Raw genomic sequence first — 64,970 nt, 5'->3', positions numbered from 1 at the left:
TCTTACCCTAAACTCAATGAAAGACACAAACAGTAAATAAACAGAACACGCCAGAGTCATGCAAACATTGAAAGCTTACTTCCATAGTTTGTTCAGCTATGAAGTTTAAGAAGGAAATGAGGACTGTCACTATGCATGGCACTGTATTTTTGCTGTGTATTACACCATGAATACTAAGGTATCGATGCTTGAAACCATTTCAGTAAAGTTGAGACAAGGCAAAATCATTTCTAGGCATCTGAATCTACAGTCCTCACCAAATCAAAAGCAGGACTGGTGTTGACATGAATGCAAAATACTGACTCAGTCCTTAAAATTCCATGACACTGACTTATATTTATAATTATTTTGGGTTTTTTTTAATATACACAAGACTGTATTTAGAGTTCTTTAATCCATGAATAGGGCTTGGCCATTGCATTTCCTACAGCTGATTTGCTGGAGTGTTTTTATAGTCCAGTACAAAAAACTGTCAGGGTGTGATGCAGAAAAACAGGCCTTATGAAGAAGCATGAGACCAAACCGAAATTAATTTCCCAGCAAAGGGAGAAAGGGTTTGTTCTTGTTCCTCAGCACCACTGCCCATCAGCTGAGCTCGGCTGGAGTGGCAGCACTACAAACGGCTACCTCAGGTGTTTGGCTGAGCCAGGAGGCCACAAAAGATCTCCTGGCTTCCTTGGAAAGCCGTAGCTCTAAGCATTTCTCTTTGGCTTTCTGGGCTAACTGTGGATGTCAGAGCAATGCTTGGAGTTAAGAAGACAACACAGATCCTGGAAGAGATGTTAATTTTTTTTGCTTAGAGAGAAAATTATTTTAGAACAAAAAAACCCCCATCTTGTGGGGCACATCTTCCACTCCACAGTTACTGAAGAAAGCAGGATTTCTTCCTTTGCCTAAGTGTCCAGTCATTAGTAACACACTTAAAAGTGGGGTTTTTTGGTGTAGAACCATACGCACCAGTAGAAATAATACCAGGGTAACATGGTAGGAATTGTCATTTCTTCATGCCCAACCAGCATCTTTCTCTTGCCATCACAAGTGCATGGATGCAACAAATAAAATAACAAATAAGATAAAATAACAACATAATTCCTAAAGCACTGCCAGAGCTTCCACTTAGACAAGAGCATCTGGGCCTATTACAGCAGGTAATAAAATCCACTTCTCTCTGACACAATTGGATGTGTTCATATGATTTTATTGCTTGTTTCTCTTTTCTGAAGAAGTTTCGTCCTCAGAAATGAGCTTGACAATATTAATAATAAGGATCCTGCTTGACAATATTTCAGAACTTTGCAAAGACCCCTTAACTAGAGATGAGCTGTAAAAAAAAAAATCTTTTTTTCAAAAATGTAGCAGAATATGATGTGCTGTCATGTCCACCAACTGTGAACAAGACTTTTCATCAGCTAGAGAGATTGATTTAATACAGCTGTAACCGTGAGACTTCTGGAAAGCACAATGGGACCTCTGGGACTCTGCAAGCTTCCCTGACACCTCAAGAGGCACTCTATGTCCAGATTTATCTCAGGACTAAAACCACCACAGCAGGGACAAAAGATTTTTGTGATAGTTTCAGTGCTGGCTACAGGGAGGTGGGAGCAGAAACCACAGAGAAGGGGTCAGGAGTCACTCCCTCTCTTCCCCAGTGCACAGCAGTGACAAGTGCAGAGCGAGCACAGGGTGGCATCCCAGGAGTAGCTGCTCTACGCACCCCACACGCCAACAGAAGTCGCTTCACCTTCATCTTGCTTCACCTGCACTTCGGAACAGCTGTAAGGAGAGAAAGACGGAGCCCAGGGGAGAGGTGGCTTTAGGTATAGTTCTGGGCATGCCTTCAAATCTTCTTTCTTAGCTATGAAGGAACAAAAGCTTAGTTCTTCACAATATTTGGGCACCTAAATCCTATCTGTATTAGCAGGCACTAGGCCTCTGAGGATGCAGGACAGCAGTTCGGATTCTTTCAGACCAGCACCCACAACAGTCCTGGCGCTTCGACCTCCTGGTTGACTACGTCTTGGAGCCAGACAGTAAGGAATGTGTCAGATGGGCAGTGAGGTGGACATATCTGACAAATCCAAGTAAGTTAACCATGGTCAGGGTGGAAGCGGGGTGGAAGAGTAAGGAAAGGAAATCATTTTATTGCCAGAGACATGGTTCAATGCCTAAACTATGGTACTGCATTTCAGAAGTCACAAGCAGTCTCTTCTCAAAATATTTTACTGATAATCAAGTTAACTTTCTAGTTCACTGCCGCAACCAGAAGCAGATGTAAATAAAAATAACAATGAAATGAACCAATGGTACAAAAGAAAGTTACAACAATAATTAAACATGGAACTCTGTTTAGCAATGGAGGTTTGGTTATTGATCTTGCTGGGTTAATATTTTGGCTAGGAGGCAGTTAAACTTGTATATTTTGAATTTGATTTTGTTTTGTCCTGGAATGAACTTAAAAGTTCTATAGGTTGTATCTATCAAAAAAAATTTCCATTCTGAAGTACATGATTAGCATAGGACAAATGTTCTACACTGATACGCATTTGTGACCACATAAAACATTTTCCTTAAATGAAGGCAGACGTAATACCCACACATTCACTATCTCATCACTGGGAAGCAGGTCCTATGGGGTCAGGTAGGCCACTTCTGGCTACTTCATAGCAAAACAATCAATCTGCATCGCAACGAACTGCTCTGCTTTAGGAAAAAGCCCTTCCACCATGGGGTATTCCAAATCAGACAGGCCTCAAACGGTCTCCATAGATGCCAACTCACCAGTAGCTTGATTCAGATATCCCATCTTGTCTGTATGTCTATTGAGTTTCTTGAGATCTTTGGGTATATGAAGAAAAAAAAAGTATTTTTTGCTCCCCTCCCACTCTCCTCCTCCAACATCACCTCCTTTAGCATGTAGTGTGCCCAGATGACTTTGGGGCAGTTTTACTAAGGAGCTCCATTCTGGGTGCTGTGCTGATTCACGACAAGAACGAATAGTCCCCTCCCCTCCTCACACAGCACTTGCACTCTTAATTTTCTAATGCAAAAGCCCTGCACCAAATCCATCCCTAATGCAGCTCCACTGAAGTCAATTAAATGACTCCAGGAATTGGTTTGTCTCCTGGTTTTAATACCAGAAAAGTGCCTCATCCAGTACAAAAGTAGAAACTTAATACAAACTTCGGTGTGTTAGAGAGCCTCGTCATCACCACACTATATTTGCTTTTGAATAAGCTTATTATCCATATCTGTGTTACCTCTAAATCTGGATATTGCATTTGTTACGCAAAGACAGAATTAGTTTTACTACTTGAGACAGAGACTGCTGAGACAGCTGAGTTTCAGCATACGTTAACAGTGCAACTGTCCTCATTTAAAGAGATACTCAAACCACTAATAACATTTTCAGTTTTGAAGATTTCCTCTACTAAAGTACACGTAACTACCATGTACCATTGCCATCTAGTGGAAAGGTAAGTAAGAACACAGGTTTCTTTAACAGCGACCCATGATGATCACTGATGACGATTTTAGCTAATTTGGAAAACCTCTAGAAAGCACACTGTAAAGTTCTTACATCTCTCACTGCCTGCCCTGCTCTCAGGGAAGTCGATACGTTGCTGTTTAATTTATCTCCTGGTATGGTAGAAAAGAAGTGTCTGACTGCTGTTAGCAATCCTACTGATAAGAGTTTTTCTTCTGAAACAGAGGAAACTTAGATTGTTTCTTTATCTTTGACTAAATATAACGTTCACTAACTTAATTGAAATACAGCATGTCAGTGGATACACATAGTCAATAAGAATGTATTTCAGAGACAACTGCTGTAAAAGGGGAGGCGGTGGTACAGCAGAAATAGAAATAATGCTGTAATAATGCAGCTTCTTGGCGTGTCTAAAAAAATGAAATTAACACAGCTTCTTGCAATCAAAAGCATACACAAGTTTTGGGCAGGCTGGCAGATTAAGACTTAAATCGAAGAGCTTCTACACAAAAACTCTGGTCAGGCTAGAAGACTTATTCCTTGTAGCCATTTGTTTAATGAGTTTACATCTGTTGTAACATTCAAAGAAGTCAGCAGAGCTCAAGTGTTTGACAGCTGCTCTTAAAAAACCCAAGGAGGATGCACTTTGCTCATCTTCCTCACAGACTTTAGATGCGGATGAGAAATGTTACAGAGATCCAGTGGAAAGCCTCAAAGGCAAAATACATGATATCTAGTTTTACTAGATTCTTGATCATTTACAGTTCACCCTAAAACTCCCACACATTTGTTTCTTAATGTCCCTCATGCTCCGTTAAACCTCACTGCAGCAATGTTCCCATAGGAATGTGGCCACTTGCCAGACTCTCTCATGAACATTTCATTAATCTTCTTGGCTCTCATACAAACTACAAAACATTATTTGTTAGTAATTTAACTGTTTTGCTCCCAAATGTGCCAGAAATGTGATCTTTGCTATGCTTTCATTCAAGAATACATGAGGATAATTATACAGTAAATGAAATGAGGTTTTTCACATTTAGGAAGATTCAGTGCCAAGAAAGGTAAACTGATTACATCTCATTTCTGGAATTAATCCTCATACTATCCTAAAACGCAAATCATTCTCAAATATTAAGAAATAACTTAGCAAAATATATCCTTAGATAGTTTTTTTCCATACATTCAGACCATACCATATAATCTAACTACTTCAGAGGATAACTTAACACAAAATACTATTTCTGTTTTCTGGAAGTCTGGTCTGACCCATGACCAATGACATTGAGAAAAGACTGGCTTTGCAATAACTACGAAGAATCTGTTAGCACGCAAAGCTTCAAAAGCACACATGACTTGCTAGAGAGAAGGAAAATGATTTAGTGAAAAGCAACTTCATCCTCTGCAGAGCAGGGAGAACTTAATTCTAGATATATTTTGTAAAATGGGAAGCTTCAGAGTAGTATCAGTGGATAAAGCTGTCCTCAGGTGCATGTAACACGAATAGTATAGAAGCAAGTTTCACCACTCAGTTTCACCAGAGATTCAGAAAACAGTATCCCCTAGAGAGACATGAAGACGCAACTCAGCTTCACGCGAGAAGTGTAACTTCTTCATTTTCTAACTTAGCAGTATTGCAGCTAATAACCTTCAGATGCATCAGCTCCATGCATTTTTTTTTTTTTTAAACTGATCTATAAGAAGCTCAGTTAATTCCTCAAATAGTACATTCATAGGTCTTTCTGTTTTCTCCTCTGACTTCTGTAAGTGCACACAACCAACCAAAACATTTGGGATGTATCCAAACTCAGGCACTCCTGAGGTTTTTCCAGCACTTTTCTGGCTTAAGACTGTTCTGCAATGCAATGGGCAGAGACATGCAGCCTTTCCCTCCATATTGTGCAGTCACTAAATTGCAGGCAGTGTGAACAGATACATATTTGACCAGCTATGAATGAAGCAATGACCACAGGCTGTTTGCTGGGTCATAATCTGGATTCTTTTCTTAGAATAATCCTTAGAAAAGAAGAAAAAGGTATTGCAGACTATGTTCCAGAACGTGTTGACTTGTGACAAAAACTGATTGATGCATGCTCTTTTGTTCCTACCTTTCAAAATTACAACAGGAGGAGAAGTGTTATGAGTGTCCACAGACCATGAGAGGCTGATGATATAAATAAGAAGATCTATGAGTTGTTACATAGAGCAAGATAAAGAAACCTTAGAGAAAACGAACATGAATGACATAGTTCTTATTACCAGTTGGAAGAAAATAGGGTTTTGGTAAGAGAACAGCATGATCAGCTCCATGACTTTGACTGTTTGGATGTTGGTTTGATCAACTACCTTAACCAGGGACAAGTAACATCTAAAAGATGAGGTAGGTCATAAGGTATGACCAGATGAAGGACAGTTTGGGAGCTGCCCTTTTTGAAGGGCTAAAATAGGTAAAATTTGGTAGAAAGGCCCATACAAAGCCTCAGGAGAGTCAGTCAAGGAGGAAATAACACATAGATGGGGCAAGGCATCCAGGAAATTATCTGCTGTTCTTAGGCGGTCATGGGAGAGCTGATGCAGCTCTCTCAGCACTGGACTGAGAGTACTCACCTGCAGTGTTGCTAACGCTAAAATCAGCCCAGAGACAAGCACATCTATAAACTGCCATTTGGAATGAGCATTCCCAATTCAGTTTTCAACTAGTGGCAAAGCCTAGTCATAGTGGTGAGATGCCAAGTATTAATTTAGGCAAAGCTACACTGCTATATACTCTTGGAAGCTGTATGATAGCAAGTCAATAGAGTATAGCTGACCTAATTTCTTCTTATTATTTCATAACTAAAAGCAACTCACAGGAACCCTGAGCAGAGACTTGCTCAAGCCGCACTATAATTGGACTGGCTGATTGAAGTGGCCGGTTGCCTAAAACTGCATTCTGATTAAATTGTAAGACCTTTTTTCCAAATGGCAAAGCTCTCCTCCCTGTAATTCCTGAAAGCCTCATCTGAGAATTACAGTGTAAAGAGAGTGCATAGTGTCAGACAGCCTCTGTTGCTCCCCCAACAAGTTATAAATAAATACAGGATACTTACAGTGCTCTGTACCAGAGAAAGCCAAGATCAAGGCCAAGCGTCACGGTCCTCCCTGAAAATAATTGCAGCATGCAACATAATCCTACATACTCTAGTAATATGTAGTCTAAATAGAAACGAACAGGATAGCCCTGGATTGTGGGTGGTGGAATTGTACCAGACCCTGGGAATTTTATGTTAATTAAGAAATGCTTATTAATAGAGAAGGTAAGTTTTAATAAGCCAGTAATAAAAGAGAAATTGCGCTTAAATAACAGGCGTGTCTTGATTCCCTGGAACAAATCTTCTGATTTTTAATCGGGGGAATTCACCTAGTGGAAAATTTTGCCTGACTTAACACAGCAGAAGTTTTCTGTCAGTGTTACTCACTGCGGTTTAACTCCCTGTCCCAGAGGTCTGCCTGGGTAACTGAGCCATTGGGAAAGAGGTCTTAGAAGCAGCAGAACTTACAGTCTTGATGCCAAAACTACTGGGTGAGGTTGCATCATACTGAAGGGTTGAAGATCACAAGACTTTTAGGGTTAAAGTGTTAAGGTACATGCAAAAGACCCAGCAACACAAGACAGCTCAGCTTATTTCCTGAAAGTGCTCAGAATGCAAGTTCTGGTCTGCTAGGAGAGAGATTAATAAAGGTGCTGGGACTGTGCTGTGCCCACAAGGTTCATCCTGTCTCCCATCGGGGTACAACTGCTTCTTCTCCCTTCTCGCAGTACAGCTACACATAACTTCCTTAACCACAAAACCAAGCAGAGCCCTCGATCTTTTCTGTCACTGTGCACACATGGTAACAGGAATACCCTAAGGTTTGATGCAGGCTTTCTTGTACCTATATCCCAAAAGGAGGCAGAGCTGACACAGAGAAACTTGCCCATGACTATCCTATCTTCATATCATGCTTTGCACTCTGAGGGATAAGTATCTACAATACTTTGCAGGTGATACAAAGGAGCTTTTTTCAATGGAGGAACATTACTGTAAGCATAAAACAGGAATCCAGACAGTTTTGGCAAGCCAACCTCAAACAACGTGGGTACAGAAAATTTTCTGTGGCTAATAAAAAATGAAAAGCAAGGTCTAGTTATCAGCAATAGAATTTCAGAGATTAACACTCAGAGCTTCCAACTGAGGAACACATATGTTCCTGAAAAGCAGTGTAACTTCGAAATACAAGTAGATAAATCTGTGCCCTAAATCTGCTTCCTGCCAGCGTGGTAACTTTTCACAGTGATCAGGAAGTGCATACTGCAGCAAATTCATTGCCAGACTTCCCTTCTTGCATGGGAGGACAGCGTCCCTCCAGTACAGAAAAATCTCTGAATCTGGACATGGAGCTCTGGGTAAATGAAGCTGAGTCTGCTACGTGCCTCTAATTTCTTTGCTTTGATGAAAGTCCTAATGTCACCACTTAGGCAAGGAGAAGGCGAGTTAGGGCTTTATCAGGACTAACTGGCAGCAGGCAGAGTTGAAGGCAGATCTTGATTAAGTGCTCTAAGCGACTGGAATTAAACTCTGGGACTGCAGAGTCTGGGAAGCAGTGGTCCACACACAAGTTTTCATTTCAGAGTCCCTCAAACTAAGCCCCTTTTAAACCCTGACCTTCTTCCTCCAGCTCTCTTCATGCTACAAGTAAACTCACAGAACCTGCCAAAGTAGAAAACTAACCTATTAGTCACAGGACAGTTGGTGGCACACAGAGCATACTCCTGATTAATTTATCAGTCTAGGTTATTTTATGACAAGCTGGCCCACCCTCATTGTGTTACATGAGCATGTTGCAAACTATAAAGTGTTCACACAAAGATACATTTCTCTCTCTTCTCCTCACTCTCTGCTTTTATTCTGCGCTTGCCTCTTTAGAGATCCTGTGGTGGATCTGGTGGGAAGGCAGCACCAAGTATCTGTATGTCTGCTTCCCATTTGCATTAAGAGTCCCTAAGGTGCCATGAAGAAAGTTTAGTCTAAAATAAGATTCAGGCCTTGATTTCTGTGAGAGTCAGAGTGGTGTCGTTTTGTTTTCTTGTTTTTATTTCAATTATTTTTAAATGGTGTAAATACAATTAGTATTGCTTCCATTTTGACAGGCTACACTCAGTAGTAGCTTAGATTATGCTCTCTGCAATTTATATTTGAGGAGTTTATTTGATTTTGGTTTTGTTATTAAGAGTAGACACAGTGACTCAATCAGAAATACCAATAGGGATCCTGATCAATTCAATCTTTTATGGGAAGAGAAAAATAAAAAGAGAGAAAAAGAGATTAAAAGAGAGAAAAAGGAGAGATAGAGAGCAATAAATAAATGAATAAATAAAGGAAGAAAATAAAAGTTCCCAGACAGCAAAATTATTAAAAGCGTAACGGGAAATGACACCTAAGATTCCACTTCTATTGAAAATCTAACCATCACAAACCTGTTTTCCACTCATCTGAATCAAGACTGGGACTAATTTCTCAATGTGTTAGAACTCTGCATTTCTTTTTTTTTTGTTCTCTTATAGTTTGCAAGACAATACTCAAATAAGGCAGTTCTGTTCCTTACTTTTTAAGCTAGTGCATTCATGGAAATATTTTTTTTGTAGCATTATCTCATAAAAATACACATGCAAGTTTAGCACAAACCATAAAAATGTATTGTAGACTTCAGCTAATCTATTATCTTTCATTTGTAAGGAGGATTTGGGTGGAGGCCAAGTTAATTAAAACCAGAACAGAAATGTGTTCTATTCATATGAGTCATATACCTCTGACTCACAATAGAGTCTGTGCAGCTAACGGGTTAATTTGTCCTGATAACACAGAAAAAATGAAGCTAGAGGTTATGACACTGCTTGAACTGAGTGCTGGTTTCAGACAGTAGATGTACATGGTTTTTACGCAATTAAGAATACAGATCTGCTCTAATGATGTCCTTTCTGTCTATTCAAGTGCTGGTACAAACAGTTCAGAAAGATCTGAAGGTACAGAAGGCTTAGAAATATAGGACTGACACTGTCAATACTCTATTATTGTAACAATATGCACATGAAAGTGCTGAAGCTACACTCACAGAGGAAGTCTAAATCACATGCACGGTAACCTGTAACACCAGCAATTTTCTCCTAGCCCAGGGCCCTGCAGCACTTCAGTGGGAAAAATTCCTCCCTAAGCAACCTAACAAACTCCCACGCTTGCCTTAGTGGCCTGACGCTGAGCACCTACAGCTTTACAGGAGGAAGTGTGGCAATCTTCTGAGTTTTGTAACTCGGGTCCCTTTTCCCCTGGGGACTGACATTCCACACAAGTCTGGATGGTAGCTTTCTAGCTTCTTGTTTTACACTGCAACTTAAAGGCACAGATAGGGTACAGAATGGGGAACTTAGTACTAAGTCCATATTGATCATGATTTTCAGTAAAGCCAGAGAAATTCACTTACAGTTTTCCTCCCACGTTCCTGCAAGCCTGTGAGCCTTTCAAGACAAGGACTGTATCATAGCATGCATTCATGGAACTGCTAGTGCAACAAACCCTGTAGGCATGGATTTAAACCAAACAGCGATAATAAGCACACCTGAGTTATATCTGCCTGAAAGTTAGTGCCAAGGTTGAAAGCAGACAGCAGCATTCTGCTACTCTGCAGTTGATTGAGTTATCTGATCTCCAAGGGCCTCCCAAGAGAAGACATAAATTATCCGTTTTTTTCAACTCTCATGCAGGTGAAACTCTTAATGATTACAAGAGTGGACAAGAAGCATATATCTTTTATGAGCTAATTTACAAAGCAGCTATAAGGGATCCTTTGAGGAAAGGAAGCCTTAAAAGTAATGGGTTTATGGGTGTAATTATATAGGATCGTGCTAGGATGCGAAGACAATACAACGCAGGCCTCAGTGTAAATGTGACTGAGGCTTCCCACTGTGACATAAATTATTTATCCATTTCTAGGTAAAACAGACTCAAGAAACCACAAGGACTTCTCTCACATATTTAAAGTTAATCCAGTATTTTGCTGAATTGAGGCTAGTCTTCAACACCTTGCAAGTTTCAGACTGTGCATGGGAATATAAGTACTCACCCCACCAAAAAAACCCAAACAAACAGAAAGGAAAATTACACGTAAAAAAAAAAAAAAAAAGGAAAGTTCTGATCATAGCTATTTCCCACCCCCATGCACGTAATTTAATAACCATCATCTGTTCATCTAATGTAACAGTTATAAATTTGGCATGTGATTCAATGGACTAATCATTCAGAGACATGACTACACTCAGCACCATTCATTCCTCCCAGCATCAAAAGCCCTAAGCACTGGATGGTGCTCATTAGTCACAGCTGAAGACTTCAGAGCCTCAACATGCTAGTTTAGTATTAATTTTCACCTAACTGGAACAGCGCAAACATCCAGAAGAGGGAGAAATAGTTAAAGTATGTTTTCAGGCTTATTCCCAATAAAATTAAACTGAGCCAAGCAGGAAACAGCCTGTGGAGTTTGCCACGACATGATCTCGGATGGAAAGCAGAAGATGCTCTTCCTGTTCTCCTTCCCCAGCCCATGCGGAAGGGCACGGCCCCGGGCAGAGTTTCTGCTCTTCACACACAACACAGGCACCAACATTGCCACCCCAAGCACCAACTCCTCCTGAAGCCACCTAAATTCCACCCTTGATTTTCAGCTGAAAAACCTCTAGCATTTAATACCTGCACACATTCAAAGCTGAGCCAATCTCAATCAAACCGAGTAGTTCTAAGCTGGCTGCAATCCCAAAACGAGACGTAGCACTTGATCTAGTACTTGTGCCCGGGGAAGGCCCAAAAAACCTCAACTGACTTTACAGACTCAAAAAAAAAAAATAAATTCTATCTGCCATTTTCCTAAGATGCAGCTTGTGGATGATGTGGTGCTCACCTTCCCACTTGAGCTCACTCAATGGCTAGAGAACAGGTAGGAAGAAGGGGATAAAACTAGTATTTGCTTTGCCTGAGGAGATGCAAACCTCACTTGGGCTGTGGGCGGTGTGGGGTAAAAATACCTTTTCTTGTGGTTGTTTTGACAGCGGAGTCCTGGAAGAGAGAGTGATCGAAGCTCAACGGGAACTGTGCATTGGAACAAAAACGATGTTAATCCTGGTTTCTCTGCAAAATGTGTTTTGGTGTTCTGGCATCCCTTGACTGACTGAAGTGCAGAAGCAGTCCTTACAGGAGGCCCAGAAGACATGTTCTTCCCACAAATCCTTTTCCACCTTTCAAACAATATAGCTACCAATTATGCTTCCTCTTCCGCTGTGCTTCTCTCTGCCAGTTAATGTGGAATTACTTTATACACAGAAACACAACTTCAGCTTATGAGTCAACAGTGCCCCTCCAATAACACTTTAATTTTACAAAAAAGTGCAGGTTATGACACTCTTCTAAGAAAGAAGAGAAATAACTTGCACAGGTGCAGAAGGGTATTAAACCCAGATCTTTCACTTTCTGGGTGAACAGTGATGAAGAAATTGAGGTAGGCAGACTGTGAGCTTTTTCGTTGCACTGCAACGTTTGAAGAAGAGCAAGTCTACTTGCTCTTCAGGACAAAATCCATAAAACTGAGGGCCAAGGCTGTAAGTGCATGTGGTGGGGCTTAAGACCATGGATCTCAAGCAGAGAGAGATACTTTTTCCCAGCTCTGAGTAGTAGGCTGGGATTGAAGATTGGCATTAAAACTCACCCTGTCCTTAGTGCTCCCTGGTGATTAGGCAGCTCTGCTTGGTGGTTTCAGGTTTACAAGCAGACCTAAAGATCAAACACCTGCTTCTGGATTCATTCCAGTAATTCAGTGGCTAAAAAGGTCCATCTGTAGCACTTTAGATGCCTATATTTTTGACTTGTTCTGCATTGAAGCTCCTGCATTAAAGGGTCACACCAAAAACAAGTTTTTAAAAAAACAGACCTCAAAATCTTCCTAAATGCAGTTAATTTCTGAAATGGTCAGTTTAATTTCAATCATTTTAACATTTCACTACCATTTTGTTAAATTTCAAATTAACAAAGTCACTGCGCAAAAATAATGCATTATATACCCAGCCGCACCACTAAAGTGTTCAGCACAGTAATATTAAAGCAAAGGTATACTTTGATATTTTGAGTCAAATACAGCATTTTCCTGACCCGCTGCTGTTAATCATTTCAAGCATATGTTTACATGGCTGTTTTTGCCATCTCACTTCCAGCTGTCACCAGCCTCCACAGAAAATAACAATAAACACCTAGTATGCCCAAAAAGAGGTAACTGAAAATGGATTAGATGCATAGAGAGGTCTGGAAGCTCTGAGAACTTAAACCATACAGCCTTCCTAATTTTTTGTCATACATCTCACGCTTTGACCAACAACAACATACGGTGTTGATTTTCTGGTGAAAATTTTATTGTGGATCATAACAAATGTTTCAAAAAAGCACAAGAAAAAAAGTCAGCAATAGAGTCTCTTACTTACAGAGTACATAAAATACATTCTGTGAAAGCTACTAACTCTGCAGTTGAAGGCAATGCAGCTTCATTTAAACTAACCACTACTTTCAGATACATGTTGTGAAGAAAGTTTGAAAATATTCTTTTTTTTCTTAATTGGCTTTGTATTGAAATTCAGAAGTAAATAGTTCAATGATACCAATGTTGAAGAGTGTGTTACACAGAAAAGAAAATCTCATTAGTGCTAAAAGAAATAGTCACACAGAAAATATTGTCAAAATACATAAAATTAGCCTTAGTAAATATTAAATGACTCAAAACCTCTTTGGAAGATCTGTGGATGCTGAGGTATGCATAATTTTGGAATTTTGGTGCTATCGCCACTTTGCATATGACACACCAGAACAAAGTATCTTTCTTTAACCTATTTGTAACCTTCTGTAAAGGACTTCTTCAGCCTTCAATTATACTTCAGTTGTAATGAGAAAATCCACAATAATTCTTCTAGTAAAATAAAAACGTCTATTAGGTAACAGTGTAGAAAATCTTGCAAGATGTCTTCAAGGCACTGTTCTCTCTTTGGGTGCTTGACACAGGCCATTCATGAAGGCTATTTTGAGAAGACATGAATAACAAAAACTAGACCTAAAGCTAGTATCTAGTATATTAAATATCATATATATCTTTCTCTAATGAAATAAACCCCACTACTTCTAAAAGTCATTCTGCTTTACAACACTGTGCCTTGCAGCAAGGTGTCTGCTAAACTGATCTGAAACATGGATTTAAAAACATACTTTAGAAAATAACAACAAAGTCAACAAAGTAGCATTTAACTCAATCAACACAGTCTGCCTGAATGTAAACCATTCCCACGTACTGCAAACTCTGCAAAACAGAAAGGACCAAAAGCTCTGCTGTTCAATGCCACTGGTTTACATAAAGATATGCCAACCAGAAGCTTGGTCTCCAGTCAATCAAAGTAGATTAGGACCTTCTCCAGCACTCACGGGTCAACTTGAATTCCTGAACTATGTAGCTGCAAGGGCTGCTGCCCCCTGTAACAGGAAGGTATCTACTGACTAGGAAACACAAATTCGTACATGTTCTGCAGTCAGCTCATTTAATAAGAAACATGGTGTGTCTGTACTCCATCGGAAATACAGCGCAATCAAATTCTGGACTTTATGTGTGTGTCTCAGGTTAAAACATGCAAAGATTCCTTCAACATCTTTGTTCTAGGGACTGTTCTTCATGGCAACTAAATGCCGGTCAGCTGGAGTTGACCTTTTTTTTTTTTTCATTTTGCATAATCATTTTGACAACATCTTTCTGACATAGTATTAAGAATCTGTATTTCCTCTTTGAAGAAATGTTTTGTGGCATTGAGAGAGTGTGCCAGGTTCCATCCACAGGGAAAGGATGCCTATCTCCAACCACAAAATAAATCTGGACACCATATTGCCGGATGCAATGGATGGACTGGAAAACAGAGAAGCACAGAAAAACTCTTCTTTTGGCAGTTTCATAATGCCCCAGCAGCAGAAAGGTTTACTTTTTCTTTGTTACTCAAGGCAGGCTAATAATCTGCCAGGTTTTGGTGGACTCAGCTACTTGTGGTCCTTCACGTGACAGAGAACAACAGACAAGCCCATTGGTCTGGTGGATGAGATCCAAACACCACTGTAAGATCTTAAGGCAATGGCTTAGATTTATATTACCTGGCTTTAGAAACCTAGCCAAAGTGCTGAGAGATCAGAGGTTCCATCTGGGACCAGGAGAGAAACTGGCTTCTCCAGGTGACTGTTGATATATTACATGGGCTAAATCCATTGATTTGGATCTATTTCATCATTTAAAGTAATTATAAATAAACCCAGGATTGACCTAAATCTTAAACAACTTCTGTCTTAATATAAACAGCGAAGAAAACTCTGCCTTCAGCTGTACCTCAGTATACATCACCATGTGTCAAGAGTAAAAGCATCACAGGTGTCAGCAGAATTTGGTCCAGCTAACTTAACATTTCACTTCTCTAAAGGAAGGTGCTGGCCCACACTGATTGCTGAAGAGCAAACTGTCTACAGTAGTATTCTATATTTCTATAATATTCTATATTAAAGCAATAAATATTATATATAATCTGTATATTATATTTCACATTTATCTGATGACTATTTAAATCTACACTGTCAAAAAAAAAAGCAGTGACCCACTCCTACATGGCAGCATATACTATTTCTGTGAATGTGTTAAAACTATCACATGGGTCTATATTTACATAGGACATTCATGTTTATATAGCAGATTTTAATATGCATAAATTATTACCATAGGATACATAACTGTGTGAAGGTTGTATACTGTCTCAACGTTTCTATTGTTCTGCACAACTGCATTTCAGCATGAGGATTTCATCATTTGGTCTCAGTTTTATGTTTAAGGATGAAAAATGGAATCTGACAGACTTCAAAATCTCCAATGAAGTTATACTAATATAGTAGAGGAATATTTATTGTCAAGTACCAGGCAAAAACCAGTTTCGCTTCTCCTAACCCTTTTCCTCTATGTATACAAATGTCCTCTTTAAAGAAAAGTGCGCTCCTGAAAACAATGTTTAGCACTGTTGAGATGCGAAAGAGCGTTTCAGGTGAGCATGATCTGCAGAAAAACTATCATACATTTTTTAATTAACTATTGCAATTAACTACAATCTGGGTGTGCAAATTAAAAACTTGTATGTTAAAACATTAAGATAAGCTGAAATTGCTGCTGGCATATACCTGAAAAGTTCTCTCTCAGTTTGCTCAAAAAACACTTCTTTAATTCCTGTTGTTTAGCTTCTCAGATACTAAAGATATAAAGATAACATGCTCATTTTCATCAAGGTCAAAATATCCAGTTATTTCCCTCTGTAAAAGGCAAATAATTGTTATTTTCTGTACCTCCAACTTCAGAAATTCAGTTAAAAATAGAGGTAACAAAATATTGTAGTAAAGATGTTTAGAATGCTTATAGCAATCGAAGAACAATTTCTGTGTTCAGAGAACATCCAGGTGTTGTCCTTTAAATTAAATACTGACTTTCCTTTGCCAAAGTTGATATTTACTTCTCAGAAAAATAATTTCTGTAGCCTCCCAGCTGAAGCCAGTATCACCTCATTACTAAACATAGTTAGCGTTCATCAAAGACAGAGCATAATCGTTTTTCTTCCCTTTCTGCTAATGTTGGAGAAAGTAATACGTTAATAAAAAATAAAAAAGCCCTGGAAAAATAAAAAATACGCAATGCTTTATATAACAAGCAACATATAACTCTTATTGACTATTCCCGCCAGCACTGCATTTCTTCAGATGAAGAGACTGAAGAGCTGACAGATTGCTTTCCCTTTTACCTATTTGTGCCGTAACTGGATGACTATTAACAAGTCTCCTTCCTGCCCTAAGCGGTCCAAAGATTTCTCAACAGTCATCCAGTAATTTCTGCCTAAGGACTTTTATCCTTACTGTGTAATCCAGCATCCCAAGAACCTGTGGTTGCAATGGAACAGTTCCCTTAGTACCTAACACTAACACCAAGACTTCTAGCTAATTATTAATTTACCCTTCAACTTCTGCCAGTGCAGCTTTTGATGACTGATGCAGTCGCATTCAGCTTCTTCACGGTGCTTCTATCAGCTTCTTTATGGTGCTTGACATAAGTCTAAGGAAAGAGTCAACTCCCTTTTCTCTTTTGTGTCTTTGTTAAAGCTAAAAGCAAACACAAAACAGCTTATACTTGGCTATGAGATAAAAGTATTTTTATAGCCATGTAAAATCACCAAAGAACCTTACACTGTAACAGAGTCTTTGGAGACAAGAGTAGTTTTGACCAAAAAGCAGTGCTTTTGTATCTGAAATGCTACAGGAATGTTTCTAGAAAATTAATCTTATTTTTCTGTGTTGGACATTATGCAGCAAAATACATTCATCATAAAATCAATAAAAGGGACAAATTCTAAATCCTATTTACCAATAAATCTAAACTTGCAACCTGGTGCTTAAAATCTGTGTTTTAACTACTAAAAGAAAAGCAAGCCATTCTTTTACTTTCTAATGCTATTCAATAATACAAGTATTATATTGAAACTGTACTATACAGGTGTACTTTCCTGAAATGCGTACTTTGCAAAAAAAAGTGTACTTTCCTTCAAAAAAAGTGACAAGCTGCAGAGTGTGCTTATGTGAATGCTTAATAAGACATATTTAAAGCAGAGTATCACATTATAGTAAGTCTGAAGGAATGAGTAGCCACTTCAGTTTGTACCCATAAAATTCAAGACTAATAGCACTAGAAAAATAAGTTAATCAGGTTAAGTGCATAAGAAATCTCTTCTTTTTAGCTCTGATGTGAACAAGAGTATTTAACTGTTTCTCCTCATGCACATTTCTCATAGTTAGAATATAACCATTTTATGGACAGAAAATATTCTTTCCTTCCCCAGATTAGAAAAGATATATGCAAAAAAAATTAAAATAGATCCTCAGTACAGAATCTTCCTGTGATTGGCTTCAAAGGCTGATTTCAATTAAAGTTACTGAATCTTTTTTTCATTGTTGCTCCACCTACTACAAAACAGTGTGAAGACATACATTATTGAGACATTAATTCTCCCAGAATATACCCAAATACCTTCCTCCAAACCTTCTTCTTCATAAGTTATATTAGTTTTATATCTACTATGAAAATAGCAGTGCAAGAATACTCAATTAAAAATTCTTCAGATAAATGGTTTAGTTCCTTTTAGGATAAAGATGCAGAGGAATACTGATGAAAAATATGCTAGTTGTGATGCTTTCTTTGTTAACATTCCTTTATGGCCTTAATCAATTCTTCACTCCACGTTCCTGTATCTCGTAAACAAATTGTACAGCACTCTCAGTGTGGACTTCAAGTCACAATTCACAATATCTAGAAAAAAGACAAGGGGAAATCAATTAGTAACTTTGTCAGCCCAAAATATTTTTCAGAAAGAGTGCCCTCTATTCCTTTGCTCAGATCTGTATTCATGAAAACTAGAATCACAAGTATAGTAAAAAAAGAGTAGAAATGTAAAGAATGTACCATTTTTAAACTGGCAACTCAAAAATTGGTATTTCAAATGCTTAGTTAGGAATACAAATGGCTAATGATGCTGGTGTACAAACACGACCAAGTTTTAGATGCCCATGAGATAAATTGTGCCTAGGATTTCATATATTTATACGACTGAAGGTTCAGTTAGTTGTGGCTGAAAAGTAAAGAATTTGAAAAAAACATCAGGCAGGAACAACAGAACTCTTCTCTTATGTAAAAATTGCAGGATTTGGCCCATTCCAGGCTGCAACATCCCTTATTAAGCCTAATTTCAGCAAGATCACAGAATTACAGAATGTTAGGGGTTGGAAGGGACCTCGAAAGTCTAACCCCGTGCCAGAGCAGGATCACCTACAATAGGTCACACAGGAACACGTCCAGGCGGGGCTTGAATGTCTCCAGAGGAGACTCCACAACCTCCCTGGGCAGCCTCTGCCAGGGCTCTGTCACTCTCACAGTGAAAAAGCTTTTCCTAATGTTTTTTTTTTTGGCAGAACCTCCTATGTCCCAGCTTGTACCCATTGCCCCTTGCCCTCTCATTGGACATCACTGAAAAGAACCTGCAAGTTTACATTTTCTAAAGGATCTAAAGAAGCTAGGTATAACAAGTGCCCCCTGAAGACACTCTGAAAACGCTTTGGGTTAGCTGATGTACATGGCTGAATCAGTCCTTGGAAACTCAATATCTGAAATAAAAGATTTATATGAAGCAAGAAGCTAATGAACACCTTCTGTTTCAAAGAGAAGTTCTTGAGAAAGTCAATATTATTTCACAAGAAATCTATAAAACAAACTGACAAGTACTACTGTGGCAGTCTATGCTAGTGCTTCAAGGAATATTCAGTCTCAAACTAGAACCTAGAACTGCGCTCAGACAGAACAGAATAGGAACAGGAATAGTCCTATCTCTTTCTGTTGACTGCATAGGAACTTTGGGTCTTGGAACTGACCATGAAGGTGCAAAGCAGATAGCGTGCACAATCCCATTATCTTCAAAACCTCCAGATAAGCCTAGTAAAGCGTATATGTAATCATCAGACACTTTTGCCATTATCTTCATCTACATCAATGTTTCTCACGAACTGTGAAGAGGTTACACTTGAAGAACAAATCCAGTCACACCTATGTATGATGTCCCAATGTATGCAAACTTTGAAGGGCTAAAGATATCAGCTACACAGCAAACTGACATCCACAGACAAACACTCAAACCTAGATTTTATCCTGAGCCTATGCATGGTTATGAAATCATGGCCACGTGGTTTTTTGGCTCTTAATAAATCAGATCAAAAATGACTGGTATAAAATTAAGAGAAAATACCAGAAGCTACAGGGAGAGCACACTGCTCCCACAACATCAAGTTACACTCTGCAATACTGTCCGCATATAACTTGGGATGTTTCTCCTTTCGGGCCAGCAGCACGCACGGAACACCCTCCTCTCCTCATACAGAACTTCAAGTGAATAAAGAGATAACTTTGACACCTCTGTGCAAAGTTATCAGAAGATTCCACCAACACAACAGAATTCCATAGAAAGGCCCAAACCAAAAAGCAGCATGCTCCCAGAGAAAGGCAAGTTATTTCCATCGCTACATACGCTTGATCAACACGTGTAACATTTCACTCGTTGCAATCTTCAGAAAACAAAAACCTGAGTTAGGCTTTGATGTATGCATTTCAAGAAGTAATCTGAAAAAGCTCAAGCTGCAGGTTAATTTGTTATAGACTCAATAGATTAGTTTTGGCCATTTTTAAAGTAAAAGGCCACAGAAAGCTTTTTAATACCTTTTCAGCTATATTGCAAATAACCAAAATAAACTGTTGACCCCATAAAAATCATTGGGTTTTCATACTCATTTATTTAATCATATTCTTTTTTTTCCACTAAATATGTTTTTCATGTTCTGAAGCCCTTTTCAGCATATTTTTTCCTCAATAACCTCAAAGAAACAGTGTAGGAATTTAAAGAGTATTTAGTATACACATTTAGGGTAAGATCCTTTTCAAAACGCTTTTGCTTACTGGAAATTTTAAGTACAGGCATTGTGCCCAATGTAACAACACATAAAACAGATGTGTTTTTCCATTCACATTGGGCAGGAAGTTTCATATTAAGCATTTCAATAATTGCACAAGAAATGTCTTATATATGCTGAAATATCCTTATGGCTTGATTTATACTGGAAAAATTAGCTGTCCCCTAGAGCAATAAATACCTGAAAAATTAAATGCCATAAGAATTTTAAACCTCCATGGGGAGTAGGGGATCACAGATACTCTCTGTTTTACTTGGATCCCTAGATTTCACCATTTCCCCTTCTCTCTTTGACTATTTCAAACATAAAAGTTGGTGATACGGTCACCACTGATTTAGTTAAGTATGACTGTGGACAAGAGTTCAAGCAAACGAAAGAAGTAAAAAAACAGGCTGGGTAGGTCCAGATTAAATGCATCTGTAGTATGGGCTAATGCTGAGATTTAATTTTTTTGTGCATGTACACGTCTGCTGCTGTTATATCTGGAAGGTGGAAGGGATAGAAAATAAACAGAATGGAGCAGAACTTGATTTAGTGATGTGTGCCTGGATCTCCAGAGAGCCCTTACTTTTAGAAGTAAAACTCTGAGCGTTAGTCTATACCAACTCCTCAGGGAATGACAGTCCAATATTAATGGCAGAAGACTGCATGCACCATAGAATGTGCATCTGCACTGGGTCTTGAAAACACGTATTTATTGACCATTATGGTAAGTAAACAGCAGAAGCCCAGCTACCACCCCTGTTGGGCAGAGTGGAGCAGACACTGCACGTCCAGCTCCTGCATGCTACGCAGTGGTAACTCCTCATGGGAAGAACGGCAAGAGTAGCTTGTAACATGGTGAAACAAGGGCTTTACATCCAGGAAAAAACCCCCCTGTATTTATATGAGTAAAGAGGAGTGGAATCCTTGTCCTTCTAAAGTCAGCAGCAAAACCTTCACCTTCCACAAAGACACATTTTATTCAGCTTTAAATCTAATTTTAGTCTGCATGACTAGGTCCTGCTTTCAAAGGCAGTTATGTGAACATTTGAAATTCTTCCTCCAAAACACCAATCTCTTTTGTGAAAACCTTGTAAATGATACTGGAATACCTGAGGTTGAGTACATACATGTGAGATAGGGAAAAATGGAGCAATTGGAGCAATTCACATCTGCCAGTGACCCTATTCACAATAGTGACCTTTTTCTTTCAGTGAATCTCTGAGTATTACTGCACATGTTTGGTCACACAGATTTTACCCTGGCCATTCAGGAAAGGAAGATTTGCAACATCTGAAAAAGCAAATCAATCAGCCATTTGAAGCACAGAGTTACCTGAGCACTTCAAAAATCTATCTTGCCTTTCACTCTTGGATTAACATTTTAACCTCTGTGTAGCTATAACATAATTCTATGAAATAAGATGTGGATCCAATGCAAATTTTTTAGGCGATTATACAAAACAATTAGAATAGATACCTTCCGGTCTTGGCTTTGGTTTTTCCAATCCACCATCTTGCATTAGCTCAAATGCAAAAGAAACATTGAGGACCTAGTAATATAATAAAGGTATTAGTTGTTGTGAACTACATATAGTATAGCATAAATGGTCAAAAAAAAGATGTATTTAAAGCTGCAGACTCAGAAGCTTGGAAAGAAAAAATAGTCAGAGCTCTGTATATCAATGGAAGATCTAGTCCATGGAATCCTGACAGTCCATTGTTTTGTTTTTAATGTGTGGTGATGGTGGTTTAAGAAATACAAAAGTAATTGAAAAATAACATGTGAACTAATATTACCCATAGAAAAATTACTTACAAGTAAGAATGGCCCACCTCCTGCAAGTTTAAAAATTGGAACAGGATGGCCCATTAAGTGCTCTTGTCTTGAACAGACAGCTGAATTGCCTGGATAGCAACAGACACTGAGGTAATGGTTGGTCCTAAAATAATACATGCCTTGATGCTTCCAAAAACCACGAAACCTTTCAAATGTTAAATTCTTGTATTTTGGACACAAAAAAACCTAGTTCTGTCACCAATTCATGTGTATAATTCTTTATATACTTAACGAACAGTAAGTCTATTTCAGTGACAGCATCACACAATGGCTGCCAAAATCAGTTAATACTTGCTAGCCACCCCATCATTAATATAATTTTCCCTTTTATTCTATATAAGCAGTAATATAGAGATCCTAAGAATGCTTCAAAATGGTTATCAGTTAGTCCTCTCTTGGTTTCAGCTATTTACATCAAACTTAGGCAGAGAAGTCTGTGTCATCCTTATACTACTAGATATGTTTATATCTTTGTTATTAACAGAAAAATTAAATCTGATTACCTTTTGTTCAAAACTATCAGGAGTCAAGAAAAAGCTGTGCAGAGGAACAAAATAACCTTCTAGGAGACCCATTAGCAGGACTAAGTACACGCCATCTGCAAACTGTAAAAAAGACATTTCTCAGTACATTTTCTGAAGAGTAACTCATTGCTTTGCTTAACAAACAAGATATATATTGTCTAATGCAGAATCGTCAAACTACTAATAACAAGCATTTTGAATTGCAACTAAAAGACCTCACCTCACTTCTTTGATTCCTTTTATTTATCTATTATGTTCTGCTACATCTTCTCCAAAAGCAAACTAATGCTAAAATATATAAGCAGAATAAAGTTCCTGGAAAGAGAGGGGGTCAGTAGCTTTGGCCTATGTCTTTGCTCTCCATTCTACTTGCCGTGGGGAATCAGACCAGCCACCTTTCAAGCTCTCAGGTTCCTAGAGCAGGAAAAGCAGAACAAAGGTGCAATCTTGTGACTGCACTAAAACCCACTGTATTGGAGGAAACAAAGGAACAAAGAATTATCTTTGTCCACGTTCTGCAAGTTTGTGTCAATTTAATTTTAATTGTGTGTAAATACAGAGAGAAGACAGCTAATTACTATGATACATGTTTATTTCTATCTAAAAAAACCCCAGCTGTAAGATTTTGTTAAAGGCCTCTCACTCACACCCCTATGGCATAAGGTCTATCAGTGCACTGAGACACTCTCACAACCGAACTGAGTCATGTGAAGCAACTCATAACTTTCCTGAGGCAGTCAGTTTTCTTTCAGCTGATCTAAATATAATCTCGCATCTTAGGGAATACTGTTTCAGACAAATGTTTCTAGGTAAACTTCAATAATACAGGTTTTTCCAAAAGTACATAATGCAATAAGCAGGCACAGGGAACACCTTTCTGAAAGCCCTTACAATTATTTCCACTTCCATTTTTACCCTTGAAAAATCTCTATCATATTGGTGGCTATTTAAATAAATCGGAGATTCTTAATCACATAAACCAAGACATAAAATAAAGCTCACCGTGAAGACATCTGTTTGGGGTTTTTTTGATGGTGCAGATACTATCCTTCCTGCCTGACCTTGCAATTTTTCTTATGATAACTGTTCACATGGGGACGTACTAGTACAGCAGGATCAAGCTTTTCTTTCAGCTTCTTTCCAGCCAATTTAGCAGCTGAGAACAAGAAGACCATGCACCACATTATTTCTGCGGTGCAATCAAGCCTGCAGCCCAGTGGTACAGCTGCCTATACACTTGAGTAGCTTTACTCTCAAGAACGTATCTCACTGAATGGAGTCATTGTAATCCCGCGCGGCTGCACGCTCGTGTTAAAGGTAGGCAGGAAACAACTGTTCCGCTTGACGCTGGATCCAACCCCGCGGACAGCGTTCATTCCTGACCCAAACAAGCACAGGTTCTGCTTACAGCACTTGGCAGCATCCAAGAGGTAACATCTGTGGATTTTTATTCTAATTACAGTACAAAATTGTCTTAGAGAAATTTAGCTGCCTTGTGATTTTTTTGCTTAATTGGTGAGGGTCTTCTTCATAAAAATGTCTTTAGAATTGAAGATCCTGCTGAAGTAACATCTTACGGCTCACAGTGGAACGAAATTTCTGGATAGCTGGGGACATAGTGCAACTATCCCTCTCCTTTAAGAAAGGCTGTAAAAATCATACCTGGGTCTCCAGTTCAGTGACCTCCAAATTCAATTTATTCAGATGTTTGTTCACAAAGGTAATGAGAGTCTGAAATATCAAAACAACGTGGTGAAGGCCTGTTCAGTAGGGCAGCAGTTCGATGCATGCACTATGAACTCCACTCAGATGAGAATCTGCATGAGTGAAGAGACTGCAATACAATTTGTAAGTTTTAAAACTAAAATGTGGCATTAAATTTTTTTTCTGAAGAATGAAGAACATAAATAAAAATGAATGTGATGTATAGAAATAAAAACACTACTGTTAAAACTATTTTATTTTTTTTAAATAACATTTAGCAGACTATAGTGGGTATTTGGACTCCACTCAAACCCAACAACAGCCAAAATACTCTAGGTCAGATCTCTTAGCAGTTGTAAACTGGATTCCTCTTTGGCATCAGGACACTCAATCTACCAGTTGGGTTCTACTCAACATAGGCTTTGTGAGAACTTCTTTTGGATGGAAACTTTGATAACTACATGTTGTTCAATGTTCCATTAAGTTCATGCTGCTAAACAGTAATAAATAAGTAACATTATAACCATGAATTTGCATATTTTTAAGTATAAAGCTTTATTGTATTTAATGTATGCAAACTATGCCAATTACATATTATATACATACACACTCACTATGTACAAACAGATACACACAAGCATGCACATGCACACATTATTCAATTTAAAAATACAAACTTCCCAACCTTTTTCACTACATTGAGCTTGTCTGGAGCATGGTCAAATAAGGTGTCGAATGCATCCCTTTCTGAAAAATATTCCAAGATGTTAATATACCAAGCAGCAGTTGTCCAAATGCAGAATAAACACCCATTAAGGCACATATTCATTTGAGACAACACAGTCAACAGAAGGTTTCAATATTGTCTCTTTGTATTCCAAGTGCCATGTATTTTGCACACTGCTCTCTTGTTATAAGCGGCTAGCAACTTATTCTCTGTTTTTTACAAAAAGCATAATTTTCAAGTAGGATTTGGATTACCTAATACCCCTGTTTCTCCAAAACACACAAAGTATGCTATCTTTATGCATAAAACTTTCAACAGTCAGATACAGGGACCTACGTAACCAAATAACGGTCTGCAAAAGAACACAAGTTTACATCTAGTCACTACATCTACAGAGGAAGATTTTCCCCACAGGCCACTGATTGCATTGTGGTGCACTATATTATTAACCACACCAAGCAAGCCTGTGATTACACAGCTGCAATATAATCCTTTGTAGAGATGGTTTTCGGTCATTCTGATACACAATTTAGGACATTATCAGCAGGACAAGCAACCTAGGGTAGCACAACTGGAGTGTTACTGTAGTCACCTTCTGAAGAAAACATAAGAAGGAAAAAAAAAGAAAAGGCACCAGAGTCTTTTCTGGGCAATTTTCACTTCGACAATCACCTGACTGACTCTACAAAAACCTACACTCATATTCCTCGATTAAAAAAAATGTTGGAGTAGATCCAAAGGCATTTGTAGAAGGCAGACTTTGTATAAAGTAAGACTGCTCAGGGATACCATTGGGAAAAGAGGTCAAGCCTGGAGCCTTTTAAGTCAGCTGTAAGGCAACCACTGAACTAATACAAGAAGCACATGCTAAATTTTTGGTGGAACCCCACCTAAGCTCCTCAGATGAGCCAGGCATTCGTCCCATCTCAAGACTAACAGTAAGACATATTAGGCACAGGAGCTTGCATGGTGTTTAGGCCTACTAGTCTATAGTGTATCTATTTCTGTATTTGCCAGGCAACTTGAAATTTTCTACCTCCTTGCAGTTTGATCAAAGTGATCCCCCACTGCAGAACTACTGTGCACTTTGGCTACCTCAAGAAAAAGATAATAACTGAATGAACTCACCATGCCTTCCTGATAATGCCCTAGAAAAAAAGGAAAGAAAAAAAAGAACAAAACATAGTTACATATCATTCACTTGTAGACACTGTGCTGCAAAAGAAAACAGCATACGTGGCCAGATCTTCAGCCTGGTGGATACTGGAGTATATCCATGGGATTAAGAAAAGTTTCATAAAGTTACTCCAGTTGAGATTCTGGATTAGTCTGGAGTCCATCAGTATAGTATCTCCTGGCTTTACTAAAGTCTCATGGGAGACCAGATCTCAGATTTCCTACTATTGAACTAAATTAACACACCTTGCCGGAGTGAAGAAGGCTTTTTCATGTTGATTTTGTGAAAACTTCGTTAAAGACACATTTACCACACTGACTACAATACAATTCCAGCCAAAACAGTGCTTGGACTGAGTTCTTAAGGATTGCAGAGTTTTATTCTAGTTGATCCCTCATAAAACTATTGCACACACGTAAACAAATCTATAAAGGGTAATAAGTCAATAGTCTTGCTCCTCTCCATTTTGTTAGAAACTAGGATATTCTACTGTTGCTGTTATGAATTGTTTGCTAAGATGAAATGTAGAGAGGTTGCTACTTCATGTTACATCCCCAAAGTCCAAACACCTAAAAACAGTCATATCACATTCCTTTTTGATAGAATCTACTTCTTTATAAACTAAAAAACAACTTAAAAGAATGAGGCATATCTTTCTTGTTTGTATATCTTCACTCTGTGTTCCCTTTTATCCTGCTCTCTCACTTCTAGTTCCCCAAGTCTGTATTTTCTCAGCCTTTTGTATTTTTAGATACGTGTTTGCAGCTCTTGAAAAGGCTAAAATATAGTCACTGGCTGATGCATCATCTTCCCTGGAACCCCAATACCAAAATCTAAATATCAGCAAATGTTTGAATTTCTGAAACACATCTGTGTTCAATTACTGAACTGCTGGCAAAAGTGGTGTTGACATACTCAGTGTTACCAGTTATTTCCTCTTGGATTTGTCGAGACTGGAGGATTCCTTCTCGTTTCTGGAAAAAATAAAAAAGTTGTATTTTTCTCAGTAAAGTTTAATGCTTAGGCTACAGTAAAAATTTATCTGTGATCCACAAACATAATTAGATAAGAAACCTGCAAAATAAGAACTTTTTAAAAACAAACTTACTGTAATCCGTTATTTCACCTTGCAAGTATTTCAGAAAACTCTTTCGTACATTAACAAGAAACCTGAAACTCCACCTGTAGAAGGAAACATTTCTTTTCCTTTCTCCATTGTTCTCAATTCACTTTTCTTTTAAAGGTCCCAATTCAGCAAGACATTTGAATCACCTGAACACATATGTAAGTATTTTAGTAGAGGTATGTCTAGGTGAGTTAAATTAAACCTTGTGTTTCAAAGAACAGCTTGGCAGATGATGCCTATGCTTCTCTTCGAAAAAACCTTGCTTCCAAGCTCTCTGTTCTTTCTGCCCTGTGCATATATTTTCTTTTTGGCCTCAGTGTTTTCCTTTTCCAAATTTTCTCCACACAAGGAGTTCTATTTGGTTTGGAAAACTAAAATGGATGATAATCCATTCACAGCCTGCTCCAGGTCCCGGTCATCTTGGTGTTAATACATGCACCGACTCCAAGGTTCTTTAGATGCAAGCAGCCCTTCGCACAGGATGGCGAGTGGCCGGTGTCTATAAGCTGTACAACACAAAATGGCAGAAGCCAACTCAAACAGTTGCTATTCGAGTCGGCTGGGAAATGGAGTTTAAAAATCTGCTATTGTTTCCAGTATGCTGATCACAGTCATCTGGTGGCAGCATAAATATCACACACGTTTCACCCCTCTTCATGTTCTCTCTGTTAATTCTCTTCACTGGAATTACTAACATTTTGCAATATAGAAAGAAAAGTCAGGCAAATGCTGCTGACTGCATGTGAAGTCTACACATGAGGCAATTACTCATGATTCCTCACTCCCTGTCACACAAGGAAATGAGAAAAATACATTTACGCTGGTCCTAGACATGCCTTCTACATGGGAAAGAGAAAAGGAGAAGGATCTTTTGGAAGAAACCCTCATGGCATGTGAACCAGGCCTGCTGCTCTTCCGTGCCCTGGAGAAAACAGCACATCCCTACCTCAGGCAATCTGTGGTGTATGAGATGCTGCGAATTTGGCTGGACTTGAGCCTGTTTCTTCTACACTCCATTACTAAAATATATAAGGATCAAACTTGCTTTCTGCAAGAACACCACACATGACATCCTCTGGATCACTCCAGACTGGCACTGGAGTAATCGGAACCGTCCTTTTAGCCAGTGACAATTTCAGGGGGTTTCCACTATATTTCTTTAAGCCCTGTTAGTAAGTGTCTTGCACATGGTTAAAAATGCATTTGGGGGACTTGGAACATTAAAAAGCCAGAGCAGAGCCCAGTGTGTTATACACTGAAAAAGGGGGTACAGAACAGCTGCCAAGATATTTTTTGTCCCATGCTTTGAAAGCCGAAAGAAAAAACTACATCATTTAGGGCCACCTTCACTCCCAGCTTGGGCAGGCAGCAAGAAGGACTTGAAGCTACACTCTAGCTCCTGCTAGTTCAAGTTAGAATTCCACTCTGTTCGGGATTTTTGGTTTTTTTTACCTTTGCTGCAGAGTGAAAGGAGACTTTTACTTCCTTCTCATGATGACTCTGACATGCCAGTGACGCCTTCTGGAGCAAAAGCCCTATCACTCCTGTTTCCTAGAGGAGCTGAGCATCACAGTGACAGCAACTGTACTTCACAGTGCCCAGTCCAGTGATATGGGAGAATTAAAGGGCTTCCAATACTCTACACCTCCCGCCTGCAAACATACAAGCCCAGCCTAAAAGATACTCCAGTACTGATATAAAACATACTTCCCTTTTTGACAAATAGGAACTAATATAAAAAGGAATTCTGCTCCTTAATCCTACTGTTGATAAAACAAAACCAAAAAAAAACAACCAACCCCCACCAAAAAGAAGACATCAAGCCTTAGTTTTCTGTCTGGCATCTGATCACTAACATTAACGTCACTTCCCAAACACAACATGCACTCATTGGACACTCTCTTCGTATCAGTCATATGTCAGCAGCTTTATGTAATAGAGGGCCAACTGCTTAATTTCCAACATAAAGTCTCACTCTGAAAACCTTCCCACCATTCGAATGGGTTTTGCCTATGTATTGTTGCTATCTATTTCATCTAGAGATTCACGTTTGCCCCACCAAAATGAAATGCAGAACTATTCTGGAGCTTGAAAGGACAAGCATATTTGTCACAGGTTCAAATAATGACCTGGAGGCAATGCTCCTTGGAAACATTACAGACCTTCCCAAGCAAGCAGTGGGACCAAGGATCTCAGATTAAGCTTGTGACACACACCTTCTTCTAATTTCATTCATTTCCTCGCTCTGCATAACTGTAGTTTATGCACACAGAGCTGCTGCCCAAGTGCTCCAAACACACTGAACCCATTCTGGTCGCTCTGCCAATGCATTCTTATTCTCTCCAACTTCTCTTGCACACAGGCAGTTTGTCACTCTTTCATGGATGGCTTAAACAAATAATTTTTTAAAAGATGCAAAATGATGGCAAGATCCAGTTCCCTGCAAGAGCTCTCACTTGTTTCAGTAGAAATTATCAAACAAAGCCTAGGTTTTATTCAAAGTTATTCATTCTATTATTACGGAAGGAAAAGAAAATAACAAAACAGCTACAAAAGGTCCAACTATCACATTTTTTCCCAAATCAGCTTATAACCCAAATTTCCTATTGCTCTCATTGCTAACAGCTTTTGTAAAAAACAACCAAAGGAAATAAGTTTGTAAGAACCATGCTGATTAGCTCTTGGGCATGAGCACATTCTTTCTCTCCTTTTCCCATTATCATACTGTATAGAGTAGCATTTAAAACCAGCTACCACAGTCTGCTAAGCTTCCCTAGGCTTGACCTTACTTGACAGAATGTATGTGGGTTTAGCAAATGAGCTGTGCAAGTTAGAACACTAAATTGGGCTTTAGGATCTGCTGACTGTTGATTAAAAACTTTCACTGAGTTCAAAGGGTATGTGATGAATTATATAGAACCAATCTCACAGGACATGAAAGATAGATATAAAAAATATAAAAAAACCCCTCACCCGCCATAAAATAAAAATGAAAAATGTCTGAAACACAATTACAGCAAGAATACCGGCCCCCACCCTCTGCTAATAAGACTCAGCACAGCCTTGGAGTTCCACTGATTGGCTTTCACCAAGGACTAGGTCTGCAGGACAAAGTCTTCTGCAGCATTACTTGGATTTTATTGCAGTGCAATTGCTTTCTCTGCAAGTCATTGGTGCATGAGCTACAGCCATGTAGCTAAGAGGCAAAGCAGGGAACCAGATTCTCCCACTACTTATTGTTTGTAAATTGGTTTATCTGTACTGACTTCAGTGGATTTGCTGTTGAACTACATTAGCCTATTAAACAAGAGGACAATTACATCCATTGATTTCAAAAGACATATGGAGTGGCAGCAGAAGGCTGTTTATTTCAGGCCTGTGCTCTTTTTCTGGTTTAGTTCTCATCCCAAAGATGTCCTGACCACTGCACTCCTGATTTCTTACACTGTGTTTGGTAGAGATTTGAGATAAACCAGCATAATGAATGTATCTATAATAGCCAAGGGCAAGTGCTTGAAAACTATGTTCCTCTGAAGCCTTAGACATGTAAATGTGGATTTGCTGGGGTTCTCTTCCATTGTCTGTAGAGAAATCCATGAAGCAGAATCCAAGAATCGGTGAGTCGCTATCAGGTGTCAGTGATACAACTACCAGAGACTCTCCTTCAGATCTCTCCCCAAGTTACAAAATTTGTCTGATTTGAATGTTGGGAAAATGAGTGGTTACTTTCTTAGATCTATCCCACAGATTTTCAGTCACTTCAGCAATAGCTCTTTGCACTAGATATTTTAGGGTAACATCAGTTAAAACACATAAATAAAGACAGTTGCAGTGTGAAAAATACAGGCAAAGTTAACTAGAGAGAAATAAAAGCAGATTAAATAAGAGGTCAAATAGACAGACCAAGCACAAGTGCAACTGCAAGAAAAATGGTGAACAGAATAACAGGAAGAGCTTGGATGGATGAGGCTCTATTAAGGAGACTGACTGACACAAAAGATTCAGTTGATGGGTTTTTTTGCATGCTTATGAGAAAGCCAGCACTGTAATCAGACTAAATTAGCATGCACAAGGCTGAAGAAGAATATTTAGTCACCTAACATGAATCTGAATGTAATAAACAGTGACAATTCATCATTCAGTGCCAAGAATGATTTGAATCTCTACACAAGTGAGAAGATTGTCAAAAGTGGGAAAAATAATAATTCTAGAGATCATATTGGGTGATAAACACATTCCAACAACAATAATGCTTCATATATTTTTAATGTCAGAGTCTGGCCAATTCACAATCAAAATAAGATATTCTGAGCCACAGCTCAATCTGGGAAAGCACTTCTGCCTTTTCGTGGTTGAAGCATTATCAGCAGGGAAGACACAAGTATGTTTTCCTGTCAGCCAAAGAGACACACGCATGCTCAACCAAACAGAAACTCTCTATATTTTTCAAGAAACCCCTCAGCCAGTTTCACAGCACTTCCAGGAGCTGTTCGGCAGCTCTCTTACCTGCACAACAACCACCTGAATGGACACGTGATCTGGGAGTCTGATCGGTGCTCGAAAATACTGTGATAACGCAACCAGAAGATGCAGTATTGCTACGAGACTTTTAGCATGAACAGCTGAAATAGATATTAAAAGCACAAGTTACAAACTGCAAAGTGACGAGGGCACATATTTTTGCTTTTCAGGATGTAAGGATTATAGAACTCTTTTCCCCTTGCCACCTGGAGCTAGGAGGCACCTTGCCTTTACCAGCCTCCCCTTGCTCAACACGAATACGTGTCAGCACCAAAACGCTACTTTTTGCAGCATGTCTGGATGCCATAGGCTTGTGTAGATGGAAATCTAAAGCTAATCCAAGAGCCAGATTTCATGTTCGGCAGTTTAAGTGCTCTCTCTGCATTCTTCTTGCCTTTCCTTTATTCCCTTGATTTCAGTAAGGATTTATAGACTATCAGAAAGATATTTTTGTACTTGTAGCATACACTTACTCATTTTTAAGTGTCACAATGTCTGCAGGATGATAAACGAGCCTATTTTGGCAGAAGCCTTAAGCAATAACTTACTAAACTGAATGACTCAAACATTCCTCATGAAGTTGTTACAGTTCTTGTTATTGAAGCTTTTTCTCAGCAGGTTTCATATGGGTAGTTAACACTAACATGACTTAAAAGATATCAAAAACCATACTGTAGGAAATCCTTAACCAAGTATCAAATCATTGTCATGAAAGTGAATAATTTCTAATTCTTATTATTGTCCTTCTTCGTCTATTTTGTTTTTGCATTTACAATCTTCCCCAGAGTAGTATTCCTAAAGGATCTTTGACAGCTACAGTATAGTGCACTTCACATTTTTTTGTACTTGAACTAACTAGTAACTACCACCTTACAGGATCAGATTCACCAAAATACCCTTCTTCATAATCTTCCAATGTAATTCTCAACTATGTCATGGAGACACTAATTCATATAAAATGTGGCATCACTGTCAAATGTTGCTGGGGTGCCAGTGGTCACGGATGAGGTCCTTTAGCAGAACACTAAAAAGATTTCTGCCTGCCTAGCAGCAGTGTGTGCTACAGCTGCCTCCAGCTGCTGCTGTCTATCTCTACTTTAGCTCTAAACCACATGTAAAATATTAAATTAAAACTAGAAGTTAAATTGTCAGACCACTCCAAACACCTTGCCTCCAGCTGCCTAAGACAGAATGGAAAAAAAATGGGGTAAGGTTGAAGAGAGATGAGGACAGAAAACTCAGCTGGACCACATGAAGTGGAAAGTCAGAGATGCCCAATGTTCTCTCTTTCTCCCCTGAGCCATTTCTCTCCCTCCCACTAATTTGGTGCGAATGGAACAGGATACAGAACAGCTCAGCTCAAGACAGGTATAGGACACAGGGAAACTTATATACTAGTTAGGATATTCACCAGTGTGAAACGATTCTGGATACCACACTGAGAATAAGAAGCCAAATTTTCTAAAACTGGTGATAACGTGCTTTCACACATATGCACTAAAATGTCTTGTGCTGGGCCACTGAGGGCACTTCTATTAGACATTACTGTATTAATGTTTAACACAATATAACAGGAAGGGTACAGTCCTCGTTTTGATGAGAGTTTTGTAATCAAAATCAGTGGCTCCGATTTAGCTTTAAACAATCAGAAGCAGTATTCATTTCTACGTTGCACATGTTACACAAAGAGTCCTAGGACCTAACTCTCCTTATGTCTATCCACTACATTTATGCAAGCACTTGCCCATTTCAACAAACTGATTTAGAAACAGAAAACTTAAGCTGGTATGCATATGGACTTAAGAGCAGAAATACGAGACTTTGACAGACTCTGAAAAGAGTTTATTTAAATTGAAAGTTGAGCACCAATAAAAAGGGTGGAGCGTACCACATCTGGAAGTGCCCTGCAGAGCAGCTCCTACCATAAATACCAGGTTTCAGCCTTCCCTTATCCTGGGATATTTCAGAATTCCAGATAGCAACTATAAACTCTCAGCTGTCAACAAATAGGAACAGCATAGGAAACACACAACTTACAGTCAACATTCCATTTAATGCTTCTTGGAGGGAGTTTAAGGGTTTCGTTGATCTTTTCAAGTACTGTCTGTAGCTTCTGTTTCTGAGCAATTTCAGACTGAGTAACTTCAGCAACATTCAGCTTCTCACTTTCAAGTTTCTCTGAAGTGATAAAAGAAGTAAAAAATAGAAGAAAAAACATTTTCAATTCCACAAAGAACACAAAGACACTCCATGCACCCAGATGTATATTCAAGAGATATTAGACTTCATAGTCTAATTATCTGGTTTTCTTATGAGAGCCACCTTCCCTCACGCTTTTGAGCTCCTAAAGATAGAGCTTGCATTTTCCCTTTATTTATCCATTGCCAAGGGGAAGGCCAAATATTAAATGAAAGTCCCTCTCCTGACTAGCAAGCATGTGCTGCAACTCCCTTTAGGGAACACCCGACTCAAAGGTAAGATCCATTGCTTCTATTACTACTGCTCAAAGGGCATTCTGTATGCAAGTAACTTGTACAGCAGACTATTACATCTAGGAAACAAATTCCAACTTTAAGATTTCTTTCATTAGTCTCAGCCTCCCGGCTTCTCCCTCAGACTCAGGAGATGTACAAATTTTACTTGGCCCATTTGTGATAAAAGTGGCGTGACACCATAGTCACAGGGGTGGAGGATGCACCCAAGAAAAGTGAGTAAGTATTTCTAGAGGCATGAAAACAAGTAAAATATTGAGCAATTTCTTTCTGTGAAACCACAGCCCTTTTCTGTAATCAAAATTTGCAGTAGATTTTAAAATACTTTATGAATCAGCTTTGTAATAATTAGTGCAGATTGCCAGGTATATACATACATGGCTTAGTGCTTGCCATTAAATAGCAAGCACAGAAAATTTAGCAGTAAAAGCTCCCTGATAAGACCAGAAAAAAAATGCCTGGTCACCTACTTCTATGAAAGTGTATCTTATTAAGAGATAATCATATTTGGTAAGAGCTGATCTTGTTCTCACCAAGGCCAACTGAGTATCTTCTCAAATAGACTGAGTCTGGCTACCAGCATATAAATCCTGCCTAAGAGACTGCTATCTCCACAGCTTTCTTGTGCCTCCACAGAAAACGGGCTGTGCAGAGTCTTACAACAAGACCAAAGTCTTTAGTTAGCATAGACCTGATCCACAAGTAAATAGGGTAATGAAAAAGATTCCACTGAAATCAGTAAGTACCGGATCAGTACATATGCATATTTAGAGCCAGGCTGTATCTGATACGCATTTCTCGGGTTTGGGATGGAGTCACTGGAGGTATGCCGGAGAATCACATTGCTCAGGATGGGGCAACTCCAGTCTGTCACAATATATTCAATAGCTTAATCAGTCATAGAAGGGAATAGTTTGTGTAGTCTTTACTAGAAGTGCTCACATGATGTCTCAAGATTCATTTAAGATATTGAAAAGAAATTTACTGCAGACTTTATGAGCTGCAATAACTAAGAAAATGGCTTCCAAGCCAACAGCTAAAAAAGCACATGCCAGCTCTGCATTACCAGTTTCTTTATCTGTTTCTCAGCTGAAGCTCGGTTTGCAGTCCACTGGGTACCATTACCTCAGCAACATTTAAAAGCCAGACATCCCTTCAGAAAGAAATTCCAACTTTCCAGAGGAACTTTGCGATCTGAATGAACTATAGTATGGAACCAGCAGAGATTAAAAACATCCACCACTGTACTGAAAATACCCTTGTCTTCAAACTTACTTTCCACTTGCAACACGGTTCAGTTTGTACAGCACATATGCAGATAATAAATTTAATTGGAGCAAACACTGCTGCCAAGCCAAGAACCCTCCCTCTCTAGCACCCCAGGTAGGCTTTATGCTGTTCTCATCAACTACAGAGCACCACACACTGCACTGTAGCTGTAAGGACTGTACATACAGCCTATTGCTCAAGGGTCTCATAATACAATGCTATTTTTGTATCACTTAGTGGCATAAATGTAAGATGATACCAAGGCTCCTAAATAGGAACAAGTGATCCACTTACTGACAAAACGCCCAAACAGCACGCACATATATTTTTTTCCTACCGAATAATTTCTGCAATACTTGTCCATCATACAGGTCTTCAGCCAAGTCTTTCACAATAATCCTTTCTCCTACCAACACATCATTAATCCAGTCAATTAATACCTATATGGGAAACACAAATTTGGCAGTATTATACACTATTCATTTGCAATTTAAAACACATGCCATTTTGTACAATGATGAAAATATGTAGCAGAAAGAATACGAAAGCTGCAATGGCTCAAAATACATTCAGTCTAGAACATCATCAGAAGCAATTAGGAAAGACTTAGGAAGGACTCTTAAGTGGCTGTGTCAATGTAGTATACCAGATTGATGTAGTGCCCTCTGAAATGAAATCTCTCCTTTGCTTTTAGTAGTATTTTAACATTTCATTGTGAAGCAAAAGGTGGTGAAGTTGATTCTAACGAAGCTCCTGCTAAAGTTCAAGCATCAAGAACTGAAAAGACTATGAGGGAAGTCAGTGTGATCTTAGACTGAAGGCAGGGTGGGACTAAGAATCTGGACTCAGGATTTTAATTCAAATTCTTAAGTTTCTCTGTGCCATATATAGAGAAATATACTGCAACAAATCACCTGCCCATTGCACCAGGATGTACTCACCAGGTGATTTCATTTAATTAATATGTAAACAGTAAACACAGTTCACACGAAAGAAGCAGAAACAGCATTAAAAAATAGTTTTGCTTTCCTGAAAGTGTTTACATGCTTTTTGTTACCTTCATTAGTTCTTGTAATTTTGGGTCATTTCTTGAATTTGGATCAATCATTGTTCGGACTTCATTTTCCTCTGAGAAGTTTTTTTAAAAAAAAGACATTAGAAACTATTAGAGGCATGACACTTTATTTTACATCAAGCTTTTATGTTGAGATGTAAAATTGTTGTGAATTACCTAGCATAGTGTCCTCAGGGTCTAGTTCGAATGGAATTGGACTGAGAGGTAAGTTAATGGCATTCATTCCTTCTTCCTGTAATTCAGATACTGGGAAATAAAAAAGAAGAGCTTGGTCAAATTTCAATTCCATTTTACTTACTATTCCACTCTCGCTAAAAGTAGCATTATTTGTCTTAATTTCTTTATGAGAACATGACTCTATTAGATAAGCCACTAGGTGCAATCACAGCAATAAAACATAGTGAACAAAAATGGGAGGCCCAACCAACACACCTTTACCTGCATGAGTAGATTTTTCCTGGATAATGATGCTGGAATCAATGCAATTTCCTCAAATCTTTTCCAGGATAAGGCCCATTGTCCTCAAGCTTTAAAAGGCTCTCTTGCATTTTAATGGTCCTTACATTTTAACACTAACGAATCATTCTAGCTGAGGCGAATCATTATTGCCCTCAGCTATGTCACCCTGGCTCTGGGGATGCCTCAAGTTTAGCTACTTGAGAAAAGCTGCATCTGGCTCTGTACCCACACAGGAGCTGCCAAGATCGGTTAACGACTTAGGACTGGAGGCACAGCTGCAGCAAGTGGCCACCTCTGCTGTTCCGGTCAGGGACCAGCTAGAAGAGACTGTGGGATGCTTCTGGCCTGTGTCCTTGGCCTTTCTTTAGCAGAAAACACAGCAGCAGGACAGAGGTGTACGATGATGAACCTTCAAAAGTACTGCTGGAGCGTAGAGTCCAGACATAGGTCGAGAAAGAACTTGGCCACGTGAATGGCTAAACAATCCCAGATCCCATAGTTTGGAGACGCCCACAGCTGTCAGGAAATACGCACAAGCTCTTACTCAGCCAAAGCTCCCTAATGCTGCAATCATCGATGTTGTTGTAACACATGCTCTGAGAACCCAGGAACAAACAGAAGGGGAAAAGCAGTCCTGACACTTGTTCTGTACCTGGTACAGCTCAACTTCACTCATTCCTCTGGGTGACCCAAACTCTAAGTGGTTGCAAAGACAAAACCTTCCCTTCACTGCCCAAACACGCCTCCATAACAGAAGACAATAAATACAATCAGCCAATATACTAATCCTACCGCTATGGAAGAACCCACAGCACTGCGCAGGGAGAGCATCTTGGTGATAAGACAAATATGTGTTATGCTTTGTAACCACGAAATTGGTGCAAACTTGATTTACCAAACCAGGAAAGCGCCTCACTTTCTTATGAGTGACAAGTAGTGAATGTTGTTTTGACCACCCATTTGCCAGTGGACAGACCTCTAGTAGAACTGCTCGCTAGCAGAATTATTCCAGCCAGAGTCTAAACTTAAGTAACTTAATTCAACCATCCTACATGTGTCCTAAAGATTTAGGTAGCTGTATACACCTTCTGACGAGAACTAAAATATATGATATATGCGCAGATGTAGATTTACCAGCAAGCATTTCAGATTTACTACCTGAAGCTTTCCTCAGAAACAATTTAGGTTTGGAGAAAACAGAAAAGTAGAAAGTGACAGTAGAGCTCTCGTGTTCTGTTTCTGGCTCGTAAGTGTGCTTTTGGAAAACAGTTTTACCTCCCCGCCTTAACCTCCTGTGCACAGTAAGTACAGCTAATTTTCACATGAACACTGTGGTAATTAGTCATTTGGTGCGATAACAGACTGAAAAGTTTCTACGCTTTGTGAAATGTTTTTTGCTCTGCCAGATGAAATGCCTGTGCACGTTTCAAGAGCCTGTGCAGCTGTCTTCAGGCATCCATCTAAGACTCACAGCAATAACGGCTGTTAGAATGCTTATGACTCTTAATTGTATTAAAATAAGTTTGAAAAATCCGCTACATTCAATATAGAAACACTAACTTCACTCCTGCTTGTGTATCTGTAAAACACAAATACTGAGCAGCTCTACAGAATCATAAAACAATGCTGACAATAATAGCTCCCTCGATTGTTGTATATTCTCTAAAACTGATGGCTGACAGCAATGGACCAAATTAATCCCTCATGTAACTCCACTGAGTTCTGAGGAGTTATAGCAAGGATGAATATGGTCTGCCATGTAAAATCTCAGGAATTGTTTACACTTAATGGCAATTTTTTGAACTGCTAGCATTCCTTAAGGAAAATCATTGTTGGTTTTATTAATCTCTTTGATTTTTTGGTCTTTTTTCATTTTGGTTCAAAATGGTTATTGTCTTAAGAGTAACATCAGTGGATAGAAAACTTCCATGTGGAGGTCTTTCTATTCAGAAATGTTTAGCTCACAGACAACTTCCACACAAAGGTTCCTAGGCAGAAAACACTTTTTTTCACATCAATCCCAGGAGGGAACATAGTAAATAAAATCTGTTCAAGTCAACTGGCTCCACTGAGCTCTCCTGTTCTGAAGGGCTGCATGCTCTGCTTGGGCAAGACACACTGGAGGAAGCAGGCAGCTCATTTTCCTGGTGAGGGACAGTGGGGAAAGCTTTTTGTTCCTCTCTCCAGAGAGTGACCCACTGGCTGAGCTCTCTGACACTTCTCCAGGGATAGTGAGTGGACCTTTCAAGGCTGAATGTTTTGCAAGGCATTATTTACAAGGACCACTGAACTGCCCCATATTTGTCCTCCAACATGCACAACTATTACAGTCTACTTTTTATAAAATGACCATCATATTATCAAGAGTTTCTCAAAAAAAGAGAAAGCAAACACAACCCCATTATATCTTTGCATGGAAAGGGAATATAAAAAACAACTGAAATAAATATACACGAGAAACTAATACATTGATCTGTTCTAGAATGCATTGCAAGTGTTATATTTACCATACAACAGGGGCTAAGGACTGCTCTGCTGCACGCAGGTGTACACAAGCAGAGCTCCTGTTCCCCCAAGCAGTTCGCCCGAGTCACACATGGTTCTCACGCCTGCCTGAGTCACATGCAGAACCTACCCAGCACACTCCAGATGATCCAAAGATCCCAGACGGATCCAGTTTGCCGGAAAGGACAGCTCCTCCTCGGCCACTGCACTCTGCAGCGCAGAGCATATGCCCAAGGCTGGCACTAGTCCCGTAATAAAGATCCCTCCTGCTCTCCTGTCCCCTAGAGGCAGAAAACATGATGTAGAAACTCTGAGCCCAGTAGCATCTTTTTCACTTCTTTCCCAACACAGATGAGAAAATACTTAACTACAGGTTAATAATACTACTAAAGGGAGTAGGTAAGAACACATGTGCTGTATCAAGTTGTAAGTAAAGGGAGGGAAAATGTATTATGTAGTACAGCCTCACTTTCTAAGAATTTCCATCAAAAAAGTTCCATGATAAACCACTATTATACTCTTAGGTGTTTATAGAGGAACCACAAAAATGCAACTGAGGTTAAGAGTTTGCATACCACAGTTTCAGAAGAGGAATACATTTTTCAGCTGGTTCTCATTCATTTTAATTAATTTTCATGAAAATCACTTCAGCAATTTAGTATTTTAAATAAAAACAAAGCACAAAGGTTTGGGACAATTTTTGCAGCAGCTGAAATTAGAATAAAACCATCTAATTTCTTGAAAGACTTTGAGAAATGACTTTGAGCATTAGGAAGACCTCCACTCCGAGTCTTCCAGTGTAAAGGCTCAGGAAGGGAAGAAGGGATCCCGCTGCAGCAGCTCATCTATCCCACACCAGCTGCCAAGATCCACAGCAGGGCACTGGGACCTGCGACAGTTCCTCTCAAGGGCAGCATCCACGGAGTTGTCTGCTTGACATCAAGCGTGCTGGGCCACTAGACAACCCAGCAATTAAAAGTTAAGAACTCCATTCTCATCCTCTGCTGCAGCCCAGTTACAGCCCAGTGCATCAGCTACCATGGGGCTTGTTCTTGTTGTGCTCATATTGGCACAATTTGGGACTTTATCCTCTTGGATGCGAGAGGAAAATGCAGTCCTTTGCGGGTTATTTTACAGGCACCATTACAGGTGGAACTGGGGGTTGAATATACTTTTAAAGCGAGATCTTCAAAAACAACAGAGCTATGCACAGGCCACAAAAATCTCTGTGGATTGGCAACATGAAAGTCCTAGTTTTAACTCTGGATAAGGAAGGGACACTTCTGCTCAGACTTCTGATTCAGCTCCATGTGCCAGATTTGTTATGATGTAATCAAGCGCAACTCCACTGCTATCAGCTGTCAACAGACTTCCTCCTGTCATGCCAGCACCAAATTTGGCCCCAGAACTGGGGAGCCCACAAGCTTATATCAACAGCAACTACAGCAGCTATTTTAGGCTGGACAGAATTCTTACTGGTTTAGATGCTCTAGGATTACAAGGTCATAAACCTATGCTATCAAATCCACGCGGGAGCTCTGAGCCAGACTTTGTCCTTTGATGCGTGCATCCAACTGCCATCGAAACCGTTGGACGCCGAGCACATCTGAAAGTGGAGTACTGCCCATACGGTTTAAATTGGCTTAATTCCTCTAGTACATGCAGCCTGTTGCTCCACATTGTATTTATTAGACAGTTTCATTTGGTTTTTTTACTTGTTTATTTTGTGTGCTGAAGGCTTTTTGCTGCCCTGTTTAGTATTCAGGGCTTAATGCTATTCTGATCTGAATAAAATACATCTTATTATTTAACCGAGCTCAGAAATGCCACATCACCCAATGCACTCTCTGTGGTTTAGACGTTTTTTAGCATATCTATCCAAAGAATCATAAAATAAATACAGCAAGATGTAGTGTTAAATGGTCTCTCCTCTGAGTGCTACAGACATGTCTTGCCATATAATTGATTCTGTACTTACAAAACTAAAATTACTCAAGTTCTACAATACCAACGGATCGATTCTAAATGTTTGTGATTAACTAGAACTAAATCTTAATGTTGGAGGAGCACAGTGACACAATGCTTCTAACGTCAGCCTTTCAGAGCCAGATGTAAATATATGCATACACACCTACACAGAGAGATGCATCCACACTTCTGCAGTTCTTTAACTGCCTTTCATTCTTTAACATAAGGGGTTTCCATTCAAGGTCTTCTCTGCCATTTTTAAGGTTGTAATTATTTTTGTCCTGGTTTTTTTGGTGTTTTTTTTTGTGTGTGTGTGTGTGCAGGAGCTAAAATTTGTTGACATTCCCATGACATCAGGAGTTTAGGCTTGATAAAAAGTCAAAGGACAAACTACCGTATATTGTCAACTACTCCAGTAGAAAGAAGCTTTACGTGCCGTGTCTCTACCTTAAGCTACTCCTTCCTGGAGCAAGCACAACTTGGACAGCCAGCTGCACACATTGGATTGCCAGGGTTACACTGGATATTTGCATATACAACCACATTCAAACACACATGTTTATACTACATATCTTTATGTATGTAGCCAGAAATTACAGCCAGTTTAGAAAAACACTTAATTGTCAGTGCAAAATTTCTTTCTTTACCATTCTTGTATAAGACTGAGATAGTCACTCAACTGTAGTTGAGCCAAATTTAGACAACTCAGTTTGGGTTTTATATTCTTTACTACTGGGTGCAAATTTCTCATAAATGCCTGTGACCTCGATAGCTTGCTTTTGTAACCACTTGTGCACAAGAGCAGCTTCACTGCTTCTACTGACTTGATAGTCTGCAATGCAGACTTGAGGGTAAATAACCGTATTTACACTGATTCCACTGGATTTATGCTGATTCATACCAGCTCACTGGCTCAGTGTGATTCCTATTCCCTCTCACATACTCCGGTTTTATACACTGATACAATTCCAGTGGAGTAATTCTGAATTTGTACTGGCAAATATGAAAAGAGATCCAAATTACCTACGATGGTCAGAGAATGAGAGAAAAAATAGCAAAAGCATTTTCAAAAAGTCCTAGCTTAAGCTTTTACAGAATGATACTACTTAGACAACTTGTGCAATTTCTTTCTGGACCATCTATCCAAAATGTTATTTTCTAATGCTTGTGTGTGTCTATCTTATAAGTCCACAAAGGGAAAAGAAAATATTAATCTAAAATGGTACTGCCTAATTTTCTTGAATACATTATTTGTCCAATATGGATTCTGGCAGCTCATCCTTAACTCTGAAACAAAAGAAATCCACACAAAAGACAATAAATCTGCATTACACATGGTACTAAAATGATCCAATGGATTTATAGATGTTTACAAGTTTGCAGAGTGTGACACAGCGTCCACCAGAAATTCGATACTCACAGCACAAAACATCATAAACATATGTCTGCAACTACAAAGGGGCCTTTTTATGTGGGGATCATTGTTAAAATTGTCTTCAGAACATAAACCTTAACTTGTAAATGCTACTCCCCATTTATTCTCCAAGACATAACAAATGAGGAAAGAAAAGCAGAGATATGTTTGTAATTGAAAATGTTTCTCAGGAAATGATCTGTACAGGAACATCATTCTCATTCCATTAACTGCTGACTCCAAGCCAACCATTTGTAAAAGTAAATAAATATGCAAACTGGCTGACAACAGTGTGCCTGCCTTTAATGTTACTGCATTAGTACCCAGTCTCTGAAAAAGAATCTATTTTCTTTTCTTATTTCTCCATTAAACCAAACACAGCATACACACAAAAAGAACGGGAGAAATGCTGTTCACAAAAAAAAAAAAAAAATGGGAGAAATGCTGTAATTTAATTTTCACATATGCAATACAAATTAAATGCTTATTGCGCCTTAAACTTTCTCTAAAGTCCAAAGTTACTCCAAAGTACCTCAGTGACTGGTTTGCTGTTCCTTTCTTTTTTGCAATTAGCGGAGAAAAAACCCTCCACGGACAGATCTCTGGTCTGAGCAGGTAAAAAGCAACAACAAAAGAGAGAGCAAACTCAATCCTTTTAAAGAGTACACATGATTTTCTTTGTCATGTCACAAGCAGCTTCCTTAAGCCTTACACGTTTTCACATTTCACTTGGGATGAAGGTTCTTTCTCAGAATTTTCTGTATTTTCAAAGAAGTAACAAGCGGTGCAGCGTCGAACTAAAACAGATGCCGGTCATTCCACTCATTCCTTCAACATATCCTCTTAACACATCTTTTAAAACACATAAGCAGTACGTGCAGATGTTTTGAAAGGCCTGTCACCTTACAGGAGTGTTTAAAATATCACTGAAAAGAAGACAGCACTGGGAACAAATACAGACAGGACTTCAAATGACACCGACTTTTTTTCCCCACTGAAGAACAAACCATGTATGTGAGAAGCGCTGGGACCATTCCGAGTCCTCACCAACGCGCGCTGTGCCGAATCTCACCCCGGCCCGAAAACTCCTCAAACAGCCTCTGATACGTTACGCAAAAGACACCTACAGGTTTTGAGCTGGTCTGCACATGGTATCCCTAAATGCAAAATATTTCCTTGAAACAAATCCCTGACAGCTAGGATTTCCAATTTATTGAGGTATTTATTGAGAAATCTCAGAACCAATTACTGAGATATCTCTGAACTCTATGGAAAGCCTGGGGCTATATGAAGACAGAAGGGAGAGCATTTGCATCCTCCCAGTGATATTTTGGTATTTCTCAAGTTAGAACAAATCTGCACTAGCAACATCCAGAAGAGAGTCAGAAAGATCTCTGGTGAAGTCCTAACCCCAAGCAAGTGGAGGCAATTGTTCAGCCCATACACTCACCAGCTTGCTGCAACAGTTTTTTCCAATTATTGTGGAGAGGAGAAGCTGATTTTATGGGACTGATTTGCCTCATTCTCTGAATCACCAACCAGCTAATAGTAGCTATTCCAACATCAACAAGAGACGCTCTTGCAGAAAAGACAAAACCAAAGATCTGTTCCAAGAAGTCTTTCCCAGCTCATCAAGTTCTAGCTATTCCTAAGAGAAAAACCAAAAATAGTTCTTAGGAATGTGAGGGCACACTAGAAGCAAGCTGAGGATTTCCTGAATTTCTTGCTTGGATTTTTTTGTATTTTCTGTGTATATAAGCCTTGCTTTTGAAGAAGAAAAAAAGTGTTGAACCCACTGCATCTCAATAATCTAGATGACTATTTCTTCTTGGAAGAATTAGAAAAATGAAAATATTTACTGGAAAATTAAAGTTCCTTTTCAGGAACTGCCAACTGGTTTATGTATCACACATGGCTGCTATTTTCAAAATGTAGCTCCTAGAGCTAATTGTGTTTTAATATAAGCAACTGGTCATCTTCAAGGAATGACTTTGTGACCATGGATCAAAAGATTTGTATTAAGTGGCCAAGAATTACTACATCCCAGAAGGAAAAAACAAAAGCAAAACCACCTTAATATCTTCTGAGAGCTCCTCTTCCTTGCATTTGCTACTTGTCAGCCAAGTTTGAGGATGACACCAAGGCTGGACAAGTAGAAAACACACAGAAGATTCAAAGTTAACACACAAGATGGGATAAGAGCAACCCAAAGAAATTAAAGTAATATGGTATACAAATATGCAGATGTAAACGTATTTGCATAACTGGCAGCTTGCAGTCCATGCTTTGCTACCTTCTGTATCAGTTCTGAGCATCAAACCACATTTCTCAGATTCAGCACAACAGAGTTGACTTGTGACATCTCATTCTTTTGTTCCCCTCCATTTTAAAGATTCTTAACTTCTTGCTATGTTTAATATTTGTGCCTAACACACAGACAGTTTATAAAAGTCTCTGCAGCATGTCCTAGGGAATTGAAGTTTCTTGTTAAGTAAAGAATCAGGATCTAATTTGGGAATTGGGATCCAAAGACAGGCCTTCGACATGCAAAAACTCGGCTGTGGCTTAGGCTGGATCCACAGAAATGCAGCTACATTCTTAAAGAAAGAGCTGGATTTGGTGCAGGACAGAAAAACAAAACCTTAAAGTGGTAGAAATATATCTCCTAGCATACTGAAAAGTAAACCACCCTTTGGGGTTCTCTTGAGCAATGGGGTGCATGTGACAGCAGAAAAACTTCAGGCTTGGCAGAAGACTACAGAAAAGTAAACTTGCTTCTCCATCCTTGGAGACGTGGGGAAGCCCTCCTGCTCTCACCCAGCCACACAGCGTCAAGGGTCATTGCAGGGACGGAGAGAAATATATTAGAGCTGCAGCAATCCCTGAGTAGAGGGAGGATTTCGGTCAGCTGGCCTAAATCACAGCGTGGTGTCATCAATAGTATGGCTGTGGTACTCTCCTAAGACACATTTACACAAAAGTGTAAGATGATGATGCAACACAGGACTTCGGTAGCACAAACTGGAAACTATGTTTGGCTTAGGAAAGCAGAGTTAGTCCTCAATTTGCACAGGAAATAAACCAACACTTTCCAGTCTAGGTTCTCAGATTCCTCAATCAGAATTAATTAAACATCTTATCAAAAGGAAAAAATAGCATTATCCCCATTCTCCAGCACAGCAAGTGATGCACTTCTAGACTTTATATGTTTCTTTTCTGAAGACACAACTTGCACTTGTAAAACGGAAGCAAGGAACTTCAAAATACAGCCTTAAAAACCTGTCTATATGTAACATTTATCCTGATGGAGAATGGACAGAAATACCCATATCTCGTTTCCCAAACCCGTTATCATAGCAAAGAGAACATCTTTCTTTTCATATCACCAGCAGCAATGACTTATATCCAGCCCTGTGTCTCACCCTTCACTGGCACTGCCTGGTACCCTCTTGTGTCTTCCCGATCTTGCTCAGTTCCTTACAGAACTCAAAACAGCTGCTCCAACTTCCAAATGCTCCGTCTCAAAAAAAAAAAAAAAAAAAAAAAAATCACCTTCCTTAACTGTTTGTCTGATAATGGTGTTCTGATGTTTCTTGTCAGGGAACAGGTGGCAAACAGCGTAAGCACCAGCACCGTAAGGGTAAACCCACAGCTCTGAATGGCAAATGAACTGCATTTTTTTCCAAGATACCTTAAACAAGTTGCAAGTTCAGAGCAGCACTTGCTACCACTTCTCAAATCCTGTCAGAGCAGGGCAACACCTCTGTGTAAACTCCTACCTGTGAAATGCATTTCATGGGTTGCTGTCATTACCAAAGTAGCCCCTTCAGCATTCAAAACATTCTCACCAACTGTAGCTGTGGCTGTATTTACTACTTCACAGGTGAACACACCAAAAATTGAAGGTTAATCATCCAATAAGTAACCTTAAATGGGTTTTACTTTGCAAGACCAATACATTCAGAGCTTCACAGAAATTGTGTGCAGCCTTCGGATGTTGATGTCATAAATGAGTTTGTTCATAGGAATATTATTAGAAACTTATTAGTATTACAAAATTTAATAAGCATGAATATTAAAACTTATCTACTGCATGATACATAGCCCATTTGAAAATTGCTATCTCAAGCATGCTTTTGACTACAAATGACAGTTTTCCCTGACTGTAAATTCAGCTGGTGAAAATCACTATTTTCACACTGGATCCAGTATTACTTAAGGATCGAATTTCTACCACGCTGAAGTTAACAGAAACACACGCTCTCATGAAATACCACTAGGATGAAACAGATAATTTATCTCACTTGTACTGCAGAAATATTTTCATGGAACAGTATTCAAAATTAAACTACCGTGTTATCTTCTTTTACCCAGGAACAAAGAAGCCTGGCAAGGGCAAGAAGAAAAAACCCTCCCATTATTATCTTGAAAGTATTACAACACAAAAATAACTACTATTGCCAAAAAATGTAAGGTCAGAAAAGAATATTCCTGAAATATCACAGAAATGAAGATGAAAAAGAACGGTATGAGTAAGTCTAGTCTCCTACCTTTAGGGCAAAACGCTCCACAGCCCATCGTAGGGTCGCTGGGCCACCCTCATAGTGCATCACAAGCAGAATTGCCGTCTTTAAGGTGTTTGAAGACCCTTGCTCTGCAGGCCCCTCTGCTGCTGCTCTTCAGCAAAGCTGTATTAGCTTTAGAGTCTGTTTTCCAGCAGAAAGGTCCAAGCACATCACAACTCTCAGCTCAGAGCATCGCTTCAGAACAAGTGACTGACTGCCTATATAATTTAATATGATGCCACATGAGACTCATAGACCATCTGCAAAAGAAACTAAATCTGCTTTTTGCAGCTTGCTCAGTTGAATTCTGAATGCTGGGATGTAGTTTTGACTCTGTGCTTTTGTTATCAGTCATATAACAGCAGAAAATGCTCCAAACAGCAAGTGTAAAGCACACATTTTTACCAATCAGTCTGTGTCTGCTGTAGGTAACCCCTACCTTTTGCTCTTACAACTGAATAAAGTCACAATTCTCCTCAAAACATAGTAAAGTTTTGGCACAGACACAGCAATTTCCTTCTCATTCTTCTTCTTCCTTTTTTTTTTTTTTTTTTTTTTTTTAGGGGGGGTTGTGCATGTGTGTGAAACAAAGGCTGGTCAGACCAGCAAAAGCTACAGAATCCTTGAATCTTATTGCTAGAATCAAGATGCACATGTGATATGATCAAATTCAAGTCCTGAACACAGTACTTCATTCTCTATAAATACTTCTCCACTTAAATAATTAGCAGAACTCGCATGGAAGGAGGATTAAGCTCTAAAACAGGCAAAAGCATATAAATAGCTAAAAAGCAGAGGAAAGGAGAAGTATGAGCCATCACAAGAATAATAAACTACTGGTGAGAAATGAAGTGATTTTATGGGCTATGGGTTCTTCCAAAGAGGGACAGTAATGAAAAGATAATCTAAAGCAATTACTCAGGCTAAAAATCAAATTGCTATGAAGTTTTCTACAGACTAAAACTTTTCAGAAGCTGTAAAATGTTTAAGTGTCTGTTTTAACTTGGAGCAGGAAGAGGGAAATGACACATCCCTGGCTCACTTCTAAGTCGTGGAAAGTGGTTACCTTTCTAGTTTCCAAATGAACTTCATTAAAAATACCAATGCCAAAAGGCAAGTGTGGAGAACTGAGAGGTATTTATTGTTCAGGGTTATGCAGCTGTGCTACACAACATTCCTCCCCCAGGTTTCGTATCAGATGTGATTCCCTGCAGGAAGAGACACAGTGCTCTCATCACTGTTCTGAAACCGCCTTCTTCGCCCGTTCTCAGGAGTCTCTGATACACATTGGGCTGCAGCTACCGCGTCGCTCCGAAAAAGTGATTTTCCCTGCCAACAGTCCTATTTCATGCTGTACTCACAAGCAGCAATGGGGCTCCCCATTCTGACTCCTGAAGTCCCATTGCTTTCTGGCACTGGGAAACTGGATTGCTGAGCCGCTGAATAACAGCATTCAATTACTGGACAATACTGAGCTGGCAGTTCTTCACCAAGCTTTCCTTTTCTTAATTTCTGAATAGAGCCATGTGTCCCAGATACTTTATTATGGCAATCCCGTTTGGGAGGCAAGCACAGCTAAAAGAAAACCATGCTCCACTTGAAACATCAAGGAGGATGCTGAAATTGATTATATGTCAAGAAAATTCACAAAATCTGAAGACCCAGCAGCCTCCATCATCACTTCAACCTATTTTATGAGTGATTATTTATACCTATTTATAAACTGGCACATTTTTACACGCAAAAATCCCACTTATTTTACAAAAATAGTAAATGAAAGTTGTTGTTTTTATAAAGAGTTTTTATAGTTACAGTGGTAGCCAAAAGATCACATCTAGGTAAACTGTTCTAATACGTGCAAAAAAGCTGCAAACCAGCTAAAGATTAGCTGCTTTCTCAGCGTGTAACTCTGAAGTCTATAGCTTGGGGACCAAGTATAGGAATTTCTAATCGTACTCTCTCTAACCCATTTTCACTTGCCACAAACATAAATTCAAGTGGGACTTAGTTCCTCATTCCTGTTATCTAACAACAACAACAAAACCAGCACTCATAAAGCTGATGCACTTCCCTCTCCCTTTAGCAGAGATCATTGCAGGGAAAAAACAGCACATTGGTAAGATGCTTTGAGCCTAGAGTTTCCCAAAACTGTTCCTAAGGGTTCACTTTCAATCCCGCAGTTTTCAGCTTTGTAAAAACAGAAGTACAGCCAGGGAGGACTAAAGTCTTTTTCAAGCGGTTTTGGCCATCAATACAGGAAACAATTCAAAGGCAACATGACACTGATAGCTTAATTTGTGAAAATGGATAAATACCGTATCTGCCACATAGCACATTAACCCATGTAACAAATAAATACAGAAATAGCACTGCAATACTTGGTTAAAAGGTTTTGGTTCACAAAGGAGGAAATTTAATTAAAGCATGTAATGTCAATTACTGTCATTTGTAATTTTATTTTGCTTCCCTAGAAACAATACAGATGCAGGATTCTAAAGTTACCTGCATGTTTGATGCAAATAGGATAAAATTATCTAGGTTCTGAGAAAATCCAGATAGTAGTAGGGAAAAAAATGCATTTTTACCTCACCTCACTCATGGATCTTCTTCGAAGTGTTGATTACATGAGAACTGACATGCCTCCAATTTAAACATATAAGCCAATAACCCAGACCTGAAAGACGACTTTTATGCTTAAAAAATTCTGTTAGGTCATCAGGAAGGTTGGGAGGAGAGCAACAGCCTAATTCTCAGCTACTGCAAATGGGTACAGCCTTTCCAAAGCCAGAAGAAAAGCACTGATTGATATCAAAAGACAATTTGGCTTATTGATTTCAATTAGAAAATTACAGGGCCAGGTCCTTAATGCTTCCGTCTCCTTCGCCCTGCTCAGTGCAAAAGTGACAGAGACCTAAGGAGCCACTGAGAAGACTCCAAGCACCTCACCACCACAGTAATAAACACTGCCAAATCTCGTCAGTCCTTCTGCTCCCGCGCCCTGCAGCACCAGCATCCATTTCTGCTTCGACACAAACTGCTTCTCAGCAGTAGAGCTCAGTGCCACACACAAGCATCCTAACCATATTGTATTCTGCTGAAGTCAGGAAATAATGCCAGAAATGGATGAATTAAATCTACTGTTGGTGGGAAATATGTCAGATATATGTCTACCTTGTAAACTATGATCTGAGCTACCGTTAGAATCAGTAAGAGAAGATCTGCTGTAAAGACCTCCGAGCTGTTGTGCTTTAAGTACCATCACTTCTAAACATGGCAAACATCCTGCCTTTGAAAAACTGTACCTTCCTCAACATTGTAATGGTACAGTAAAAAGGTGATTAGAATTATAGGGAAGAGCTAATATAGATGAAACCAATCAGATGCTTTCTTATGTCCTTTAACGATACACATAAATCGTGTCTATCAGGTTTCCCCAGGCTATTTCGGGAGAATGCAGAATGGAAAATGATGCAGATTCATTACAAAAAGTCTAAATCTAATCTACTTGAATTAAAAATGCCAGGAATCACGTAAATGGAAGATAAGACAACAGATCTCATACAGAGGCAGAAATAAGAGTCACATAAAATGCTCAGTTACTACGAAATTATAGGTCAGATTTCCAGCAGTGCCAAAATCTATTGGTATATAACTGCAGTGAGGAGAGAGGCATCTCCAGAATGCCTTCATGCCTTCCCCAGTTCTCAAAAGCGTGACATAAGGCTGGCATCCAGGATTTCAGGGGTGGCTTTGGGGCTCAGTAACGCTTAACCTCCCCTCTCCATTCACCACAGCTAAAATCCAGAACAAGAATTTCAAAACAGACTCTGTAATGCAAAGGAGAGGTGGACACCAGAGTTGGTTTTTTAGACATGCTAATTCCAAACTAAGTCCTTCCCAAATAACACATGTGAATGTTGACAAATGTAGTTCAAAAAGGGCAATTCCAACTAGACCTAGGTAGCAAAAGCAAAAAATTAGGCTGTTGACAAAAATAAAATACCATTGACATGACACAATTCACCTATAATATAGCTGACGAATGGCTAAAAATATGTTGACGAGATCCCAAGGAATTACAGCTCCCCCAGTAGGTTGCGACTATTTGCAGTGCTCCTTGAAAGGTCTGATGTTACTAAATCCAGACAAGCCCCATTACCTTTACGCCTAACACACAAGAAAAAGACAATGATGCTATAGCTATAAATATACAGACTTTTTTATGCCTTATATAGTAAACAAAATCTTTGATACAGCTGTAGATGCACAGAAAATCAGATCATTTCCAAGACTCACTAATACAGCCTCTCTCTTCTAACGTGCGAGTCTTATTCCCTGTCATTAAATTAAGATATACTCAGGTCTAAAACTTCCATCTGGAGCCAGGCCTGTTGACTTACTATGTGCTGATATTTTAAACTGAATCGAGGAATTAGTCCTCTCTCATTTTCTAAGTAAGTTATGCTGAATCGAAATCTAAAACCCAGCAATGCTACTGAAAATACAGAAACAGCCTCAAAGTCAGCACAATCTCAGCGGCATAAAATTGCTATGGAGATCAGACCTAAATCATAAGTCCCGATGATTTTTTGTGGCACAAAAATATTACTCAGCAAGAGTAAAGGCAGCACATTTGGTTATCAAATAGCTTACTCAGTGTTATGATACTGTTTCTCAAGTAAAAAACTAGTGATTTACAAGGATGTCCAAATTCAGCTCAAAGTTTGTGCTAGAGTAAGGGGAAAAATCCCTTGATTTATAGACCTGTGCATTAACAAGCCCCTCTTTCTCACTATTCCCTCTCTGCCTTCCATTTAAGTCTTCAAGTTACTTAGGTCGGATTTCCTTTAGGCCTGGGTCCTATTCACTGAACTGCATTAATACACCAATTCCATCTTGAGATCTCCTTTTCTAGACTACTGCCAAGCTGGCAACACAGTTCCTAAGAAACTACTTTCCCTGACATGCAGCAAGCTATTTATTGACACACCACTGTTCCCATGCAGGTTTGCACCTAAGCAGTGAACTGGATAGCAGTTCCAGATGTTGGAGCTGTTACACTTCTCTGGAAAATTGTATTACGCTGGGTAAATAAAAAGCTAAGAGCAGCAGGAAAAATATCATAAAAATGCAGCCGAATTTGTTTCATCCTGCCTCCATCAGCAAGTTTGGTCTATGACCTCTGCATATGAGTCATGCAAGTGCTTTAAAACTTGCACTGATTTATATTTTCAGGATAGGAAGTTCAAGGCTTATATTTCTATTCCCCAACCATACATTATTTTTCTCCATACACAATTTCTTGGTAATTATCTATGAACTAAAATATATAGGCATCTTTTTTTCTACTTTGTGGTACATATTAACCAAAACCATTCATCTCAATAACCAGTCTCTGTGTTCTTGGCAGAGTAGAGCTGATGTGTAGGTTATTCCTGGAACCGTACTAGGTTGATGCTCTCATCATAGTTTTAGTCATGGAAACAGGCTTCTACCAAGACAGGCATTGTTTGTGAAAAAGGAAATTCCCAGCATATCTGTCAGAAGCAAAAAGTAGTAGGGTACAATGCTTTAAAAATAAAAGTATCTAATATTTACACAGTGCTGTTCATCAGAAGACCATAGTCTGTTCTAAAAATCCAGTAATGCCTGTTAGAGCTCAGGGCTCGTGCCCTGCTGAGAAAGCGCTCCCCTATTCACAGCCTCTCTGCTCCACTCCCCGGCTTCTACCGTCATAAAAACATGAAGAGCAACACGTCAAAATACCACAGGCACTAGAATACAGGCACTAGAATAATAGAGAACTTCTCACCCATCACATGCACACAGACTACCTCGGATTCCACATTCAGTAACCTAACTTTCAACTACTTTTTCAGATAAAATCATGAGTATACACACTGCTATTTTGCTGCCATCCTGCTGATTAGAACCAGTGACCAACTCCCGCTGAGGCAAATCCAAACTTAACAGAATTACTTCTGGACTTCTGTAGGCTGCTACAGAATTGAATGAAAGCTTCCATGAACTGGGCAGCCCATTTCCAAGAGTTTACAGCACTTCTATTATGTGGGCATGCTCTGGAATGGTGAGATAAAAGGTAACTCTACAACCCACTGTGTAAACCTGGTACTTCCACACCTTCGAGATCTGGATTTTAATCCCAGAAATAATAGTGCTAGGGTTCAAACCACGTGGCGCATTCAAGGAGGAATCTGATGGGCAGCACCTGGGCAATCTAACACTTCCTTGCAGGGCTCTACTTGAATTCACAGTCTGCTTTGAAGGGAGCTAGCAGAAGAGGCTACTTTTCAGTTTCTCTAAACGGGATTAGTTGGGTTTCTCGGTCTACGAGCTTGTTTCCTACAGTCCATTTGACCGGCACCGCAGCACTTGAAAGGTGCAAGATAATTTGCACATGGGCTCAGAAAAGAACCAGGCTTAGTGCTCAAGTGCTGCTGGCTGCCAGACACAGGGATCACTTCAGCAGCAGCCCCGCACCCTGCCTAAGCTCCCCCAACTCCCCACATCACCACTCTCCTCTCATTCACTTTATTCGGATTCAGGGCGGTCACCTCCTGACCACGCCTGGCACCTTGTCCATCCCCACCTCCAAGGCCCTTGTTTGTTGTCGCCTTTCCACTCTCCCACTTTGGTGAAGCTGCTGCCGCCACCTCGTCCCCAGGTGCCCCTGCTCCAGCCTGCGGCTGCGGGCTCAGAGCCGGCGCTGCCCTGTCCAACACATCTTGTCCCCACCCTGCAGGGAGCAGAACCAGAAGTCAAGCCATGAAGAACGCTGCCCCGTGCTGCCAATCCAATGTATCTTATTTTGAATGCAGGTATTAAAGATATGAAAAAAGGATTATTAACGCTCTCTTGTCCCACTTAGTGGCACCTGAAATCGACTGTTTGAACTCGGCCTTACAAGTCTGCTTCCAGTGTTAACCGCTGACTTTACACTGCATCCTAGATTGTGGTTCTCAGCATAGTCTCCAACCTCCTGTGATTCCTGTAAAACACTTGTTCCTGACAATTTTTTTAAAAGTCCTTTAAAAATATTAGAAAGAGATTCTGATAGTCTATGCTTCCAGAAACCAGTGCTGTCAGAATTAAAAGCACTCCACCAGCAAAGTAAATATTTCCTGGATCAATCAAGGCTTAGTGTAATTAAGGGGAAGATTTGCCTTTCATAGTCAAAGGAATCTACCACCTTGTTAAAGAGTACCAGCCGGCCAGCCCACGTCGATGAACAAACAGGAGGTTTTCAGCTTCCGGACTCTCACAGGGCAAACCTGTTGGTTTATAATTACAGCTCCCTTTGCTTTGCCAAGGCTGGGGACGAGGGCAGGCGAGAGGCTGTGCTCCACCGCAGCAGCACCTGCATGCAAATGCAGCGATACCGGCTTAGGGGCTCCAAGGGAACCACTTGCCCTAAGTAAATGCAGTTTGACAGCAGCTCCTAATCAGAGGAAGGAAATGAGGGAGAGAAAGAAAAGTGATAGGAGACAAAAGGACTTCATAAAAAAAGGGCTTTATTGCTTTCATTTATAGTATTTTCTCTTTGTTCTGTTTAAGCACTGAGCCTTCCAATTCCAGATGCTGCACAAAGAGATACCTGTCTAAAAAATTTTATTTCAATCTGGAACTGTCTTGCAAGATGCTTCACAAACTCAGCAGCCCATTATTGGGAGTAACAATAAGCTACCTCTAATTAATTTGGCACGGTCTTTGCTTCTGATACCAATCAAATCAATATTAATGAGGAGTTTGTGCTCTCTCATTACAGCACAAAACGGGTACCAATCTTCTCACAAAGACTTTTGGACCATAAACTGTGTTTGAGGTCAGTCTAGTTGGCTTCTTCCCACCCCCCTTTTTTCAATCAGGATGGAAAAAGTATATAATGATGTGCTATTTAGTACCTGGATAAAAATCTACATTCAGGCTGCCTACACTGAGAGACTGAAACCAGTTCAACAAGAAGAAATCTCGGTCTAAGAAAATAAAGATTTTAGTAGCTCACAGAGCTCAAATTAAACACTTAAATAGGTAACACTAGATATTTCTCATGCTGCCTCACATTTCTCTATTTATTTTTATCTGCAGGATCAGGCGTGTTAGAGAGGGAGGCCTGGTAAGAATTGCCTCAGCCATCATTCTTGGTTACTTACATCTGTGGTCAATTTTCCACACTTTCTTCCATAAAAGGTAAACGAGGCACTGTACTTGCAACAGGATAATCTAAACAATATGAACAATGTTACTGTTAAAGACCATCTGGCTCATCAAGCACAGCTCCAGACTTTTAACTCCTTGAATAAAGTGTGGAACCCTGCAGTGTATTTTTTTAATTCAAAATTCTTTTTTTAAAACGGTAAAACTATAGAGCTCTTGGAGACATGAGTGATTCAGAGTGCAAGAAAATTAATTTTCTCTTTTTATTCCTCTTCTATCTTACACGTGCCATAATCCAGGCTAGAGACAAACACTTGGACGTCACATTTTTCCACAAAAAAAAAGCCATCTTAAATTTTCTGCAAGAAGCCTCTGTGTGCAACTGGTCTGTGTGGGGCTGGTGCTTCCAAGGGGAGACAAGAGGGTTAAGTATTTCAAAATTCACTTCAACTTAATGGCCTGATCCTGCCACTTCTTAAAAGGTAATAAAAGTCAAAGAAGGGTCACCAGGAATTAGAAGAAAAGAAGGGGGAGCGGTGAGGGCGATTGCAACCAAAGAAGGCTTTTGTTAATTGTACACACAATTTCTTATCCGTTAGATAAACTAACAAGCGGCTGGTCCCTGGGAGAGAAACTTCAAAGCAACTCGGGAACAAAATAACCTGGAAGAGGGCAAGTCGGTAGAGAGAAAACAGTGACCCCAAAGTCCAAATTGCAGAGGAAGCGTCGGAGCTGACAGTACTCTGTGCACCAGAAGCCAGCTCAGGGCTCTGTGCCTCAGTTTCCCCACCCGCCCACAAGGAATGGCAGCCCAGGGGGCACTGCCAGGACTCATCTCAGTTCTGGGAAGCGCTCTGAAGCACAGGGCAGCAGCACGCCCTGCGCCTTGAAGGGACAGCTCCACGGACATACAGGAGTTAAACAGCCTCATTGAAAAGGCTCTGGACTTCAAGTCGCACTCGGTTTTGAACAAAACAACAGGGAGAATTCAGCCTTGTCATGGGTCTTTGCTCAGTTCTCTCTCAGCTGTAACTCACGTCACCGTGCACAGAGTGGGTTAAACAGCTCTGCAGCCCCCCAAGTGCTGGCTGTAACACAGGGCAGGGCTTGGGTAAGAGAGGGGTTTTTTCCCTCCAAAGATGCTTTAATGGCACTATTAAAAAACAACAAAAAAATAAACCCCCAAACCAACCAACTGGTTTGTTGAAACACTTTAATGTTTTTTATTTGATTTCTAAAAATACTTCTGGAAGGCAAAGCAAAGAAAAAGAATTAGAGCATAGTTGGAATTTTTCTTTTTGGGTAAATGCAAGAATTAATTTTCATATTCATTTGTTCCTTGCTTTAAATTCTGCATCTTGCTTTAACCAGAAACATCACCCTATCTGGTTTAAAGGTAGAGCGCACACATGACTGAACCTTCCCCTACACTAAGTTCTTCCAGCCACTCCCTGAAACATGTGCCCACAACTCTTTTTCAAAGTCTACTCTAATTTGGATCTAATTTTCATTGAAGCTATTATATCATAAGACCACTGCAATATGTACTGACATATTTGTGCTAAACTCTTAGCCTACAAAATCTCTTAAAATGCAAGCCGGGCTTTTTTTTTTTTTTCTTTAATTGTATTTAATGCATGCTCATGACTCATCAATTTAAAAAAGAAAGCAGTGTTACAGTAAGCAAGATAGGTCAGGCTGGTTTATGATCAGGAGGGTCAAAAAGTTAGAATTCATATTTAAAACTTCAGTTGCTCACACTGAAACACTTAACCCTATCTACTGAGAATCAACCGTACACCAGCCAAAAACACCCCAAAGTTTCAGAAAGAAGCAATATTGCATCACAAACCACTTTTTTCGGTGTGTGTTTCTCCCCCGCAAAAAAAAACCCAAACAAACAAAAAACACCACCAAAAATATTCTCTAATTTGTCAAGAGATCTTCCAGGTGTAACTTCGCCAAAACACAACTAGCTTCTGAGAAGGGAGGGTACGAGGCGTAAATGAGACACGACCTCGCGGCTATCTTGCCGCAAAAGCATCCTGTTTCCTGGTGCACCAACTTCAGAGTCCCTTTCCTCGTACTAAAGCTAATACTAGGATGTGGAAAAGGAAAACAGAAATTATTTGATCAGCAGGGAGCCTCCTACTGAAACCTCCAATACGTTAATGATAACATCAGTTACAAAAGTCTGCCAATTGTATTGTACCTCCAAGAAAAATCATTCTTATTTTTAATTTATTTCTCTGCTAGCTTGACTGAGCACTCATGATAGTAAGCACCAAATGCACTGTAAGCAACTACTGGATTTTAATTAAGAGCATTCCACAGGAATAATACTAACACGTGCTGAGTGATAAGCGTATATGTGCTAACACTGTTCTGTAAAGCCTTAAATTACACGCTTCAGTGCGTCAGATTTAAATCCTAGAAGACATTGGCACCAATTGCTGGGATTACATCTTTCAATTAAACCTAGAACTAAATTACTGGATTTCAAACCATTCCTTTAAGCCACACCTGTCTGCTAAGCCTTTCACCACATTCACATTTAATAACCCTTAACATTTTTCGTCTAGAAAGCTCAAATGGTCTTTCAAATTGAATCCTCGTCACTGCTCCATTTCACAGATCTGGAAGCTGAGGCTCACAATAATTAAATATCTAAACCTAACACAGGAATCCATGCCCCCATCACTGCTTTTGAAAGTTCCCAAACTTGTTCATCCTCTCTCCCACACGATTACCATCTCTTGCACAAGCATTCACATGGCCTTACAACAAATTACATCAGGGAAGAGCTTCACACTAAAACTCATCAACCAGTCAACAAAAGCAGTTAGTTTTAAGTCCTATCAGTTCCTGATCCCATTCATTCCACAGCCACGTGGACACTTGAATTGGCTCAAGGGAGAGGACACCCCAGGGGTTACGATCAGAGTGAGACTCCACCTTTCAGTCAGCTTGTGAGACTAACGAAACTACAGCATTAATGCTGTAACTTTCTAAAATCCTGCTGTGCACATGAAATCATACACACTCAGCACCGTGGTTATTCAGCAGAGAAGGTGAAGAGGGAATGTACACTCAAAAAAAAGTACTTCTTCAAATGCAACCAACATCAAGGGATGGATCTTCAGAAAGCCCACGGTGAAACTGAGAAACTCCCTATGCAGCACACAGAAAGCACCAAAAGCTTCACATGGTCAGCGGTCAAATGGGAAAAATCACCTAAGAAAATATTTGGAGAGAGGTTTAGTAAACATACGTAAAAAGAGTTGCCAGTGACAAATTGCTGGAGGCTGGTAAGAGCCATCACATGCTACAGCTCTGTGCAGTCAGTGCTCAGCTGGTCGGGCCTTCACTTGCCTATTTTTATGTTAACCAGCAGATACAAGAGAGTGAGTTGCTATTTATAAAGAAATGCTTATTAAGTGAAATATTAAATTAACAAAATAAATGAAAATCTAACATTCCTATTTAAATTATAAACATTACTGAAGTGCCAGATAATTACACCCACTGGTGTAATTCAGTTTTTCTTTCAAGACCTGAAACGGTAAGGTTTCCCTGGCGCCTTCAGTTGGTCTTCACCAATGGAACACCCAGAGGAAACACTTTTCTTTTGGAGGCAAAGAGAATAGAAATTGCAACCTGGTCCATGCATGTAAATTAATACAACCGAGTCTGTAGCCATTATTTAGGAGGCATGCTCTAGGTGGGCACATTTCACGCTAGGATTTTTCAGAGCCAAACAGTAGACTCGGCAACAGAATGTTACACTGAGTCAGCATAGCAAAATTCCCTGGTTGGCTTTGGAAAACCTTGAGTCATGTTTCTGTCTAACTGAAGAGAAAGAAGGGGGAAAAAAAAGAAAAAAATTTCTTTCCTCCTGATCCAGGACTCTGTTGGAAAAAGTGTCTAATTGCTCTTCTAAATAATGTTAAACTTATTCAGATTAAATCTCACCAAGAAACACTTGACCAACTTCATGTGAATTTCATATGGCATACTCAAATTTTCTTACAACCTCATGCCCATACTCTTGGCCAAGCCAGAGCTGAAGAGGTGCAGGCACGCAGTGCATGGTGGAAAAACAGCGGAGACACAGGAGAGAGCTCTGCACATGCACTTTCACACCCAGAGTAGCGTGCCCAGTCGTGGGCTCTCCTGTACAAGAGACGTATGGAGCTACTGGAGAGAGCCCAGGGAAGGGTCACAGAAATAACTGGAGTATCTCTCATGAGGAGAGCCTGTGAGAGCTGGGACTGTTCAGCCTTGAGAAGAGAAGGCTCGGGGGGATCTCATCCATGTGCACAAATACCTGAAGGGAGGCTGTACAAAAGACAGAACCAGACTCTTCAGCGGTGCCCAGTGACGGGGCCAGAGGCAATTCGCACAAACCAAAACACAGGAATTTTTACTAGGAGGATGACCAAGCAGTGGCATAGGTTGCCCAGAGAGGCTGTGGAGTCTCCATCCTTGGAGACAGCAAAAATCCATATGGAGGTGCACGCTCTAAGTGGCTCTGCTTGGGCAGGATGGTTGGACCAGATGAACTCCAAGGTCCCTTCCAACCTCAGCTATTCTGTGTGTCTGTGACGCCAGACACACCATGATCTTTGTAAGCTCAGCAGTGACACTGTCACGAGCAATTGCACATCTCCCTCCCATCACATTGCCTGTATGAACCCAGAGCCCCAAGGCTCTGGTACACACAGTGATTCTCCAACCCAGAAATGCTCAGAAGAATCAACTACCGATACAACTTGGAGAACAGGACTCCCTCTGCAAGAGTAAAGAACTGAGCAAAGAATCCACCAGACCATGCATGTCCTCAACCACTTTACATGCACAGACATCAGGTAAACAACTCACATTAAGGAAATCTAAGCCATTTGCCCATACAGGAACACCTCACTATTTCCTTGGATTCCTACAGAGAGGTAGAACTTAGTAACCTGGTAAAAAGCAGTATTGCACAAATATGCTCTGGGCATAGCATCCATTACAAACCAAAACTATTACGAATTATTGTGTCTTTTATCTGATGTTTGACATATTTCAAGAAATACATCAAAATCCTTACACACACCAGGAAGGAAATGCCCTGTGTACTGTCAGAAGGAAGCGTGAGGCTAACATGTATCAGTTGTGAATAAAGAAATGATCCTCTCCTTTTCTGGGGACTGACGTTACAAAAGTGAGTGGTGGTTTCCTGCAGATGAAATCCCTGAAACGGCACATTCTAGCCCATACTCTGTACCAAGTGCTTTGAGGCAAAAATAAAGGCACTTGGGTTGCTGCTGCTTCTGCCAAGGTTTCAATGACAGTAACAACACTGTATGCTAACCCTTTTAAAGCTTGACAAACTAAAAGGCAAGGAGGATTCTGCTAAACATAGAATCCTTCACAGTAACTGGATGAAATAAGTGAAGAAAACTGCTGCTGATGCTTATAGTGTCTCTAGATCTTGGCATTCATTATTTAAGCTCAGTGGAAACTGTTCAGCCTTGAAGCAGTCTGACTCATGCACTTTACCTTCCAATTTCCTGCAAACAATCCATTAGTTTTTGGCAAGTTTCATACTGCACAGTGCTTCCATGAAAATGGCAGCTCCCAAACTCTTCTAATTTCAGCAGTGCTTTTTGTAACAGAGTTTAATGAAAGCAAAATTTGTACTCGTGCCCTTGCAAAACTGAACGTGATCCCCACCTGAAGATGTCTGACACACTGATCAATGGTAAATTAACTACTTTACTCCTAAATGTTCTCTTGAAACCTACGTGTTAGGATAAATCCTACTGGGCTATACTGTACTCTCCATAGGAGGGAACTGTCATTTATCAAAGAACAGAAGCTGGATTTAGAGATGCAGCATTAAGGTTTTTTCTCCTGAGGAAAGTAAACCAAAAACATTTTCGTACTACCTACACTTCTCCCAGAAAAGTGCACTACCTTCTCCTGAACTTCTCTGGGTTTACAAGACACTTGATAAGTAAATGTCCTTTCCGTCATTTGCAACTACAATTGTTTTTAAATTTACCATTCCCTTCAAATATTTTGTCACCAAGTGGTATCTGAAATACGTCGGTAACTCAAAATGGAAAATAACTGTGGTACCTCCAATGCCATCATTTGCTAACTGTAGATAAATGTGGTCTAGTAAACTGTGACTGGTACAATTCTTCTTCCATCTCCAGGATGTAATTATTTTAAAATGAGAAAAGAAACAAAAGCATCTACATACATACATACGAATATAGCTTTCAAAGTACTTGGTAGGATTCCAAATCTGTATGTGCTTTAATTCAGCTGATATAGCATAAAAGCTCTCCCCTCTGAAATTATTTTTTCTTTAAATTTGTGCACCTTGCAGAATGTGGGGCTGGCGTTTTGTGTTTATCCACACTGTAAGAACGCTGCAATAAATGGCAGCACAGATTTCCTCACCTCAGCATATCAAATCTTGATCTGCAAAGACAATCTCAAACAGGTTGCAAAGTTTTCCTGTTCATTTGGTTCCCTTGCCCTCTCTCCTGGGACTGTCAGCAAGCACAGATTATTAACTGAGACTTGCAAGATACTCTGTAAGAATTGACTCAATCTCATCCAAATAATTCTACTTAAGTGCTACAGCCAACAAATAGGAGTTTTGGCCACTACGGGAAAGTTTAGATGTGACAAACTAGGAACGGTGGTCTAGTAGCAAAAAAAGTTTTACAAAATAGAAGCAACCTCCAGAATATCTACCAGATACTAATATCTACCAGATGCTAATTCTCTACGCTGCACACACAGACATAAATCTGACTCAAAAAGTAGGTGCTTATTTCCAGTCCTCCTTCCCAAGCTAGACTTTGCACAAGTATTCCACTGTAAGAAAGATACGCAAAGATGGCAGACCGAAGCTATCAGAATTACCTGCTGCAGAGGGTTACCTTACTGTCTGCACAAGCAACGTGGCATTTAATATTTCACGGCCATGCTAAGCTTGCTTTACTCTCTTGATATAAGTTAGTACTCTTCACATCAGAAGAACTCTCTCCCACCTTGCTGAAACCACTAGGAAGTACCCCCAAAGGCTGGTTAAATGCTGAAACAGCATAAACCTAACTCCTTCCTTTCTTTTTTCAATGGACTCTAATTTCCCTGTTTTAAAAAATGTCTCATTTCTTGCAGCTACTCTTAAGGTTCAGCCTGACAGATCCACTTCCCTGCTCCTACCACATTTTCAAGCCCTAACATAGCAGGTGCCTTATTCAGTCCTTAAGCTCTGACTTCACCCATCTATGCACCTCTCCGAGTACATGAATGGTTTTGTGACTTGTCTACTTGCACCTTATTGTTAAGCGAGGAATTAAGTGGTTTGTCAGACTGATCCCAAGTGCTTAGCATCTGTGCAGCATGAATTTTCACTTGGTCGAGTAGGAAAACCATTCCCAGAACTTTATCTCTCTATCTATGCTGACTACATACGACTCTTTCTTTGACAAACGAATAAAATTTACAGGCATTCTTATCTCTCTCGGATTTATTACTGACACTGCAGACCAATGGTCTGAACTGGGGAATCAAATGAAGCAGAGCTGGTATACTAGTCATCTAGGGGTTAAGCTAATTTGTTAGTGCCCTTGCTGTTTCTTGCTGTCAGCCACTAAGCATCCACTCTTTAAATTCTGAAAAGAACACCGACCTTTAATCTGTGGTATTAGTTCCTTTGACAAAATGGAAGATTATGTCTTTTTCCCACAAGCCTTCATGCGAAGCTTAGCCAGCTTCCATCTGGTCTGGCTAATTAAATGTAAGTTAACATTAAGTTAAGAGCCAGCTCCAGCCCACAGACCTTCTATTCTGCAACTGCAGATTTATTAATTGGCCAAACTATTTGAGTATTTAATTCCAATTTTGATTACTTCTATTTTCTTCACTCTCTCATGAAAACAGGGAAATGTTTTTCAAGACATATTTGCATAATTTCAGCTCAGAAACACAAAACAGCAAGACATGCTAATAAGATCCTATGCAGTCATAAAATGGTCAGGTTTGTGGGGTTTTATTCCTTCTGTATTTGACATGTTAATAAAGCACCATCATAATAGTGTGAAGGATCTGCCTATTATGCACGAGATCTGGAATCACTGGAGCTGCACACTTTTAAGCTGGCCGGGACCCACAATCTGGCCCTATATGTACTAAAACCAGAGCTAGTTGTTGTATTCCTTATTCAGTCAAAACTTTCTTTGACCTTAATGGGTGTTCTGTCTGAATGAAGAACAAAGGGAGTTACTAACTCCAGTCATGCCCACAGTTACCTTTTGATAAAATTAATTTGTAAAACTGAAAATACAGGAAATCTAACTTGAAATGGTGCTTTGCGCTGTTTTATTTTTAACATTAACTCTATATAAGTCTTTTACCTAATCTGTTTTGCTCTATTTAATATTAGATGTTAGAGAGAAAAACTGTAAGCTTTGAGACTTTTAAAATAAATAACGTGGCAAAGTTAGGTTTATTAATTTGGTTTAACACTTGACATTAATTTGAGAAAGATTGTTATTACCTAAACCAGCTTAAATCTCTTAACCAAATCCCCCTTCTTGGGGATAGAGGCAAAGATCACACTAAGAAATGCTATGTCTTCACATATTTACCTAAGATAATGCCTGCTGCAACAAGTATCTAAAGTAAATTAAAAAATGCAAACCCCAGAAAACTTCTGCATAGTTCACACAAACAAAAACTTAAAACACCAGATGAACCGTTGTAAAAAAAACCAAATTAAAATCCCATTTAAAAAGTTCAGTTTCATGTAAAAATCTAAACTGCATCAAGATACATAACATATCTAAACCAACAAAGATTGCGAAGGACACAAAGCACTATCTAACGGAGCAAGACTAAACACTGAAATTAGGAGACCACCTTTTTCTGCCTCAGTTGCCCCAAGCAGATGGTACAGATAGAACAAACATTTGTCCTTTTCTGTCCTCACTCAGAAATTCTCAGGTGTTTAGAAATGCTCACATGAAGATGTTCTATGTAAGAGCAGACTATTAGCAGCTATTATTACATTGGAAATAGAAACAAACAAGTAATTTACTTCCAAGAGGCTTGGAAAACAAAAATGCTGTTCTTGCAGCGTGCAAGACCAACAACAGACACAAAGCATTTTTAATGAAGTTTGGCTATAGTATGGTATTTTCTTATCAGTTTATTCTGTTCTCTCCTCTACCCATTAAATTTTAATGACCTGCTTGATGAAAACCTTTCTCAGGAACCTCTGAATCTCTCTTC

General features: G+C 39.5%; 1 protein-coding gene across 1 annotated transcript; it reads right to left on the bottom strand.

Annotated features, from left to right (window-relative positions):
- Positions 1-17,867: 17,867 nt before the first annotated feature.
- PARVA (parvin, alpha) lies at positions 17,868-36,826 on the bottom strand. The gene is made up of 11 exons (XM_009878574.1): positions 36,741-36,826; positions 36,567-36,637; positions 35,847-35,949; positions 33,786-33,926; positions 31,734-31,849; positions 27,017-27,075; positions 26,053-26,072; positions 24,883-24,944; positions 22,473-22,574; positions 21,610-21,682; positions 17,868-17,944 (listed from the first exon to the last, which is right to left on the bottom strand). Exons 1-11 carry the CDS (start codon positions 36,805-36,807, stop codon positions 17,868-17,870), a joined length of 891 nt encoding a protein of 296 aa, XP_009876876.1. The 5' UTR covers positions 36,808-36,826.
- Positions 36,827-64,970: the final 28,144 nt, after the last annotated feature.

The sequence above is a fragment of the Apaloderma vittatum genome, unplaced genomic scaffold (genome assembly GCF_000703405.1).
Source record: "Apaloderma vittatum isolate BGI_N311 unplaced genomic scaffold, ASM70340v1 scaffold18031, whole genome shotgun sequence".
Classification (NCBI taxonomy): Eukaryota; Metazoa; Chordata; class Aves; order Trogoniformes; family Trogonidae; genus Apaloderma; species Apaloderma vittatum.
This window is presented reverse-complemented; position numbering and strand designations above follow the sequence as displayed.

Excerpts from the sequence above, each read along its gene's own strand:
- PARVA (XM_009878574.1), bottom strand. The coding sequence starts at position 36,807 with ATGAATGCCATTAACTTACCTCTCAGTCCAATTCCATTCGAACTAGAC. Across the intron at positions 22,575-24,882 it reads AGCTCAATGTAGTGAAAAAG|TTTGCAGATGGCGTGTACTT; the intron begins GTTGGGAAGTTT and ends TCTTTTTTACAG. Across the intron at positions 17,945-21,609 it reads ACCAAAGCCAAGACCGGAAG|ATATTGTGAATTGTGACTTG; the intron begins GTATCTATTCTA and ends TCTTTTTTCTAG.